At 38.9% G+C, this 72,089-nt stretch overlaps 3 protein-coding genes and 1 non-coding gene across 5 annotated transcripts; 3 read left to right on the top strand and 1 right to left on the bottom strand.

Moving 5' to 3' along the window:
• The first annotated feature begins 31,272 nt into the window (after nucleotides 1-31,272).
• On the top strand, nucleotides 31,273-34,068 carry LOC109241836 (probable phosphopantothenoylcysteine decarboxylase). Of its 2 annotated transcripts, none has more exons than XM_019408653.1 (3): nucleotides 31,273-31,367; nucleotides 32,361-32,696; nucleotides 33,308-34,068. In XM_019408653.1, exons 2-3 carry the CDS (start codon nucleotides 32,361-32,363, stop codon nucleotides 33,599-33,601), a joined length of 630 nt encoding a protein of 209 aa, XP_019264198.1. In that variant the 5' UTR covers nucleotides 31,273-31,367; the 3' UTR covers nucleotides 33,602-34,068. The 2 variants fall into 2 exon arrangements, with proteins under 2 accessions (XP_019264198.1, XP_019264197.1); XM_019408652.1 differs by having other exon boundaries at nucleotides 32,357-32,696.
• Nucleotides 34,069-34,232: 164 nt separating this feature from the next.
• Nucleotides 34,233-34,303, bottom strand: TRNAG-GCC. Its single transcript has one exon. It is a non-coding gene; the product is annotated as a tRNA-Gly (tRNA).
• Nucleotides 34,304-44,540: 10,237 nt separating this feature from the next.
• LOC109241844 (xyloglucan-specific galacturonosyltransferase 1-like) lies at nucleotides 44,541-46,777 on the top strand. Its single transcript, XM_019408664.1, has 2 exons — nucleotides 44,541-45,572; nucleotides 45,766-46,777. Exons 1-2 carry the CDS (start codon nucleotides 44,621-44,623, stop codon nucleotides 46,542-46,544), a joined length of 1,731 nt encoding a protein of 576 aa, XP_019264209.1. The 5' UTR covers nucleotides 44,541-44,620; the 3' UTR covers nucleotides 46,545-46,777.
• A 9,594-nt stretch (nucleotides 46,778-56,371) lies between these two features.
• On the top strand, nucleotides 56,372-58,799 carry LOC109241843 (glutathione S-transferase T1-like). Its single transcript, XM_019408663.1, has 7 exons — nucleotides 56,372-56,519; nucleotides 56,661-56,734; nucleotides 56,817-56,877; nucleotides 57,348-57,401; nucleotides 57,527-57,606; nucleotides 57,885-58,090; nucleotides 58,427-58,799. The coding sequence occupies exons 1-7, from the start codon at nucleotides 56,455-56,457 to the stop codon at nucleotides 58,595-58,597; spliced, it is 711 nt and encodes a 236-aa protein (XP_019264208.1). The 5' UTR covers nucleotides 56,372-56,454; the 3' UTR covers nucleotides 58,598-58,799.
• The last annotated feature ends 13,290 nt before the right edge of the window (nucleotides 58,800-72,089 follow it).

Here is a 72,089-nt window from a genome sequence, read left to right as displayed (position 1 = left end):
CCTTGCCAAAGGAGGAGGGGCTTCATGAATGGTTGACCTGACGAACGATTATTGATTTTCTACGTGTTTCATTTATCATTGGCAGTATATGGAATTGTTGGAATGAGACTCTAGTTGATAAGAGGTTTACTATCAGTATTCGGTTGTTGTGTGCAGCTGCTGTGATTAGAAGTTATCGCTACAAGTGTTTGAGTTATGGGGTATATCATGTAATTGCACCTGAGGTTGCAGGTATGGGTTATCACAACTTGTTTGGGCTTATTCAGAGTATAGATGTGAGATTCTGATCTTGTGGATTATTTCAGAAGTGGAAATGTGGTTCTAATGTCATGGGCTAGGTTGGATTGCAAAATTATAGTTATATTGTGTTATCGGACCTATATGAGATAGGGTGACGTGGGTTCACCCCCGGGCATATGCCTGGTAAGGTTATTCGACAATCGATTGGCTTTTGGAACAACTCCGGGCACGTTCGAGGACAAACGTATGTTTAAGTGGGGGAGGATGTAACGACCCGACCGGTCGTTTAGAGCTTTTGCACTTCGCTTGCCAGTTCTCGGGCATGTCTAGCCCCATATTATGCATTATGACTTATGTAAATCGTTGGTTTTGACTTGTTGGTATATGATCTCGGAACGGAATTTTTATGATTTGGTTAGCTTCGCTAGGTGATTTGGGACTTAGGAGCGTGATCGGAATGCATTTTGAAAGTCCGTGGAAGGTTTAGGCTTGAATTGGCGAAATTGAGATTTTGGCAGTTTCCGGTTGATAGGTGAGATTTTGATATAGGGGCCGGAACGGAATTTCGAAAGTTGCAATAGTCCCATTGTGTCATTTGGGATGTGTGTGTAAAATTTCAGGTCATTCAGACGTGGTTTGGTATACTTTTTGATCAAAAGTGGAATTCGGAAGATGTTTGAACCGTAGGCTTGAATTCGATGTGTTTTGGTGGTTTCAATGTTGTTTGAGATGTTTCGATGGTTGGTATAAGTTTGAATGGTAGTATAAGACTTTTTGGTGCTTTTGGTTGAGGTCCCGGTGGTTGACGGAAGGTTTGGAATTTAGTTGGAGAGCTGAAGTCTTTTGATTGCTGTCATAACCGCATCTGCGGTTGAAGGATCGCAGGTGTGACCACCGCAAAAGCGGATAAGAGTCGCAGAAGCGGAAATGGTGAGGTTGGCAAGAAACCGCAAAAGCGGTTGGTGAACCGCACCTGCGATGGCGCAGGTGCGGCTGGAGGATAAGTGAGGACCGCATATGCGGTACCGCAGAAGTGATAATAGGGCCGCAAATGCGGAATCCCTGGAACCAGAAGTATATAATATTTCCCTTCACGGATTTTGGCTAAAACTCTATTTTTTGAAGACGGGAAACGAGCTAGGGAAGAGAATTCAAGGGAAAATCGAGGTGAATCAGTTGGGTAAGTTCCCTAAGCTTCATTACTTGAGTTTTATGATCATTTTTCCATTGGTTAATCATGAAATTAGTAGAAATTTAGGGTAAAAAATTGAGGAAACTAGGGCTTGGTATTGGAGACATAAAGTTGAGGATTCTGAGGACCATTTGTGATCTGATTTTTGAACTCTTGATATGTATGAACTTGTGGGGAGATAAGGAATCTAATGATGTAAAATTTAGTAAATGCCGAGACGTGGGCTCGGGGGTCAGGTTTTGGTAATTTCGGGAATTGCGTTGTTTTTCGATTGTTCTCGAGTGGGCTTGGTCCCTTTAGCATGTTTTGATGGCTACGTTCTGATTTTGGTAGATTCGGAGCACCCGGAGGCCGATTCGAGGGGCAAAGCATTTGCGAGCTAGACTTTGGGCCGGATTGATGTGACTAATGATTTTAAATGTTGTCCTGAGGGTATGAAACCCCGGATTGCACACCGTGGTGCTATATTGAGGACACGCTAGATGACGAGCGTGGGAACGTGCACTGTTGGGGATTGAGACTTAGTCCATCCCGAATGATTGTTTTACCGTGTATTCGATTGAAAACTATTTGTTATCATTATGTTTTGGGCGAATGCCATAATTGGGCCCTGTGCCAAATATTTGGGCCTTAGGGGAATTTTACTGATATTTCCTCACTATTTGACTTTATTCTTGTACTCAGTCATGTTATATACGACTGTTTTCATAACTCGGCCATGCTTACTCTGTTTTAATCCCTTTAAATGATATTTTAAAAGATAGTTTGGGCTGAGCATCATGTTTACTGTTGCCCGAGGGACTTATGAGATTTTGACTAAGTAAGGCCGAGGGCTTGAGATATTGTACGCCACGAGGTGGCTTGTTGATTATGAGACCGAGGGCCTGAGATACTGTACGCCACGAGGTGGCTTATTGATATGAGGCCGAGAGCCTATGTGATTATGCCACGAGATGGCTTGATATTGCGTTTGGGCCGTAACGGGCCCCTCCAGGAGTCTGTACACCCCTAGTGAGCGCAGATACCAGTGTGATGATTCTGTTTATTATGTGAGGTCAAGGGCCGGATTGATTATACCACGAGATGGCTTGTTATTGCGCTTGGGCTGTAAGGGGCCCTCCCGGAGTCTGTACACCCCCAGTGAGCGCGGGTACCCATTGTGATATGAGATATAGCCCGAGGGGCTGGTATTGTTCTATGTTATTGACCGAGGGGCTGATTCTGCTGTTATTATGCCCGAGGGGCTGGTATTGTTCCATGTGTTTGCCCGAGGGGCTGGTTCTATTGGTATTGTGCTCGAGGGGCTGATTCTAGTGATATTGTTCCCGATGGGCGGTTCTTTACGTACTTATCTTTTCTAGTTGCCCGTGATTTACTTGCTTAACTGTTAAAAAGGCATTTTGGAAGAAGCTTAAATTGAACTAAAGTGACTTTACATATTTTCAATGTTTTTACTGGCTTTCACTGCTTCTTTATAGCCTGTTGATGTGCCTTTACGCGATTTCTTATTACTCAGTCTGCATTTATTATTATTACTCACTGAGTTGGAGTACTCACTTTACTCCCTGCACCTTGTGTGCAGATTCAAGTATTTTTGGACCCGGTAGCGGGTATTGGTTGCTCAGAGGCAGAGTCATCGGAGTTTAGCAAGGTAGCTGCCCGTCGTCCGCAACACTGCTTTTCTCCCTCTTTTCTTCCTCAGACTGTGTTTAGTATATTTTAGATTCTTAGTTGTGTTCAGACCTTAGTTGATGCTCGTGACTTGTGACACCCCGATGTCGGGCTGTGTTGGTTATTTTTCCGCAAATTGTGCTATTTCACTTATATTTTGGGATTATTAGCATGTTAATGACTTAAATTGTAGTATTATAATTGTTTATTATTAATTGAGAGTTGTGTCGGCTGGCCTTGTCTTCACGAGAGGCGTCATCACGACCGGGCCTGGGTTTAGGGTCGTGACAAATAGAAATGCCATTGACCTTCTCAATCAGTTAGTCTAACCACAAAGATCACATGTACATTTCTTCTGCCATATGCTCTTAATTAAGCTTATGATTCTCTTGTGCCTTCAGTTGAAGTATAAACATGACAATTAAGTGATATTAAGGTAACATTAATTAAATAATACTAATACCATTAATATTCTCCAAACTTAATTTTCTTATAAATCACAAGAATTTATGATTGATCCATCTCGCACTCAATGAGAACTTTTGCTTAACTAAGGGGATATTGGAAGGAAGATTATTCGAAGGTATCATAAAAAGAATCATATCTTAGTGGTATATTATACGTTCTTTAGCTTTTAGTTTAGATCCACAAATAATGTTCCTTATATTAATAATAGCATTGATCCCAAAATCCCCAACTGAAGAGAAAGCAAGACTGGCTTTTAATGCACCATATATGTCTTTGCGCTAAGTTGTTAGGGAACATCAATTATTTCATTTGAAGCGAAATAAAATTACAGTTAAATCTTTCTATAACAATGATTTTTTATAATAACATTTTGTTGTACTTGTCAAGTTTTCTTTGGTATCAAATTTTTATGTTATAATATATATTTTCTATAATAGCACTTCATTATAACAGTCAAAAAAAAAATACAGAACAAACAAGATTGATATAGAGAGATTTGACCGTAAAATCTTAAGAAATGCACAAGGTTAAAGAATTATCCGCAAGAAGGTTGTATTTGAGGTGACTTAGCTTGTTACGTGCATTATGGATTTCGGAAGACTTAAATGAAATGAAGGTACAAGAAGTAACCTTATGTGAGATATAACGTATTTTTTAAGAGTAAAATTTTGGGCAAAATACGAAAAATTCCGATAGCCAAAACTAATTGCATCTTTTAGCCAAAAAATATATAAAATATATGTATTATATATAGCAAATATATATTTTGTCGGTTATTATTTTAGGAATGACTAAAATATACATTTCTCTAAAATTTTCTTTTATGTGAGTTATATGCCCTTCAAGAGGTAAAAGAAATTAATGAGATGTACCCTTGTCTCAAGATAAAACAAATTCTATGGACCATAATACAGACATACACGTGACAAATGTCTATGGTTAGGATCATTGAATGTTTTAATTCAAATTAGAAATTATGTTTCCACCAACTAATAAGCAATCTTTATTTTTCAATATGAATATTATCAAGATGAAGTAGTAAATAGAATCTATTTATTTTATGAAATCGAATCAATAGCTGATTTTCTTTCAATTTCTAATCACCATACAACTCAATGGTCTACAAAAATCCCTTTGTTAGAAGAGGATTTTAGAAGATAAAGTTATTTATATTTGGATAGAATCTTGGTGATTGTATTATGAACGACGTCAACAATAATTTTTATAATTATCTCTCAACGAAGTTTATAATTAGAATAATTAAAATGTTTTTATTTTAATGCTGGATTCCAGTGCTATCAAGTATCCAGAATGAAGCGACACATTGAAGTACGATTTGATTTTTCAGATTGCCAGCTATATTTAAAATTTAAATATAGATGTAGTGTTATGAGAAAGGCAAGCTTGCTTTTGTTTTCCTAATTTGTCAATTAATTAAACTAGTCACCCTTGATTTTGAGATCAGGAGAGTGATGTTAGGCTAGAAACCCGTGTTTTAGCCGTAGTATTACATTCCAATTACTGTATTTTTACGTGTGCTTGAGCTCAAATGACAATGAATTATACTTAGTACATGTTTTGTGCCTTGCATGAAGTGATCCTGAGTTCAAAAGTTAATTTGGAGCTAAACGAAGCAATCTGGAGCTTTGAAGTCTGAGTAAAAGCCCAATCGTTAATCCGGGATCGTGTTCGGAGGTCGTGTACCAAGTCTGGATGTCAAAAGAAGATGAAATAATTTCACTCTAAGAAAATTACACTGTCGCGCCGCATGAGGCGCGACGCAGCAGTGTAAAATAAGTGGCCTGACAAGAAAATGAAAGCCTACTGACAAACTTCACAAGCGCGTCGCACAGTGCGGCGCAGCGTGCGGTGCGCCTTTGGGATTTTCCTGCAGTCTGTCAGAATCAGCTCTCTGAACTTTCCCACAAGCACGCCATGTGGTGCGTCGCAGCGTGCGGCGCGCCTGTACAAATTTTACAGAGCCAAGTCCTATTTCGCGCAGGAAGGGGTGTTTCGTCTGGGCCCGACCCTACTTGGTTTATATACATATAAAAATGCTATTTTGAGCACTTTTGACACAAGTGAGACCTAGGGAGACTATTTTTGGAAGGGAGAAGACGTTTTGGACAAATTCCGGAGGAGATTATCATCGAATTCTTCATTCCTTCATGTTTACTTTGTAAATTAATTATGCAAATTATTTGGGAAATTGTTACTATGAGTATGAGTAGCTAAACTCATAATCTAGGGTGTTGATGGAACCTGTTGAAGGATGATTTTCTCGTTATGTTAATATAGATTTGCCATAGTATTATCTCTATTAGTTCAACTACAGTCAGAGTGCTCATGATCGATAGATAAGACTTAGGAAAATTTATAGCAAATATAGCGGAAAAGATTCCGACAACAGGGGAAATCAGAACCTTAGATCATTCCCATTCTTGCTTACAAACCGTTAGTACTTAGTTATTAATTATTACATTTTTATTACTTAATATTTAGTTAGTAAACATCCAACCTATTATTTAAATATCTTCGAAGATTGAATACATGAATTTTTGTAAGTCCATTAGCTGTGGTCGATAGGTTAATTCCCTGTGAGATTCGACTCCGGACTTGTTAACCGATATATTTGCAGCGACCGCTTAGTCCTTTTTATAAGGCATAGTTGGGCGTGATCAAATTTTGGCGCCGTTGCCAGGGAATTAATGGTGTTATTAATTTCAGTTAAAAAGAAGTGCAAAAATTCTTACTGTAGTCAATTTTCTTCAATTTAAACCGATCATTGAAATTCTAACATTTGTAGTCTTGGGTGTTACAGGTGCATGCCTAGAAACTCTTCAAGAACTGGTGAGTTGTTAGAAGCATTTTCGGATCCTGAGAAAGTTTTCAAGGCATTGAATCGTGCAAACAAGAAAGACAAACCACAACAAAACTCATCAGAGTAAATCGAACCAGACATGGAAGACGATCATCTAAACAACAGAAACAACGAGAATGACCCAAACAATCAGGGTGTGGAACCTCTTGTGCCAGAAGCAGCACTGTACGATTGGGCGCAACCCACCGCTGACAACTTAGCAACTGCCATTGTAGTCCCTCAGATACAAGCAGATTCATTCCAAATCACAAATAACATGCTACATTTGTTGCACAACAAGGGACTATTCTCTGGGTCATACGTTGAAGATCCTCAACAACATCTGAAGAATTTCCTGTCAATCTATGCCACGCAGAGGTAACATAACGTGACACCAGAAGCAATACGACTATTGTTGTTTCCATTCTCAGTGACGGGAGCGGCTCAGACTTGGCTTAATTCACTCCCCATAAACTCCATCACTACTTGGGAGGAATTAGTCAAGAAATTTATGAACAAATTTCATCCACCCAACAAGATGCTCAACAAATTGATGGGATATTGAGCTTTAGACAGAAACCAACAGAGACGTTACAAGAATCATGGGAGAGATTCAAAGGTCTACTGGTTATGTGTCCACATCATGGTATTCCGGAGCAGATGTTTGGGCAGAGATTTTACATGGGTTTAGCACATAGTTTGAAAGCCAATGTTGATGCTTCAGCAGGTGGAGCATTTCTGAGAAAAACATTCAGAGAAAGCAAGATCCTACTTGACAAGATGGCACAAAACTCTGGATGGACGACAAGAAACGCTCCAATCACTCTTGTGGTTCACTTAGTGGCTTTAGACCCGACTAACTCATAGCTGAAAATATAGCCACTCTACTAACACAAATGAGCATCCTTACCAAAAAGGTTGATAAATCAGGCAAGAAGCAGCAGGTACACATAGTTGATGCAACTAGTGGGGGTCTATGTGCATCATGCATTAATCAACCATATGTCTGCTCGTGGAGTGTTGAAGGTGATAACCAACAATATCAGGAGAACATGAATTAAGTGGCCAACTATGGGGGTCAGAGGCAAAGTGGTCAGAATTGGGGTCAACAGAATCAACAATATAGACCAGCTCAGCAGCAGTACAACAACAGCAATAATCTTGGGGCTATGCGATCACAGGGTCAAGTGGTGCTTTTCCAAAGGCAACAGGGTTATAAACAACATAATCAGCAGCAGACTTATCAACAACCTCAACAACAACAGACTATGAGACACGAAGATGAGTTTGCTAAACTTGAGGGAATGATGCAACAAGTGATTGGGTCCACTGGAAAACTAACTGACAGAGTAGACTCAAATGAATCAGCGATAAAGAATATCGAGATCCAATTAGGACAGATTTCTATGGCCTTGAATAATCGTCCCCACGGGATATTACCTGCAGATACCCAAATCAATCCAAAAGAGCAAGGCCCGAAGCGGCTGATGGTAGTGAGTCTTCGAAATGGTAGAGACTTAGATCGGGAGCAAGAAATTGCTCGCGAAAGCAGACTGACTAATACACTGGTGCCAGTACCCATTGAGATAGATGATTCATCAAGGTTAACTGAGGTGACGTTACAGCATGCGGAAGAGAACACCAACAAAGAAGAAGAGGTTGCGAAAAAGACTGAGGTTGCACCGGAACCGAAAGTAGAAGCAATGCCTGAACAAGAAATAAATCAAATCACAGGGAAGAAGCGACCTCCAGCATCATTCCCACAGAGATTGGCCAAGTATTAGAAAGATGAGCAGCACAAGAAATTCTTGGAGATGTTGAAGCAAATTCAGGTAAACATTCCATTGATTGATGCTTTAAAGGAGATGCCTGGTTATGTGAAAGTGATGAAGGACTTGATGTCCCGCAAGTTCGACTTTCAAGACCTGGCCACATTTATACTGACTCAGACCTGCAGTGCTATTGTGACGAGACCCATAGCTGGGAAGCTGTCTGACCCAAGCAGTTTCACAATCCCATGCACGATAGGAAACTATGCATTTGCTAAGGCACTGTGTGATCCGGGGGCAAGCATAAACCTCATGCCCCTAGCTATCTACAAAAGGCTAGGCATTGGGAGAGCTAGACCCACGTCTATATTACTACAGCTAGCTGAACACACAGTGAAGAGGCCCTCTGGTATTCTTGATGATGTATTAGTACAGGTTGGGAAGTTTGTGTTCCCAGCAGATTTTGTTATTCTAGACTGTCGGCTTGACGAGGAAATTACCATAATCTTGGGAAGACCATTCTTGGCCACTGGGAGAGCTTTAATTGATTGTGAAACTGGAGAGCTCAAAGTGAGATTAAACGATGAAGAGATAACATTCAACGTGCAGAAATCTATGCGGAGACCAAGTGAATTTGCTAATTGCTCTCTAATAGATGTGGTGGATGTAGTTTTGGAGGAGGAAGATGAGGCATTGAACATTAAAGACCCTCTAGCAGCCTGTCTCATGAACTTAGATGAAGCTAATGGTGAAGACTTCGCAGAGTGGGTACTTTCTCTTGAAGGCCAAGGTTTTTTTGGAGAAGGGAGCTCGAATTTGAGCCCTTGCACTTAGAGGAAAGAAAAACTCCTCCAGCTAAGCCATCAATAGAAAAACTCCTCCCACTGCCATTCATTGATCAGATGCTAGATAGATTGACAGGGAGGTTCACTTTTGCTTTCTTGACGGGTACTCGGGGTATAATCAGATTTCTATTGCCCTAGAGGATAGAGAGAAAATGTCGCTCACCTGCCCTTATGGTATCTATGCCTTTCGGAGAATGTTGTTTGGCCTATGCAACGCACCCGCCACATTCCAAAGGTGCATGATGGCCATCTTCACAGATAAGGTAGAGGAGATAATGGAGGTGTTCATGGATGACTTCTCAGTGGTGGGGAATTCATTCGATGATTGCCTCGTGAACTTGAGAAGAGTTTTGAAAAGGTGTATCGAGACTAATCTGGTACTCAATTGGGAAAAGTGCCATTTCATGGTACAGGAAGGTATAGTCTTGGGGTACCTAGTGTCAAGTAAAGGTATTGAGGTAGATCGTGCAAAAGTTGATGTGATAGAGAAGCTTCCACCACCCATCTCCATCAAAGCAATCAGAAGTTTTCTTGGGCACACCGGTTTCTATAAGAGATTTATAAAAGATTTTTCCAAAATTGCTAACCCCTTGTGTAAATTTCTTGAAAAAGATTACCCTTTTGTGTTTTCTGATGACTGCAGGGTAGCTTTTGAGAAATTAAAGAAGAGACTAGTAACAACACCTATCATAGTTGCCCTTGACTGGGAGCAACCGTTTGAGCTGATGTGTGATGCGAGTGACTATTGATAACTAGGGATTCTAGTTCATTTTACACTCCTTTTTACTTGAGTTTTGATTAGAAATGTATACAAATAGTACCAAAGGCTTACACGTTGTACTTGTTTGCAATAAGTAGTCAAAACCAGCTCAAAAAGGAGTGAGACCTGCACAAGTACCAAGAACAAGTTAAGGCACTACTGCAGCATAAAATCCACTATAGCCGCAGAAGATCCATCGCGACTGCAGTCCATTTAGTACGGTCCACGGTGGAAAAGATCAGAGAGATGCAAATTTTTGAAGCTCAAGCACTGCGGCCGCAGTCCATTTTTGTGTGGACCGCAGTAGCCTTACTGCGGCCGTAATATTTTTTGCGGTCCACGGAGAGGAGATTTAGAGAGTTGGGCGTTTGGAAGATTGGAAGCCACTATGGCCGCATTGCATTTTGTGCGGACCGCAGTGAAGCCACCGCAGCAGCGGTGGCCAGATTCAGAGCCTGAGAAATGAAGCTAAAAAGCCTCACCGCGGCCGCGATGCATTTTATGCGGTCCGCGATACCTCCGTCAGAGGTATTTTTGTCCAGAAAATTCGGCCTTGTACAAATAGTTCTTTTTCAGATTTTTAGGGCATCGAACTTTTAGCTGGGCACGTGAAGGCCGTTTTGGACCTATTTTGATTAATTTTGTGGCTAGTTCAACATTGAATCTTTAATTCTTAGCTTGTAAACATATTTTATGGGTTATTCTTAATCTAATTATTTGTTTTCTTCCATTATTATGAGTAGCTAGGGTTGTGGCTCAACCCTAGTGTGGGTATTTGATGGGTCTTGTGTTTTAAGGCTTAGATGTTTATGGGTGGTTGATATTTGGACTGATTTCGGTTTTTTCATGTTGAATTAGTGGTTGCAAACACTAATTTGTGCCTATGTGAGTTGGGCTCTTCTTGAGAAAGAGAGCTTGAGTCTAGGAAATCAGTTCAACAAGAATTGGGGCGTACTCAAGAGATTGATAGCCCCAATTAAAGGGTTAAATCTAGAGATAGTAATACCCAACTTGAGCCTACATTGCTTGCATAATTTCGACACCCAATTGGTCTTGAGAAAGTCAATTAGGGCAAAGTCACTCAAGCTACCGAGAGGTATAGAGTGAGTAGTGTCGTGCATTGGCTATATCGCGATCCCAAACATAACAACTTTGCCTTATATTTTAGAACCCGTAAAGTATTCACCTAGGGGAAAGTCACTTCCCTAGTGCCTCATTACCTATTTAGAATACCTTTCAAGCAATTATCTTAGTTTAATTTAGCATCTCAGTAGTATAATATTAGAATTAAAAAACAAACAATTATGATTGGAAGCGTAATTAAGAGCAATACGCATTGCTAGTTTAGATAGGAATCCAATTCCCAAATCTAGCTCCCTGTGGATTCGATCCTGACCTTCTCGGGTAAAAGCTGCATCGACCGCTCTTGCCACTCCGTAGTGGTGCAGGGTTGGACACGATCACTTTTTGGCGCCGTTGCTGGGGAGCTAATGGTTTTGGCTATCTATCTAAATAGTTTTGTGTTTTGTTTTTCTTTCCTTCTGTGATACTAACTTGTGTGTGACGCCAATTCAGGTACAATATGGCGGCAAACAACAACAATGACCCTCTTGGAAACGTGGTTCCGGGGGAGGAGGTTGATGATAACGGAGATGATGAGGTGCCTCTAGTACCTCAAGGACAAAGGAGAGGCCGCCTGGCCAATGCTAATGATAATGTTCCAGACCCTCCCCCGCCACCTCCAAGAGTGGCTCCTCGGGTGCTTCCCAACCAAGGATATGCGAGTGCAATTGTCCCATCCTGAATTTGCGCGGGCAATTTTCAAATTACCAATGTGATAATGACCTTCTTGGAGCAGCGAGGGTATTTCACAGGTGCTCCCCATCAGAATGCTTACAAGCACCTTAAGGGTTTCATGGATACATGTTGGGGGAGCAAGCAAACAAACGTGTCAGAGGATGCACTTCGGTTGAGACTATTCCCTTTTTCACTGAGAGGGAAGGCTTTGGACTGGCTTGAACGGCTTCCCAACCATTCCATCACTACTTAGTATGAGTTGGTGGATAAATTCATTGCGAAGTTTTTCTCACTAGGGCATATGAAGGGATGAAATCTTAGCTTTCAAACAGGAGCCCAACGAACCACTGCACGAAATTTGGGAGAGATACCGGACTATGTTGAAGGAATGCCCATACAACAATATGACTGAGGCAATGATACAACAGACATTCTACTGAGGCATTAACACCACAAATCAGTGCATAGTGAACCAATTAGCTGGGGGCAACTTCATGAACACACCGTATGATCAAGCTTGAAAGATATTGGATGAGATGGCGGACACTTCTTTCGCTTGGCAAAGTCGAGCAAATGTGCCACAGGGTGACCCCACGGTCATTCACTTGCACAAGGAGCTCCATGATCATGGACAGGCAATCGCAGAACTTACAACAACAATGAACTAGCTAGCAAAGGCACAATTGCAACAGGTTGAAACTCCACGACAAGTGAACGCTATGGAGGGTGTCAATATGTTAGTGAACAAAAGAAGACAAAGAGGGCAACAGAACCAAGGAAAATCGGATCAATATGACCAAGATAGTGGTGGGTTCCAAGATGATGGGTATGATGAGCAGAATGAAGAAGTGCAATACGTGAACAACTATCAAGGCCAAAGGGGCAATTCTTCTAACCAATAGCAACAATGGACATCCTTAGGCAATTGGGGAAATCAACAACAACAAGGGAACAATAATTGGGGAAACAACAACCTAAATCCAAATTGAGGTAACCATAACAATAATAAAAACAATCAGGGTAATTGGGGTAACAACAACAACAACTTGGGTGGAAATAACAATCAGGGTGGTTGGAGCAATAGCAATTAGGGGAATCAAGGGCAAGGCTTTCAAAGGCCCCCGATGTATCAACAACCGAACAATCTACCCCCATTTCCATCCCAAGGTCCTAGTTCATCAAACAATGACATGGGGAGAATCAAGATGATGTTTGAACAGATGATGAAAAAGAATGCTGACTCCGATGCTCAGTTGGCATCCCACAATACCTCAATCAGGAACTTGGAGGTTCAACTAGGCCAAATCTCACAATCCTTGAATACTCGCCCTAAGGGGGCTCTACCTAGTGATATGGTAGTCAACTCGAAGGGTGGGAACAATACCGGGCATGCAATGGCGGTAATTACAAGAAGTGGACGAGGCGGTGATGTGAATTCCTCCAAACAAAAAGAAATTTTGAGTAATGAAGTTGAGTTGCAAGAGGATGAGATCCCTTTGTTGGTTGAGAATGTGATTGATGAGAACTTGAATGAAGAAGTGCGGATTGATATCAGAGATACCGAGGTGGAAACCCAGAATGACGTGAACCCATCTAGGGAACACGTAATAGACATGCAGAAACGGTTGTGCCTAAAGCCAAGGCTCCCTTGCCAAGGCCACCTCCACCTTATCCTCAAAGGCTAGCGAAGCAGAAAAATAAGAACCAGTTTAAGAAATTTATTGATATGATGAAGAGCTTATCCATTAATGTGCCTTTGGTGGAGGCTTTAGAGCAAATGCCGGGTTACGCTAAATTCATGAAAGACTTGGTGACAAAGAAAAGATCCATGGATTGTGAAACTATCAAGATGACCCACCAAGTTAGTGCTATAGTGCATTCAATGGCTCCGAAGCTAGAAGATCATGGTGCTTTCACCATTCCTTGCACTATTGGGAGTGCATATTTTGCAAAAGCTCTATGTGATTTGGGGGCAAGTATCAACTTGATGCCCTACTCAGTTTTCAAGACTTTGGGTATTGGACAACCGAGGCCGACTTCCATGAGATTGCAAATGGCGGATAGATCAATGAAGAGGCCCTTGGGTATAATTGATGATGTTCTTGTCCGGGTGGACAAATTTATCTTGCAGGCTGATTTTGTGATTCTCGACTGCGAGGTCGATTTTGAGGTGCCTATAATCTTGGGAAGACCTTTCCTTGCAACTGGGAAGGCCTTAGTTGATGTGGAAGCAGGGGAACTCACCTTCTGGGTGGGTGATGAAAAAGTGGTCTTTCATGTGTGTATGTCAATGAAGCAGCCCAACTGTACTGAAGTGTGCTCGTTCGTGGATCTTGTCACGGCAGTGATAATTGATGATACTAGTGCAATGATCAATGTGGAGGACCCTCTAGAGGCGGTATTGTTGAATCTTGATGTAAATGAGGATGAAGGCCGGGTGGAGTGTGTTAATGCTTTACATGGAATGGGCTCTTACTCTTATGAGCCTCGGAAGCTTTCTTTGGATCTTGAGAATAGGAAGACTCCACCACCAAAGCCCTCAATCGAGGAACCTCCCGTGTTGGAGTTGAAGCCGTTGCTTCCACACCTCAGGTATGAATTCTTAGTAACATGCAAGGTAGATGCCACATTGGCGGTGCTCCAAAACGGAAGAAGGCAATTGGATGGACTTTAGCTGATATTTGGGGGATAAGCCCCGCCTTTTGTATGCACAAGATTATTCTTGAAGATGATGCAAAGCCCTCCTTGGAACATCAAAGGAGGTTGAACGAGGCAATACAAGAAGTTGTGAAAAAGGAGGTGATCAAGTGGTTAGATGTCGGGGTTGTGTACCCCATCTCTGATAGCTCTTGGACTTCGCCGGTGCAATGTGTGCCGAAGAAGGGGGGTATGACCGTGGTTACTAATGCGCAAAATGAGTTGATTCCTACAAGGACTGTCACCGGATGGAGGGTGTTCATGGATCACCGCAAGTTGAACAAAGTGACCCGCAAAGATCACTTTTCATTGCCTTTTATTGATCAGATGCTAGATAGACTTGCTGGGCGTGCCTTCTATTGTTTCTTGGATGGATATTCTGGGTACAACCAAATTTTGATTGCTCCGGAAGATCAGGAGAAGACTACCTTCACTTGCCCATATGGTACCTTTGCCTTTTCTAGGATGCCATTCTGGTTGTGTAATGCACCGGCTACATTCCAGCGGTGTATGATGGCCATTTTTACCGACATGGTGGAAGACATTTGGAGGTATTTATGGACGACTTCAGTGTTGTGGGTGACTCGTTTGATGATTGTTTGAAGAATCTTGATAGGGTGTTGGCCCGATGTGAAGAAACCAATCTTGTGCTCAATTGGGAAAAATGCCACTTGATGGTTGAGGAGGGCATAGTCCTTGTCCATAAAATTTCAAAGCATGGTATAGAGGTGGATGAAGCTAAAATTGAGATAATTTCAAGGCTCCCTCCCCCTACTTCTGTCAAGGGGGTTAGAAGTTTTTTTGGGCATGCGGGGTTCTACCGGAGATTTATCAAAGACTTTTCGAAGGTAGTAAATCCTTTGTGCAAACTTTTGGAAAAGGATGCGAAGTTCGTGTTCAATGAGGAATGCATGACAGCCTTTGAACTCCTCAAGTACAAGTTGACCACAACTCCTATTATTACCGCACCCAATTGGAGCTTGCCTTTCGAGCTCATGTGTGACGCGAGTGATGTTGCGGTTGGGGCGGTCTTGGGTCAAAGAGTGAATAAAATGTTTCACCCGGTGTATTATGCGAGCAAGACAATGAATGATGCTCAAGTGAATTACACGGTGACTGAAAAAGAGTTGTTGGCTATTGTGTTCGCAATGGAGAAATTTCGGCTGTATCTCGTGGGAGCCAAGGTCATAGTGCATACCGATCATGTCGCTCCGATACTTAATGACGAAGAAGGATTCCAAAGCTAGGTTGATGGGATGGGTCTTGTTACTTCAAAAGTTGATTTGGAGATTGTGGACCGGAAAGGTAGTGAAAACCAAGTGGCGGACCACTTGTCCCGCTTGGAGGAGGAGGGGAGGCCTTGCAATGGCCTAGAAATCAATGATTCATTTCCCGATGAGCAACTCCTTTCTGTGTCGGTGAATGGTATGCCATGGTTTGCGAACGTTGCTAATTTCCTTGTGACTGGTATTGTCCCATGTGAGCTATCTTCTAACCAAAGGAAGAAGCTTAAATGGGATAGCTTGGACTTCTATTTGGATGATCCGTACTTGTTCAAGATCTGCACTGACGGTGTGATCCGGAGGTGTGTCCCGGAGAAGGAGCAATTGAGTATCTTAGAGGCTTGTCATTCCTCTCCCTATGGCGGTCATCATGGTGGGGCGAGGACAGCTAAAAAAGGTTCTTAATTGTGGGTTTTACTGGCCAACTTTGTACAAGGATGCAAGTGAACTTGTGAAGAGATGCGACGAATGTCAAAGAGCGGGTGGTATTTCAAAGAAGGATGAGATGCCTCTCAATACTATTCTCGAAGTTGATATTTTTTATGTGTGGGGCATTGATTTCATGGGCCCGTTTGTTAGTTCATGTGGCAACACATACATTCTAGTGGCAGTTGACTATGTTTCAAAGTGGGTTGAGGCCGTGGCTTTACCCAAAAATGAGGCCCGAAGTGTTGTTGCGTTTCTCAAGAAGAGTATTTTTACTAGGTTTGGCACTCCGCGAGCAATCATAAGTGATGGGGGGTCTGATTTTCGCAATAGAGCTTTTGACACTTTTCTTGCAAAGTATGGTGTCAATCACAAAGTGTCTACTCCTTATCATCCTCAGGCGAGTGGCCAAGTTGAAGTATCAAACAGGGAAATCAAGAGTATATTGTCAAAGACGGTTATAGAACCGGTTGGTCAAAGAAATTGGATGATGCTCTATGGTCTTATAGGACTGCTTACAAGACTCCGATTGGTATGTCTCCATAGCGGTTGGTGTTTGGGAAATCTTGCCATCTACCGGTTAAGTTAGAGCACAAGGCCATGTGGGCTTTGAGGAAGCTGAATCTTGAATGGGATATGGCAGCAAATCTTCGTGTGGAGCAGCTCAATGAACTTGATGAGTTCTGATTTCATGCCTACTCTAGTTCGTCCTTGTACAAGGACAAGATGAAGTACTTTCATTACAAATATGCTCGTGGCAAGGAGTTCAAAGTGGGTGATTTGGTTCTCTTGTTCAAATCTCGGTTACGTCTATTTCCGGGAAAGCTTAAGTCGAAATGGAGTTGACCTTTTGAAGTGGTGCTTGTGACTCTGTTTGGTGCACTTGACTTGAAAAACAAAAATGGAGAGATCTTCAGAGTTAATGGGCACAGAGTCAAGCACTACCTTGGTAAGAGTGATGACAGCCATGTGGTGGCAATGATCCATCTAAAGTGATTTGATAGTAACCAGCGTCGTACCGCGACGTTAAATCAGGCGCTTCTTGGGAGGCAACCCATGTGTCTTTCTTTTTGTTTTTCTTTGATTTTCTTTTTAGTGTAGGATTTGCTTTTGGACGAACTGGTTGTGAGATGTGTGTAGGGTTGTTTTGATGCAGTGCAGGACCAACTTGGAAAAATGTTGCACTCTCCGAAGTTGTCACAGCGGTCGCATAGCATTTTCTGCGGCCGCAATGGTCTCTTTGCGGGGGAAAAATTTCATTGCGATCCGTAGTGTTGAGAAGTTAAAAATGGGGGTTCTCTGAAGTTGTCACCGCGGTCACATTGCATTTTGTGCGGTCCGCGGTGCCTTACCACGGCCGCAGAGCATTTTCTGCGGTCCGCAGTGACTCCTTCCCCAGTGCTTCTTGTAGTTAAGCACCGCGGTCCGCAGTGAATTTTATGCGACCGCGGTGGGTAGGTGTCGTGGGTCCCAGGTCCTTTTTCTATAAATAGGACCTCAGGCCCTCATTTACCCTTTTCGCTCTCTTGCTCTCTAAATAGTAAAAAAACACTGTTCATCCCTAGCCCTAAGTGCAAATTTTCAAACACTGTACCGATCACCTCTGTGCATCTCATCTCTGGTACTTCAAATCTTTCCCTAGTCTTTAATTTGTTCTATTTTATTTTAATTTGTTAGTTTCTACTTCTTTTTCTCCCTTTTCATTCAATTTGTAGCGTATGGTCACATAGTACTGTTTAGATTAGGTTTAATTAGTTGGAAATGATGATTAACTACCTAAGGGATTGATAATATGTGAATTAACTCTAAAATGAGAAAAATATTGAAACCCTAGGTTGGTGTTGCTGGGTTAGCCGATGGTTTCTCCGCGGTCCGCGGTGGAAAACTTCAGAGGAGTCAATTTTGAGGACCGCGGCTGCGGTGGATTTCTCGCGGTCCGCGATGCCTTACCGCGGCCGCAGACCATTTCTTGCGGTCCGAGGTGCCCTGAATCAGAGAGTGGGTAGTCTGAACCCCACTTCACTGTGGACCGTGGTGCCATTTTGTGCGGTCTGCGGTGGTTCCTTTGCGGCCGCACTGCTTTTTATACGGTCCGCAGTAAGCTGTTTTCAAATATTTTCTTCACTATTTCTCCTGGTACTATGATACTAACATGCACTGAATGAATTCTTCTTGCAGACAATTGTTAAATCACGAGGCGGAGGCGATAAACAAAAAGGAAAAGGAGAGTCCTCCCGGGGTAGGTGACGAGGTACGATCAAATTGACCCCCCAAGTCCGGAAAGCAATTGGGGAAACCAGAAAGCAAATAAAGGTTGTAGATAGAGCTGCTTAATTCAGAGGGAAGTGAGTATTTGCCCTCCCGAAAGGCATCTGAATCTTATTTAGTGCCGGAGTACATCCCTGATTTCTCGGAGAGGATGAGATTGAGAGATGAACCTACCCCTCCGGGCTCTCCTACTGCTCAAGCTTCAATCCAGATTTCTTCTGAGTCGTCTGAGGGCTCAGTTGACAGCGGTGATAGTGCTTCTTCTACCTCACCCACAGCTTCAACACCCGGTGAAGATCCCATAGAAGAAGGAGGGGGTGTGCCCCAAACTGGGGGGGTGGAGAGAACTAGAAACCCGAATGCTTGGCAGGATAGATTTGTTAGTGAGATAGCATATCACAACTTCCGAGAGTGGTGGCCCGAGAGGAAATTGATACTTGAACAAAAATTCATTGAGAGAGACCTTCTGCCTCACAACCCTAATGTGAAGAGGCAATTCAGAGAGAGATCGGGCTGGAATATTTTATAGGCAATGTCGAAGACGTAAATGAGCACTTAGTCAAGGAATTCTATGCTAATGCTGCCCACATCAAAAAGGGCACGAAAGTGACTAAGGTGCGGAATTTGACAGTGAAGTTTGATGGGAAGACAATCAATGACTACCTGGGCTTTCTAGCGGAAGATGAATCATTATATTTAGAAAAGGTGGTATTGGATGAGGTAGCCCGTCCGTGGTTGGCAGAATACCTGGCACTCCCGGGTACCACCCCAGCATGATTGACAGCAGGAGTCCCAATTTTGAGGAGAACTTTAAACTTCGAAGCAAAGGGGTGGGAGACTTTCTTATGCAGCAGGCTGGACCCCACTACTCATGAGAACTTTCTTCCTATCTCTCGGGAAATCTTGGTGGCTTCAATTATGGCAGGGTACCCGATCAATATCGGGAATGTCATGTCTCGTGTGATCACACGGGTGGTCAATGAAGGTGATAGATCATATCCCTTCCCAAATATCCTAACAATGTACTTTGACGACCTGGAGGTGGAGAAAAGGAAGTTTGATGTGAAGGTGAAACCAAAGCTGCCTTTTTCCTGGTACAGCCTAAAGAGTGATGACAACCCCAAAAATAGAGATCCAAAAGGAAAAGCCACTACTTCTACTGGGTCTGAAGAGCCAGTAGTAGTAGTCCCTGCTACTCAGCCTCCCTCAGCTACACCAGATATTGCCCTAGGACCCTCTACTTCCACTGCTCCAGATATTCCCTCATCCACAGCCTACCCATTGATTGCCCACCGTTTGAGCCAAACCCTCGCCAGTATCAACAACTGGATGCAAGCAGCTACTTCTAAGTTGTCTGTGCTTTCTACCTCGGTGGCAGCCCAGTCCGTACCCCCACAGCCACAGGTTCTAGAGTCAATGGAGGAGACTCTTAAGGAGCTTCTGGCCAACCAAAAGAAGATCTTGGAGAACCAGCAGCCGATATTGGAGGCCGTAGATGCTCATGGGAAAGCATTGAAGGAGCTGACAAAGGAGACAAAGAAGCTGAGAAAGACTCGAGCCTCTAGGGAGTCTGTGAAGGAATTGAGGGAAGAAGTGGAGAAGATGAAGGTTGCTGATCATTGGAGCTTTTATTGCATGACCCAGTTCCAGCAGCTCAGACTGATCCGGTACAGGAGTTGGAGAGGGCACCAAAGAGGAGGAGAATGATCCCCCGAGCAGATGATGCAGTCATTGAATTGGAGGACCCGTAGGGAGGTTCTTCCAGCCAGCCTAGGTCTCAGAGCAGCCTCAGGTCCCAGTGCAGGCACAGGTTACAGGGACCCAGTCACAGGTTCCCGCGCAGTCAGAGAACCCAGGGACCCAGGCTCATGATCCCATGCAGACCTAGGACCAATAGGGAGTTTTCTTTACTCTCTATCTTTTTTGTTTGAGCTATTTTTGGTTAGTTAGCATTAAGGACAATACTAGCTTTCATTTGAGGGGGGTAGCTCTATTTTTATGATACTGGGTTGTAAATATGATACTATTTTCGTTTTATTGTGCTTTGATTTTCACTTTTGGTATGTACATAATTTTACCAGTTTATTTCACTTTTCGTACTTTGCAACTTTGGTCTGTATATAAAGTTACTTTCTGATATATATATTCATTCCCTCTATTTTATATTCATCTAAACCCCCTATTGTACATATTCATTTTACTTTCCGCTTTTTCTTTCATAGCTTCTTACTTCATTTTCGTAGCTTCTTATTTTGAGTTTTGAGTGCAATAAACCTTTGGTTTTTTTAATGCCACGGTTCTTTCCAAAGGTGGAATTTGTGTGAACCGGGTGGCTCTTCCCGATAATAGATGGCATGACAACCTTCTTAAGGGTTTCAGTTCATTTTTTTTTCTTTTTGTTTTTGTGTAAATAGAAGCTAGTGAGTAATAGTGCCTCAGGCAAAGCTTCACTTGGGCCTAACACATTTGCCTTTGATCTTATGGTCAAAAACAAATTGGTGTGTATAGGATGGTGATAGTTGTAACCTTGAGACTCTTGTGTTGGCCGACAATCATCAAGTGGTTTCTCGGGACCATATGTGTTGCTCAAATCTTAGCTAAGGTCGTTGTGGGCCATCGACTCTGTCTATTTAGCAATCCTATAGCTTGTGTGGTGAGAATTTGAATTTCAAGTCCAAGTCCCGTGCCATTGAGTCTAGAACTTGCCCTGAATGTTTGTCTAGGCGAAATCCTAAGTGTAGTTTGACTTGAGAAGTGATTATAGGCTCTTCTTGATCCGAAGGTTATCTTGAAAACATCCATAGCCGACCAATGATAATATCCCTAGTCAACCCCTTTGAGCCATAGCCCTTTTTCCTTCAAAAACCATGATACAAGCCTTTACCCGTTTGAAAAAGACCCTCTCTTGGCACCCTATCTTTCCTTAGCACAAGGCAAAAGCATAAGTTTGGGGGGAGAGACGAGGAATGCAACAAAGTGGNATAGAAGAAATGAAGGGATTCAATAAAAGTAAAGTGATGAAAGGCGTGGAAAGTATAGAAAGGAGAAAAAGGTTTGAAATGAACAAGAAAGAGTGACAATGTGTCTCTCTTACTCCTAAGAAAGAAATAAATTACTCAAAATGTCAAGAGAATGTGTGCCAAAATGAAGCAAATGAAGTGCTTAAGGGAAGATGGAACCTACTTAGATCAAATATTTCCTACCCTGAACCAAAAGCCTTCACTATATCTCCACAAAAGCCCTATATGATCTTGAGTTGAATGAAGCTTACACTAGTGGTGACTCACATAAGGGGCAAGTTTATGGTACTTAGAGCCGGACTTGTGACCTTTCCTTGAGAGAGATGAGTGTATTTTCCACAATCCTCGTTCTGAGTGCTACAACCTAAAAGTTAGGTTTGCTTATGGAGAGTTGAGGAGTATGAGTTTGGGTTCCACAATGACCAAAGTAGTAGAAAGAGTTTCCTTGATGAGTCGAGTCAATTCTTGATGCTTTTGTGTCGCACTAAAACCATGGTGTTTAAAAGGTTGAATGTTGTTAATGATTCATTTGAATTAAGGGCAATTGTTAGTCCCAATTGATGCTAGATGAGGTTACTTTAGGTCAGCTGAATTTTCTTGGTTGTATTCTTAAGGAGGAGGAACTTATTTTGTTTGCTTGAGGACAAGCAAAAGCTTAAGTTTGGGGGAGTTGATAACTAGGGATTCTAGTTCATTTAACACTTTTACTTGAGTTTGGACTAAAAATGTATACAAATAGTCCCAAAGGCTTACATGGTACTTGTTTGCAGTGTTTGGTCAAGAAAGTAACAAGTAGTCAAAATCAGCTCAAAAGGAGTGAAACCTGCACAAGTACCAAGAACAAGTCAAGGCACTGCTGCAGCATAAAATCCACTGCAGCCGCAATAGGCCCACCGCGGCCGCAGTTCATTTAGTGCGGTCCGCGGTGGTAAAGATCAGAGAGATGCAATTTTGGAAGCTCAAGCACTGCGACCGCAGTCCATTTTGTGCGGACCGCAGTAGCCTCATTGCGGCCGCAATCCATTTTGTGCGATCCGCGGATAGGAGATTCAGAGAGCTGGAAGATTGGAAGATTGGAAGCCACTGCAGCCGTAGTCCATTTTGTGCGGACCGCAGTGAAGCCACCGCGACCGTGGTGGCCAGATTCAGAGCCTAAGAAATGAAGCTAAAAAGCCTTATCGCTGCTGCGGTGCATTTTCCGCGGTCCACGGTACCTCCGTCAGGGGTATTTTTGTCCAAAACATTTGGCCTTGTATAAATACTTCTTTTTCATATTTTTAGGGTATCTAACTTTTAGTTGAGCACGTGAAGGCCGTTGTGGACCTATTTTGAGTAATTTTGTGGCTAGTTCAACATTGAATCTTTAATTCTTAGCTTGTAAACATATCATATGGGTTATTCTTCATCTAATTATCTATTTTCTTCCATTATTATGAGTAGCTAGATCCATTAGCTAGGGTTGTGGCTCAACCCTAGTGTGGGTATTTGATGGGTCTTGTGTTTTAAGGCTTAGATGTTTTGGGTGGTTGATATTTGGACAGATTTGTGTTTTCTATGTTGGATTAGTGGTTGCAAACACTACTTTGTGCCTATTTGACTTGGGCTCTTCTTGAGAAAGAGAGCTTGAGTCTAGGAAATCAGTCTAACAAGGAACTCGGGCGTATTCAAGAGATTGATAGCCCGAATTAAAGGGTTAACCTAGAGATAGTAATACCCGACTTGAGCCTACATTGCTTGCATAATTTCGACACCCAATTGGTCTTGAGAAAGTCAATTCGGGCAAAGTCACTCAAGCTACCGAGAGGTATAGAGTGAGTAGTGTCGTGCATTGGCTATATCGCGATCCCAAACATAACAATTTTGCCTTAGACTTTAGAACCCGTCAAGTATTCACGTAGGGGAAAGTCACTTCCCTAGTGCCTCGTTATCCAATTAGAAAACCCTATAAGCAGTTATTCTTAGTTTAATTTAGCATCTCTTTAGTATAATATTAGAAGTAAAAAAACGAACAATTATGATTGGAAGTGTAACTAAGAGCACTACGCATTGCTAGTTTAGATAGGAATCCAAATCCAAATCAATCTAGCTCCCTGTGGATTCGATCCCGAACTTCTCGGGTAAAAGCTGCATCGACCGCTCTTGCCACTCTGTACTGGTGTAGGGTTGGCTCCGATCAACTCCCATGGACTTTGAGGAAGTTCAATGCTATTTGGGTGATTGTGGATCGGCTGACCAAGTCCGCGCACTTCATTCCTGTGTGTACTGCCTATTCTTCAGAGCGGTTAGCTGAGATTTATATCCGAGAGATTGTTCGCCTGCATGGTGTCCCGGTTTCCATCATTTCAGATAGAGGTACTCAGTTTACATTGCAGTTTTGGAGGGCCGTGTAGTGAGAGTTGGGTACTCAGGTTGAGTTGAGCACAACTTTTCACCCTCAGACGGACGGGCAGTCCGAGCGCACTATTCAGATATTGGAGGACATGTTGTGCGCTTGTGTCATTGATTTTGGGGGTTCATGGGACCAGTTTCTACTTCTCGCGGAGTTTGCATATAACAACAGTTATCAGTCGAGTATTCAGATGGCTCCATATGAGGCTTTATTTGGGAGGCGGTGTAGATCTCCAATGGGTTGGTTTGAGCCGGGTGAGGCTAGTCTTTTGGGTACAGACTTGGTACAGGATGCTTTGGACAAGGTGAAAGTGATTCAGGAGCGGCTTCGTACAGCTCAGTCAAGACAAAAGAGTTATGCTGACAGGAAGGTTCACAATGTGTCTTATATGGTTGGGGAGAAGGTTCTACTGAAGGTTTCACCCATGAAGGGTGTTATGAGATTTGGGAAGAAGGGCAAGTTGAGCCCTCGGTTCATTGGGCCTTTTGAGGTGCTTCGGAGGATTGGGGAGGTGACTTATGAGCTTGCCTTGCCACCTAGCTTGTCGAGCGTGCATCCGGTATTTCATGTTTCAATGCTCTGAAATTATATTGGCGATTCGTCTCATGTATCGGATTTTAGCACGGTTCAGTTAGATGGTGATTTGACTTATGATGTGGAGCCAGTGGCTATTTTAGAGCGCAAGTCTGAAAGTTGAGATCAAAGGATATAGCTTCAGTGAAAGTTCACTGGAGAGGTCGGCCCGTGGAGGAGGCTACTAGGGAGATCGAGCGGGAGATGCGAAGCAGATACCCACACCTGTTTGAGGCTTCAGGTATGTTTCTAGACTCGTTCGAGGACGAACGTTTGTTTAAGAGGGGGAGGATGTAACGACTCGGTCAGTCGTTTCATGATTTATAGCATCATTTCCCCCATTTCTGCTTCTTTATATGTTCTTAAGTTGTATTTCATCGTATCATGTTAGTTGGTTCGGGTTCGGAATGGTTTTGGAGTGAACTGAGACACTTAGTCTCTTTTGAGAAGGCTTAAGTTGGAAAAGTCAACCGGATGTTGACTTATGTGTGAACGATCTCGGATGTGAATTCTGATGGTTCAGTTAGGTAATTTTGGAATTGGGAGTGCGTTCGGAATTTGGCGATTCTTGGGAATTTGGCTTGAATTGGGCTTGAATTGGCGATCCGTTGGGTGGTAGAATTAGGCTTGAATTGGAAAAATTGGGAATTTGGCGATTCTTGGTCGGCAGTGGAAATTTTGATATCGGGGTTGGAATGGAATTTCGGAAATTGGAGTAGGTCTGTAGTGTCATTTTTGACGTGTGTGCCAAATTTCAGGTCATTCGGACGAGGTTTGATAGGTTTCGATATCGTTTACGGAATTCGGAAGTTTAGAAGTTCTTAGGCTTGAATCCGAGGGTGATTTGGTGTTTCGATGTTGTTTTGGGTGTTCCGAAGGTTCGACTAAGTTTGAATGCTGATATATGACGTATCATTATGTTTGGTAGAGGTCTCGAGGGCCTCGAGTTGATTTTGGGTAGTTGACGGATCAAGGATGGGATTTTAGGAAATGCTGAATATTTCCTTCAGCTGTCATAACCGCTCCAGCGGAGTGGGGACCGCAGATGCGATGGCCGCAGATGCGGAGAGGGACCGCAGATGCATGATTTGGGAAGCTGAGGCAAGACCGCAGGTGCGGAAGGAGGAGCGCACCTGCGAGACCGCATGTGCGGGTAACAGATCGCAGAAGTGATTTTGGGCAATTAAGTGACTTCCGCAGATGCGAGCTTTATGGCGCAGAAGCGGTGTCGCAGGTGCGAGAATAGGGCCGCAGGTGCGGAAATGCCTGGGCAGAAAGTATATAAGGAACCCTTCGCGAATTTTGGCCATTCTTCACCATTTTTCATTCGGATTTTGAGGTTTCTGGAGGGCTTTGAAGAGGGAATCAAGGGGATACTCATTGAGGTAAGTTATTTGAGCTTAATACTTGTGATTATGGTAATTTTCAGTTGTTTAAGCATGAAATGGGTAGAAATTAGGGATGAAATTGAGGGGTTAGGGCTTGAAAATTGAAGAGTTTAATTTGAGGATTTGAGGGACCATTTGATATCGGATTTTGATGATTTTGGTATGGATAGACTCGTGAGTAAAAGAAGTTTCTAGTTTTGTGATTTTTGTCGAGTTCCGAGACGTGGGCCGGGGTTGGGTGAATTTCGGGATTTTGGTTTAAATTGATAGTTTTTCATATGGAATTGGTTCCTTGGCCTATATTGATTACATTGTGTTGCTTTTGGCTAGATTCGGGATGTTTGGAGGCCGATTCCAGAAGCAAGGACGTCGCGGAGTAGGGATTTGACCGGTTTGAGGTAAGTAATAATTGTAAATCTTGTCCTGAGGGTATGAAACCCTGGATTTCACATCGTTTCCCTATTTTGAGGTGACACACATGCTAGGTGACGAGCGTGTGGGCGTGCACCGTTGGGGATTGTGACTTGGTCCGTCTCGTAGCAACTATGAAGTTGCGTATTTGGCTGGAAACTATATGATACTTATGTGTTTAGAAAGAATTTCTATAAATTGGGTTGAATGCCATATTGGGGGCCTTGTGCCAAAGTTGTTTGGACCCTTAGGGGCCTTTTCTTATTATTCTCTCACTGTTTTAATTTAAGATCTATACTCAGTCATGCTGTGTTTACTGATTTCATAACTCAGTCTTTATTACCCCGTTGATGCATAAAATAATATTTTTGGCTGAGCACCCTGTTTTTACTGGTAGCCCGAGAGGCTTGAGAGGTTTATGACTGAGTGAGGCCGAGGGCCTGTAATTGTGAGGATATTGAGAGTATAGCACGTGAGTTGTCCGTGCGGATTCTGATATTGATATTATAGCACGTGAGTTGTCCGTGCAGCACGTGAGTTGTCCGTGCGAATTATAGCGCTTGGACTGTAGGATCCTCTCCGGAGTCTGCACACCCCTAGTGAGCGCGGGTACCCTGAGTGAGTGATATGAGATATGCCCGAGGGGCTGATTTTGAGTGATGTTGTGCCCGAGGGGCTATTTATGATGTTTATCACTTTTACTCTCATTTGTATTGAGTCTCTGTTGAAACCGTAGAAATATATCTCCAAATAATTTTTACCGAAAACTGGATCTTAACGAGATGATTTGACTCATATACTGATTTGAAAGCATGTTTTACTTACTGAGAGTTCATGATGTGGATTTTATGTGTTTCCTACTGCTCAGTCTTTATTTACCTTTATTACTTACTGAGTTGGCGTACTCACATTACTTTCTGCACCTTGTGTGCAGATCCAGGGGTTGTTGGACGTGCTAGCGAGCGTTGATTTTCACCCGTCGCGGATTTGTGGAGTTAGCAAGGTAGTTGCATGGCGGTCGCAGCCTTGCTTTTCTCCCTCCTATCTTCCTTTAGATATTATTAGTTATTTTCCAAACTGTATTAGTCTTAGTTTTTATCAGACAGTTCTTGGTAGATGCTCATGACTTGTGACATCCCGATGTCGGGCTTTTCATTACGCACCTTGTTATTTAGAATTATCTTATGAAGTTTTATTAATTAAATAGCTTAAAGAAATCTTTATTTTTAAATATCGGGTTGTTTTGATAAATGAGTCGGTTTGCCTAGTTCCACGTTAGGCGCCATCACGACATGGTTGATTTGGGTCGTAACACTGGCTATCCTATGCTATTTCACTAATAATAATGTAGACCTTGATCAAGCCTTTTTGATGGGCTATTTTAGGTTATACCAATGTTTGAACTCGTAAATAAATAAACACACACTTGTTCAAGTTTGGCGAGGAATCATTTATAAATCAAAATTGTACTATGAAATATGAATGAGAGGGGCGAAATTATGTTGGATGGATATATTTACCACTGTTTATATTTTGATCATATTAAGAAAAAAATAGGGAAAAAAACCCGCACCAAATTTTTGAAGCACCATGAATTTTAAGGCTTACCAGAATTTTAGTCAGAATGCTGAAATTTTTTGGTGATCGATTAAAATTTGTTGCAAATTCTAGAGAAGATGGTGATTACCAGGATTTGGACAAAAATACTGATGATCGCTATAAGCATATTATGGTGATCACCAGGATTTTTGCCAAAAATCTTGATGATCACTATAAGCATATTATGGTGATCACCAAGATTTTTGGCCAGAAATTCTGACGTGAAGGCTATTTTTTAAATACCTTTTTAACATGATCAAAATCTAAATGGTGGCACCGAAAGATCCAATTTGTGCAAAGGAGTTTTGGCATGGGGTGAAAACATACCTTCATAATTAGCAGAAAAAACTCTAATTATAGATATTGGCATCAGATAGCTAATAAAGATATATCATAACATAATGTGTATAACAACATGTATATCACAACTTTCTTTCCTTTGTTTGTGTATGTTAACATGTATATCACAATTTTATTTTCTTTCTTCGTGTTTATTAAAATGTATATCACAATTTTGTTTTCGTTCTTCTCGTGTATTAAAATCTATATCATAACTTTTTTTGCTTCTTGGTATATCTAAAATATAAAATTATAAATATAGTTGTCTATAATTTATTTTTGTCTATATATCCATGTGTATAACACAAAAACAATTGTATTTTTTATATATCATAGCGTATAACACATTAAAAATGTGTATACCAGAATGTATATCACAATTTTATTTTCATTCTTCGTGTATATTTAAATGTATATTAAAAATTTATTTTCTTTCCTTGTATATCTCACTATATAATACATAATTGCTTATGGATATACATAAAAATACATACTAAAAATACACTGATATACAAGATGAGAATTCCCTAGAATAAAATCAATTCTCAAAAGAATTGGGGTGGGATGGGGGACAGCGAACGCTAATGCGGGTCTAACTAAGAATCCCTTCAAATTCTATTTAATTGAAATACTTTTGAAGCATAAAATATAAAATTTATTTGGAAGAAAAATTCCTAAATTGAAATGGATTTGTTGTTAATGGCGTGGAAATGGGCTATTCACTGGAGGAACCTTCCACCACTGTCTCCTTCAATTTCTCTATGTGATAATCCAATTTTTGCCTTACCCATCATGGTCATCACTGGGCAGACTCAGAGCCCGTTTGGCTTAGCTGATTTAGATTAGCTGATAAGCATTAGGTGCTGAAAAATACTTTTAAGTGCTGAAGCTGATTTATAAAATAAGGAGTTACGTGTTTGAATAAAAATGCTGAAATTAATAATAAGCAGCTGAAGAACTGTGTATACGAAAAGTTTTATTCTAAAAAGAAGTATTTTAGGGATAGAATAGTAAATATTTTGGTCAAACCTAAAGTTCTTATAAGTTGAAATTTGATAAGTTGGGGGAGACCAACTTATGGCTTTTGGCTTATTTTTGGCTTATAAGCACTTAACTTATAAGCACTTTTAATTTTACCAAACGCGTAGATAAGCCAAAAAGTACTTATAAGCAAATTAGATCAACTTATAAACTTAGCCAAACACCCTCTCAAAATTGTCGAAAAAAGTCATCACCGCAAAATTTTATCTAATGCTGGTTGATGGGTTGCTGAGTGATTTGTTTATAGTTGGTTGATGGAGTTTTTCGTGCGTCTACTAATGTTATTTTTTTTACTTGATCCAGACTATAATGGTGCTATACAACTTTAAGAAGATTACGGGGCAAAGAAAAGAGATACGGGAGAGAGAAGAAGAGATACATGGAGAGAGAATAAATAAAGAAGTAAAATATTTTAGGATTTACCTATATAATGCTAATTTTGTGGGGGTGTCTGTGCCAACCCTAAAAGAAGGCTAAAAATTGCCAATTCTCTTTATGAGTTGGCATGCCATGCCATTTTCTCTCGTGCAAATCACCTGAGAGGTTGTTCAAATTGGAATAGTTACCTCCTATACCAAAGGTTCATACCTTATTTATTTTAAATAAATATTCTTTTAAAAAATTATATTCCATAGATAGCTTTTGATTTTTATAGCCAAATATCTATTTATGGTCACCTCCTACTCTTAAGCCATAAAATACGCCTTGTATTATTTTTCTCTCTCATTCCTTGAGATTTTTCTCCATCCTCTCTCTTTCAACTCTAGTCATTCTCCATGAAAACAACCACAATTCTCCCAAATACAGATCGAAACGGGCAGCTTTGACTCTCAATCTGCAATTTTTCAGCAAGAATGGAATGGAGAAAGAAGTGAAGAACAACTATGGACAAAAATCAAAAAGCTTAAATATCTGATACGGCCAAGAACCAAAAAAGGCCACCAAAATACCCTTACAACCCTAAACAGACTCATGTGGACGTTGAAAATGGCATAGCTGTGATGATTTAATTTGTAATTTATGATTTATTACAGCCTATTAAGTTGAATTAACTCAATGTGCTATGTTGTGTCCTCTTCTCTTCGTCGTTCTAGAGTTCTGCCCAATCTGGGGTTTCCCGTCCCAATCCACAAGCGCCAGTCAAATTCAAATGTAAAGAATAGGTTTTTTGAAGCGCACGTGAGGGTATTATGGTAACAAGAACAGTGGCGTCGATGGAGACAGTCTATTAGAGCGGCTTCTAAGTTTCTTCTTCTCCCCTTCATCACATGATTTGTCTTTAATCCGGTAATTACGTGCTAATCGTCTGCAACCGGAGGCAATGGTGACGGCGAGCGAGGACTGGATACTGATGCTACTTCAGCGAGACGACATTAGGGTTGTTTCTTGAACAAAGCCGACGGAGTTGGGGGCTGAGCAACTTGAATTTTCTGTTAATATATTTCAATGTATCTCGATGTATTTTATTGTATTCATTGTCTTTTTTTCCATTGTATTTCAATGTATCTCGCTATATTCTATGTATTTCATTGTATTCATTGTCTTTTTTTTTTCATTGTATTTTAATGTATCCCGCTGTATTCTATGTATTTCATTGTATTCACTGTCTCTCTATATTCCATGAATGTATTCATATGTTTTTTTGTAATTAATATAATTTTTGTATTCAGATGTATTATATAATTACTCTGAAGATTGCTATATTTTTGGGGTGTTTTTCAGTTGAGAATCTTTTTTATAACTGAAAATACAAAATTTGTGTGTTATAATTGAGTTTGCTGAGTTATATTAGGAGTCTATTATGTTAATTGATTCACTTTCCGTTTAAAAATAGTGTAATCCCTGTTTCACGCCGTGAATACAGTCGAATACAATAACCTGTCCAGCTGTAATCCCATGTTTCACGCCATGAATATAGTCGAATACACTCGAATACAAAAATCTGTCTAGCTGTAATCCCCTGTTTCACGCCTAGAAATGCTACTGTATTCATGGATACAGTAGCTTAAATACATCAAATACACTCTAAAAAATCTGAAAACATAGCTATAGGAAATAATATAGTAAATGGTAGCTACAACTAGCTAATAATCACTAAAATATAGTGATTTTTGAAAGTTTCTCTTAATGATTCACTGTTGGGTCAACAGATGGAGGCCCAAAATAGAGTCCAACAATTGGCTTTTGCTGCCGAAGCATATATAGCCTTTCTCCTTCCAAATCTCCCAGGGAAAAAGCTAGGATAAGCACAAATTGCCTAACTGGTTTGTCCCGCCCTTCTCACACTACAAAATTGATCCGAGCACTTCCTACCGGCTACCTGAACCTGTGGTAAGTTTACTATGCATTTTTCCCCAGTATTTTCTGTTTCCGTTTTCCATAGTATCAAGCTGATTCCCTTAAACTTTTTGAGTCTATTTTTTTCTGTTTTAAGGGCTGAGTGGTGCTTAATTTTTTAATTTTATATATATTGTTATAATTCTAGATGGATTGTGAAGTCTCGGTGCATGCATCAAATGAATAAGTTCATCCCCTATGTCTTATACATAAGGTCTATCATTTGATCTAGTTACTTAATGAGTAGTATAATTTTACTTCAGTATATCAATTGATCATACTCTGGTAAATTAATATAGTTAGATGCATGCACTAGGTCTAAGTAAAAAAAAATTTGATCGAAGTCAAGCTTTGTGTTAAGAGACGCTTTTGTCACTTAATGTGACTGGAGAAATAGTTTTGTGCGCTAATGGGATAGTGGGTAAAATTCAGTAATTATATGCGAAATTTAGACTCTACTTTACCTTGTAATTTTGTTGGATTTTGGAATAGGGTACTAAACCACGAATGGGATTTCATTTGTGTATACATTGACGTTTGAACTTTGATGTGAACCTCGGAGGCATTGCAGAAGAATTGAAAATTTTGCTTTGTGATACTAGAAGGCGAGTTTGACTATGTCCTATATGTCCTTCATTTTTATAAAGAATGGGTGCTTTAGTATGCAAAGTTGGCTCTTTGAGATATTATTTCTCTAATGAATATACTTGATTTGGATCTCTGCATAAAGGGAGAGAGCTGTCCTTTTTCTTGTTGTTGTGGATGGAGTTTTTGTTTGCAAATATGGTTACTTATAGGGAGTCTTAGCATCGTAATCAACCCTATTGAAAATGGAAAAGCTATCTCGAATGAATGGAAATATAGATTTATAAGGTTTTTAAATTTTGCTTGTGATCTCCGTCTTCTCTGCTACTGCTATCTCTCTTAGGTGTCTTTCTCTTGATACAAATTTAAAAGTCATTCGAAGTTTCGCATTTTGTAAGACAGATGGAGCCTATAACTTCAGAGGTCGAACCAATTCAAGTTAACAATGCTTCACGGAAACCTCGGATTCTGCTAGCTGCAAGTGGAAGCGTGGCAACAATCAAGTTTGCAAATCTATGTCATTGCTTTTCTAAATGGGCAGAAGTCAAAGCAGTTGCAACAAAAGCTTCTCTTCATTTCATTGACAAAGTGTCATTTCCAAAAGATGTCGTCCTTTATACTGATGACGATGAATGGTCCACTTGGAAGAAAGTAGGTGATAGCGTGTTACACATTGAGCTCCGTAGATGGGCTGATATCATGGTTATTGCCCCTCTCTCAGCAAATACGCTTGGAAAGGTGATATCTCTTTATATTTTCTTATTCATAAAATTTATTCATGATATTGGATACGTTCCACTGCAGGAAACGAATTTCATTTCCTTATACTATTAGTAGTAGTTGTATTACAAGTTCAGATAAATGTTCAGAATGAACTTAAATGTTCAAAAATGACAATAATTGACTGAGGAATGGTCACTTATTGAAGTTAGCATGGAATTTGGTTCTCTGAATACTCGTGTGCCCATGAGCAATCCTGAAACTGGAAAATTCTGGTGACAAGACTGGAAATTCATTTAAAACAGACACACCTAAGGGTGTGGCCTAGTGGTCAATGAAATGGGTTGAGAACCACGAGGTCTCAGGATTAAATTCCAGCGGAGGCAAAAACCCTTGGTGATTTCTTCCCATCTGTTCAAGCCTGTGAAATTAGTCGAGGTGTGCGCAATCTTGCCCAAACATCATGAATATAAAAGAAAATCATTTAAAATAGACATCCCGAACTGTATGACATTAGAATAAAATATTTGAAGAATTCAGTATCTCCTGGTTATACAGTTGTTTGGGGTTATTAGCTTACTCCTTTTGTTTCTTTGGCACACATATTCACATTTGTTTTTGTGTTGTAGATTGCTGGTGGATTGTGTGATAACTTGCTGACCTGCATTGTGCGAGCATGGGACTATGATAAACCCCTCTTTGTGGCACCAGCCATGAATACATTTATGTGGAATAACCCATACACCGAGCGGCACCTTATGATAATTGATGAGCTTGGCATCTCTCTTATACCACCGGTACCAAAGAGGCTAGCCTGTGGAGATTATGGAAATGGAGCAATGGCGGAGCCTTCTCTCATCTTCTCAACTGTAAGACACTGTTTACATTCACGATCACAATCGGGAAGCAGCACCGTATCATGATCCATGTATCATGAAAATTCATTCATCGTTTCATTCAAGGCATAGATATTGCAGCTGAAGTTTGCCACAAGAATGTTTGTCCTAAGGATCCTATCCTGTTGGGACAATTCTCTTCATGGCTTGGCATGTTAGTCGTCTTCCTGTTCTTTCGCCTTCCTACTATCTTGTTTGTACTAGTAGGAGCTACTCGCGTCTTAGGTTTACTTTCATTTTGTATAATTGCTGCTAAAAATGGATGCAATCATGGACAGACGTGTGGAAAACAGATGCAGCTCTTCGATTAGTGTAGCAAATGAGGCTGGAAACTCAATATATTTAGAGAGTAGGTTTACTTGTACAAATTTGTTGCTCTTAGATTCTCAGGTTTCTCATACTATACAAACCTTTGCTGCTCCTTCGGACATTTTAGAACTTTATTGGAGGCGTACACAAAGGTAAACCATGTGAACAACTGAAGATTTATGGGGAAAAAGGGAGCAAAAAGGAAGAAATCGTACTAAACATTCTTTATGTGATACCTCCTAATCTTTTCAGACACTTACAGGTCATTGAGTGATTTAGAAGTTTTAACTTCTTATCTTGGTGAGTGAATTGGCCTCCAAAAGAAAATATAAAAAAAATATACCCCTGATGCACCAGCCGGGAATCGAACCCGGGTCTGTACCGTGGCAGGGTACTATTCTACCACTAGACCACTGGTGCATTGTTGTTTTAGCAAACTAAAGAAAATGTATATCAACATTAAAGTCTGAACCACAAGATTATATATTTCTCTCAACTTTTAGTAAACAGCTTTGTTTCATGTGACGTACTTAAAGTTTCAAAAATTTCTAGACATAAAATTCCATGGTATCTCTATAAAATATTACTGAGATAGAAAATGTATATCTATATTGAACCATCTTATTCTCATAATTTCACATTTTTTTCTCTGCTCGGATAATTATCCTTATCTAAATTTGTGTTTTCTGAACTCAATTTGCTTACTCTTCTTTATAGAATTAGGTACGTTAGATAAGAGGTCAAAATAAGAAGGAAAACTTACGTTAGATAATGGTAAATGTGTATTTAGCATTCGTATCTATACTTTCAGAAAATTACCATTTGTAGCCATATTTGAATTTTATAGCATATTTACTTTTAGTGTTGGAATAAGAGATCAATTGTTTTGAACTGAAATAAGGGAGCAAAGATCTCGTAGTTCAAAATGTTAGTGCGCCTCGCCCACTTAGTAAGAAGAGGTCTTGAGTTTGACTCTAAACGAGCGCATTTTATTTTCTGTATTTTTTGTATTTCGCTTTGGTGGTATTCATTGGTATCAATTGAACAGTAGTTACGGATGGTAATTAGACAAACTATAGTTACATATGATAATTAGACGCTAAATTGCAGTGTTTTATGAAAATTCCTCAAATAAAAACAATCTGATGAATCTATTTGGGATTTGACAATATCACCTCCCATCACAGATTATTGGGGTATTATTTATCTATTTCATCTTATTAATTCACCTACTGACATCTGTACGAGGATAACACATTTCTTAAAACAAAAAATTAGTACAGCTAGATTGTAAAGTTGATGTTAATAATATTCTTTTAATTTTCGTGGTATATCATTATATCCTATATCTTTTAAGTTTTTTTGGAGAAGTCAACTAAGCGAGTATCTTAAACTTTAATTTAACTGTTTAAGAAGCAATTAATGAAACGAAACTGCATTAAACAGCATAGATTAGGGAGACAAGTGTACATGTGGGATCATGTGATGGCCATTTAATATAGCTAAAGTACTATTAATATAAAACTAGTATTAGAGCGCGCGCGGTCAATATTAGAAATACTAATTATCTTAATTATAAAAGGTATAGAATATGATGTTGCCTTAATAAAATTTCAATTGGCATCTTATTTCTCAATGCAATATTTCATTAACTAAACTATATGAAATTAAAGAAAAATGAATTATATAGTCATCGTATAATATTTTTATTTCTTATTTTTCTTTATTATAATTTTTATTATTTAATATTATTAAATTATTAATATTACTATTTATTAGCGTGTCACTTGGCTTAATATCATTTTCAACATCACTTCTCAAAAAAATATTTTAAATTTTATTAGGGGTCATTTTCTACTGATTTTAGAGAGAGTTGAGAGCAGATAGAGAGTGAAAGAGAGAGAAGGAGCCTATCTTCATAATCACCCAAATCTTGCTCAAGTTTTCAAGAATCAAGGAAGATAACCACTTGGTTTTCCTCCATCCGGGTAAGTCCTTCTTCCATGATTTCATGTAAGATGTTAAGGGTTTGAATATGTTGTGGGGATTAAAAATAGGCCACGCATGTGGGACTAAGTTGTAGTATGTTATATTAAAGAACTAATTTGGGCAGTTCCTGTAAAAATTGGTTNTTGTATTATTTTTCATAAGTAAATGAACTTTTGTTTTATCTCAACTCAAATATTTCTATCTATAAATTCGAAATCAAATTATTTTCTTTATCAAAAAAATATTTGGCAGTTTCTTATAAATATAAACTACCATATTAGGAGAAACTGCTTCTAAATTTGAATTGATAGTTTTAATTTATTTTCTTCTTTTCGTTTTTTATTTTAAAATAATTTCAAAACTTTAAATTTGTAAACTCAAAGAAAGTAACTAATTATAAACTATACATAATGCATAATTTAAATTTTTAATGATTTAAATTTTAAAAAAGTAATTATTACCTAATCTAACTAACTTTGTCCTAAATTACCATATGTGGCCTATTGTGAAGTTGTTTACATATAATCACGATACTATCATATATAAATAAAATTATAATTTTGAATTTTTTTAAAATATAAACAGAAAAGTAATTTTACTATTTTGTCATATATTTATTGATATTTTTAATAATTACTATTTTGTATTATTTTCTATAAGTAATGAACTTTTGTTTTATCTCAACTCAGATATTTCTATCTATAAATTCAAAATCAAATTATTTTCTTTATCATAAATATTTGGTGGCTTTTTATAGATATTATCTACCATATTAGGAAGCAACTGCTCCTAAATTTGAATTGACAGTTTTTTTTTTATTTTCTTCTATTTATTCTTTATTTTAAAATAATTTCAAAGCTCTAAATTTGTAAAACTCAAAGAAAGTAACTAATTATTAACAATCATAATGCATAATTTAAATTTTAAACAATTTAAATTAAAAAAAACTAATTATTACCTAACCTAACTAACTTTGTTCTAAATTGCTATGTGGTCTATTGTGAAGTTGATTAGATAAATTCGAAATATACAAATTTAATTTTTAATTTTTAATTTTTGTTAGCAAAATTACCTACATTAAAAAATTTATTTAGCTTTTTTATTTTTATTTTAATCATAGAAAATATTTTATTAATTTTTTTGAGCACATTATACCTAAATATTAATATTTTCAATTTAATTTTGTTTATTTACATAATATTTTCAAAAATAATGAAAAAATATGAAATAAAAAAATCTCATCTCAAATTCAAATTATTATTATCATTCTATTTTCTAAAGTGCACCGTAGTTTCAACAAATTATGTCATGCTTTCAAACTTAAACTAACTGCACTAAATTCAGATATTAATCATAAAAATATTTTTTTAATTGTTTGAACATATTATATTTAAATATTGTAGTAGTATTTTCATTGTCATTTTATTTCTTCACGTAAAATTTCTTTCGTTTTTAGTTTTAAGATAAAAATTTAATTTTTAATTTTTATTAACGAAATTAGCAATATTAGAAATTTATTTTGTATTTTTGAATTTTTTTTTATTAATTTTTTATTTTTCATGAATAAGCCTTCAATTTCATGGTATTATCCATAGTTTGAGTATTCTCATCATAACTTTAAGAAATTTCTAGTATCAAATCAAAATAGTCTTTCCCTTCCATTTTTAATAGTAAATTATTAATAATTTACTTTAATTTTGCTATTTTGTTAATCTAATATGTAGTTTTATTACATTTTATGTGGCTTTTCATTAGCTTGTAACTTTATTTTATATCATTATTAACTACTATTCTCTAGTATAATATAGATAAATATATAATTTTTAATCATAAAATAAATATTTGTTTTGTTTTAAAATATTGCTCGAAAGTTTTAAATTATTTTAAATTTGTTGATTTTTAAAGACAATAAATCTTTAATATCTTAAGTAAATGTTAGTTTTGTTTTATAGTTTAACTTACTCCAAAGTATAAATAGTCATAGGTTATCTCAATTTACATCTTTCTATATTTTTTATTTTTTTTATATTATAGTTTTTAATTAATTTTTTTACCTCCATATTTCTAGATAATATAGAAGAAAGTCTAGGAGTGGGTCAATATATATATATATATATATATATTAGATTTGTCTAAGATCTATTTATATTATGTATAAGATTCATTCAACTACTTTCATTAATTATATTTCCATTTATAATTTTTAATTATTAATGTTGTCTTAAAATTGCCAAGTGGATTCATTTTAGCTTGACACTTGGCTTAACCACAATGCATACTACTCTCCTTTAATAGATAGATAGATTACAATAGTTGACCAATTGACAATTCCCAAGTGTAAACCCCATTTTCTTAATCATTTCTTAACCTAATACGCATGCATTAGAACTTGAAAAACAAGATGTAATGTGAATATCAGAATTTCCCTAAACACGAAATTAACCTTTGCTTTTTATTTTTGTCTTGTCATTTTTTCATGTATTTTTCTTTCTAGCATCTATTATTTTATCTCTCAACTTAGGTAGTATTTGGAAAGTTTTTTTAATTTTTTTGTAGAGAATCGTGTTTAAGGTATTTTGAAAATAGTGGTTTTCTAATATAATAAAAAGTACTCCTTGTTTACTCAAAATCTGGTGCATTTTAATCCAGCCTTGGACGTCACTTAGGTACTACCGACATATTCAGGACAAAAAATAATTCTCATCGCCTGTCTACGAATTAATGTATACGAAAATCTCTATTCCCCGCAAATTTTCTTTCGCCCGCCAAAAGTTTTGGGGATTTGTGTGTTTATTGTGAATTGTGCATTTTTATATTTCGGAGATTGGCAAATGCAATGACTGGAGTTTACAACTAACACACTACATTCATGTGGTGAATAGTTATCAATGACAAAAATATACTTGTTTACCCTGAAATTAGATAACAATTAAACTTATAATATGGTTTTAAGAATACGTGATTTTATTTAATACCAATTGAGAGACGTAAAGATAAGTAACGAAAATTGACAATAATATAAAGCAAACCAGTGTTTGAACAGAGCCCTAGAGTTGGAATACCCTCGAGCTAGTAGAGCAAGAACAGTTAAAAAGCAGTGAACTGATAAACAAGGGAATGTAAATTAAAGAGAGAATATTGGATTGCTCAGTAAGATGCCTACAAATGATGGGGACTCCTCTTTATATAGTAGAGGAATCCTAATTATGGTATAACTCTAATTACAGAAGTAAATTTCATGATTAACCTAAACAACCGCCCTTGATTTGATCTGTTCCGGAATTTTCGCCGTGATCTTCGACCGGTTACTGATATCTCGCCTTTCCGTTATTGCACTTCGTTCGAAATCTGTCATATATGGTCTCGACCGCTGTTGGCCTCGATCTCGACGAGCACCTCGATTCTCGAGCTCGATACCTTATCTTCGTGCTCTGACCTGATCCATTACGAGACTGACCCTCGACGTGATTCACTGGTATCGATTAAATGGCAAAATCGGGCAAGACCTATTTTAACCGTATACAGATAGTCCCCTCGTTTCTTGGAGTGTAATGAGGAGAAACGGACTGAGCCTTCGATTTTATACCTTGACCAGTTATGACGTCACCCTTGTGACGTAAGCGATGGAAGAGACCGAAGTGTCGCATCGGTACAGTTCCCAAAATCATTAATGAGCATCAGTTGATGGTCGGCCACCAGTGTCTTTGAACCGTCATAGAAAACATTATAAATAGGTCTTCATCATAATTTTCTCAAACTTTACTTTCAAAACTTCCCTTAATCTTCAAAGCACTCTACTTCATTTAAGTTTTCCAATTCTGCATGTTCTTCAAGTCCTGTTGTCAACCTTTTCTCAAAACAACAAATCTCATCTTCTTCTTTCTCTGAATCCATATAAAAATGGCAAAAACATCTAAAACCGTTCCTCAAAAGGAAAAAGCTTCTTCATCGCGGCCTGCCGACGATAAAACGCCGGTGGAGCCATGCCTCGAGGAGTGTGTTCCTAGGGGGGGTGTGATCTTACTTTCGACTTCAAAGTCGAGAAAAATTCGTTGGTCCCTGGCCGATGTGAGCCAATGTCGAGATATATATGCTCGATAACTGAGGATGACCTCGAGCATGTGAAGAAGGATTTCAATTGGGGAGACAAAGAGTTGGTGATTCTGACCCCTGAAGAGGACATCACTACTTAAGTGAAAGGGTTTCTAAGTGTTTACACTTACCCTTTCACACTGGGCCATGTCGATCCCTTCATCATCGACTTTTGCCGCCAATACCGAGTAACCCTAGGTCAAATCCATCCCTCCTTTTGGCGGATTGTTATTCTGCTCCGTGAGCAAGGTCAAAGGGATGCCTTTCACCCTCGACCATCTCATCAGAATGTACAGCCCCCGTCTCTATCGAGGCGGGTTAATAAGGCTTCAGCGTCGGGCTACCAAGGTGTTGTTCTCGAGCATAGACGAGGACAAGGATCAAGGATGGATGGGCCGGTTCGTCCGAGTGAGGACTTCCGACATAATCCCGGCCGAGAAGATGCTATTCCTCGAGGAATGGAACATGAAGCGTAAGTACAAACCACACCCATGGCTTCCATTTATTGTATTGTTTCCTTTGCTTTTTCCCATCGATATTCCTTCATTTGATGCAGCGATTTCTTGGATGCCTGGTGCAATTCCGAACCTTGAGGGCTGGGTTCGGAAAGTGGCATCGACCTCTTCATATGTCGGGCGCTCGTGGCACGATTTGGCAAGGGGCCGATGGGAGGCCAAAAATCATGGTAAGCTTCTTTTCATGTATTTGATGGTCTTTTTCTAAAATGTTTCGTTTCTCATTCACTTGATTTCTTTTATACAGGCCTCAGAGACATTGCCATCACCCCATTTGGGGAGGAGGAGGCCCCGAAGCCGGCGAAGGATAAGAAGAGGAAAAGGGTCTCGCCCTCCGATACTCCAAAGCCCAAGAAGAGCAAGGCTCGCAGGTCGAAAAAGGACACCGCCGTCCTGCCTGCTGATATTGCTCAGCGTCTAAGGGAGGAAGAAGAGGAAGATGAAGATGCTGAATTCGAGCTAGTAGCTCGAACGAAGAGGAGCGTCGAGGCTCCAAAGGCCGCTGAGCTGGTGATGGTCGAAGAGGTTCAGCCTCGAACCGAGGAAATCTTGGAGGGTGGCCGAAGCAAAGTCCCCGAGTCTTCGGAGGCTGAAGATGTCTCCCCCCGTGATGAGTAATCAGCGGATGTGCCTGAAGGGGCCGCTTCTAAGGCTTTTCGGAACGAAGAGAACACCCTAAGTGACTTGCTTGGGGCAAAAAATATTGACGATTCGCCGCCCCTCCCCACATTTTATGAGGGGCTAATTCAGGAAGCCCAGGCCATGGAGACCCCCGATCGAATAATGTTTGCCGAGCTACCTGGATCAACCAACACACATTTAATTTGAATTTTATTCATAAGGATAGATATTACCAGTGCGTCGTTGTGAGGCTGTTTGATCCCTTCTGCGTCCTCATCGTTGAAAGATAAGGTATTTTCTGGTAAGTAGTCCCAGGTACGCTTCTCCCTTGTGATTGTCACTTTGGTGCATTTAAATATCGGGCCTTGAGGAATATCGACTCCACCAACGATCATATGAATCACGTGCTGCGGTTCCTCCTGTTCGTTTTTCCTGTTTGCATCCCTGTCTCTGAAGTGATTTTTAGCTCGGTCACTCAAGAACTCTCGAAGGTGACCCTCGTTGAATAAACGAGCTACCTCCTCCCTTAACTGCCTATAGTCTTCGGTTTTGTGACCATGGGTTCCATGGTATTTGAATATTTGATTAGGGTTCCTTTGAGTTGGACGGTCTGTAGAGGTCTGGGCCACCTAGTATCCTCGATTCGTCTAATGGCTGATACAATACTCGAGGCATCGATGCTGAAGTTGTATTCTGATAATCCTAGCGCTTCTTTGGGCTCGACATGTTTGTCAAAGCCACCCTTACTAATGATCCCTCGGGAAGTTTGTCCTCGATCATTCCTTCGATCATTCCGAATGGGATTACGTCCTGGTCTGATATTCCTACGACCTACGCCGCATGGTTGGTATCGATCTCTGTTCGATCAAGGCTCTCTGTCGATGTCTCTTTGAATCCTGCCTTCGGACCTATTTGGGTAAACGGAACCGGAAGGGGCTCCTAACTGATCATCCTCGACTCTGATCTTTGACTGGTATCTATTATATACATCGGCCCAGGTCACAGCTGGATATTCAATCAAATTCTGCTTTAGTTATCGTGATGCTACCGAACTTCGCTCGTTCAATCCTTGGGTGAAGGCTTGGACAGCCCAATCATTGGTGACCGGTGGTAGGTCCATGCGTTCCATATGGAACCGAGGTACGAATTCCCTTAGCATTTCATTGTCCTTTTGTCTCACTTGGAAGAGGTCCGACTTCCTAGTCGCAACCTTTATCGCTCCGGTGTGTGCCTTTACGAATGAATCAGCAAGCATGGCGAATGAATCAATGGAATTGGGCGGCAAATTGTGGTACCATATCATCACCCCCTTCGGTAAAGTTTCTCCGAATTTTTTCAACAGAACATATTGCAATTTCATCATCTTCTAAGTCATTTCCCTTTATTGCGCATGTATAAGAAGTGACGTGCTCATTAGGATCAGTTGTTCCATTGTACTTGGGAATTTCTGGCATGCGGAACTTCTTTGGAATGGGATTCGAAGCCGCACTTGGTGGGAAAGGCTTCTGTACAAACTTCTTCGAATCTAAACCCTTTAGAATCGGGGGTGCCCCCGGTATTTGATCAACCCGTGAGTTGTATGTTTCTACCTTTTTATCATTAGCCTCGATTTTCCTTTCTCCTGATTCGACCCGTTTAGTGAGCTCCTCGAGCATCTTCATGATGGCTAGGTTAGTTCCCGATCTATTATCGTTCGATTTCTCCCGTATACGTTCGACCCTGTGAATAACTTCTTGCGATGTATCGAGCTCAACTCTGCTTGGTGCTCGATTCGGATTTTGGAGCTGCGGTATCGCATCTTGCTAGGTCTGTAACATTTCAAATATCATTCGAAGGATAATTTCACCTTCTTCACCACTTTATGTGTTCTGATCGGCTGCTCTGCTAACGCTATTTTCGGGGTCGACGCCCAAATTTCTGTTAATGGCAACATGGGATTCGACGTCAATTGGGTTAACGGCTCGTGGTCCATTGGGGTTGACTGGAGGTACTCCATTTCCCGGGGCGGCTGCATTCTTGTTCTCGCCCTGAAGACCAAGGCCGTTGTCTATATGTGTGGGTGCTACTTGAGAATTTGACATGTTGATTCCTGAAATCAAAAACACTTACGAGAACAAGCGTAAAAGCAGTGTGTGTTATGAGATTAATACTAAGCAATCACTATTATTCTTAGCTCCACGGTGGGCGCCAAACTGTTTACCCTAAAAAATGGATCACAATTAAACATATAATGTGATTTTAAGGATAAGTGATTTCACTTAATATCAATTGAGAGACGTAAAGATAAGTAACAAAAATTGATAATAATGTAAAGCAAACCAGTGTTTGAACAGAGCCCTCGAGTTGGAATATCCTCGAGCTAGTAGAGCAAGAACTGTTAAAAAGCAGCAAACTGATAAACAAGGGAATGTAAATTAAAGAGAGAATATTGTATTGCTCTGATGTGTGTGAATGTAAGATGCCTACAAATGATGGGGACTCTTCTTTATATAGTAGAGGAATCCTAATTATGGTATAACTCTAATTACAGAAGTAAATTCCATGATTAGCCTAAACAACCGCCCTTGATTTGATCTGTTTCGGGATTTCCGCCGTGATCTTCGACCGGTTACGGATATCTCGCCTTTCCGTTATTGCGCTTCGTTCGATGTCTGTCATATATGGTCTCGACCGTTGTTGGCCTCGATCTCGAGCTCGATACCTTATCTTCGCGCTCTGACCTGATCCATTACGATACTGACCCTCGACGTGATTCCTGGTCTCGATTAAATGGCAAAATCGGGCAAGCCCTATTTTAACCGTATACAATACTCCATTAAAATGTCACACTTGGATTTAAAGTTGTAAGTTGTAACCTAAAGTAATTTTTGAATCTTTTTACCACTACAATATTAATACTTCCTTATGTCAAATGGGATTCAACCGTTCATGTATACCAAAAGGAACCATTTTTGCCCTCTTGGCCCAGTATAATTTTTCTATGTAGAGGATTCAATCGAACCCCCTTGGCTCTACATAACTCGGCACACTTGATAGTTACTACTAAGGGTGTATCGAGATAGTTGAGATTCCTCCACCGTTTTAATTAGATGTTTTTTTGTTTGAGCCGTAAGAATAAAGAATCTTTTGGCAAGAAGCGCTTTGCCTCGTTAGAGGGCCTGCTCAACATGAATACGAGTTAGTCGAATACAGAAGGGTTAAACAAAAAAGAAAATACTAATGAACAAGTCAACTTTCACTATAGAACTTTCTCTTTTAAATCTTCTAATCTTCTTTGCCCTTATTTGCCGGCCTACCCATCTCAGAAAAAAATATAAAAAGGTGCAATTTGTAACTATGTGACTTTGACCCCTTATTAGACTGGGTAGCGACTAATAAGATATTTGAAAAGGGAAAATTTACTTTAAGTATCTAAGTGCATGGATCCTATAAACGTGCCCTCAATGATGGTATTTGTCATGCTATTACGTGCTTTCATGTTCAGCCATTTTCTAAATTGAGACCAAATTAACAAAATATCATGTCCAGTTTGGAAGAAATTAAAAGCATAGTAGAAGAGAAAGGATCAAGAAAATCCTTGTTAGCTACAAAGAAAATGACCACTTCTATTTCCAAAAAGAAAGCTAGGCTTTCCAAAAAAGAAGCTAATGAACTTGGCACCTTCTTTTATTCTATCCTTGCTAAACTTCTATGTCTCATCCCTATTGCAATCCTCTTCTTTCTTTTAATCTTCTTTTGGTCTTCTTCTACCACCAATATTATTTCTGGTAAAATTATCCATCTTTGCTTCCAATCCCGAAAACTCAATGATCTCTATTGTATTTCGGCTGGAACACAACCAAATCTTGAAACACCAATTAGCTCCTTTTCTAATGGTAGTTTTCCATCCGTTAATGGTACTGCAACGAAATTGGTTAATGATTTGCAACAAAAATCTACTCGTCTTGGCATACCGATACCACCAGGCTACCATGCTTTCAGAAATGGCATGGTTAAAAGCGACGAGGAATTGTTAGTGGCTTATAATGATGTGGAGGATCAATTAATGGTACATCGATCGTGGACATCGAGCCAAAACAATGCAAAATGTGATGGTAGGGGAATATATGTGTATGAATTGCCAACAAAGTTCAACAAAGATTTGGTATCTCAGTGTGCTGACATGGTTCCTTGGGTTGACCTCTGCAATTTCTTTAGCAATGATGCAATGGGTGAGCCAGTAGAAAAGCTAGGAAAAGGATGGTACCAAACTCATCAGTATTCATTGGAGTTGATATTTCACTCCAGGATTCTGAATCATCCTTGTAGAGTAATGAACAAAAGTGAAGCAGAGTTATTTTATGTGCCTTTCTATGCTGGACTTGATGTCTTGAGATGGCATTTCAAGAATGTTTCGAATGATGTCAAGGACTCTCTCGGACTAGACCTTGCAAAATGGCTCGAGTCGCAACCAACTTGGTTTAAGAGATCAGGTAACATTTAAATTTGATGGTTTCAATCTTTAAAATACTTGCACCTGAACTCAATGTATCATTGAAATTATAAGTTCAGAACTTAATATTTGTTGAAATATAGTGAATCTTTTTACATGCATATCTATGTTTTGTTATGAAAATACTGGGTTCAATTAAACCTATAACACGTGAGCTACATTTGCCTCTGCAGGTAAAGACCATGTCTTTGTTCTTGGAAAAATTTCTTGGGACTTCAGAAGATATAACAATTCCGATTGGGGAAGTAGGTTTTTGGAGCTAGACGAAATGCAGAATCCAGTAAAGCTGTTGATAGAACGACAACCATGGCATCTTAACGACATAGGAATACCTCATCCGACTTATTTCCATCCACAATCAGATGATGATATAATAACATGGCAGCTGAAAATCATTAAGGCAAACCGAAAAAGCCTGGTGAGCTTTGCTGGTGCACCAAGACCTGATGCACCAGAAAGCATTAGGTCGATCTTGATCAACCAGTGCATTTCAATAGAAACTGGTGAATGCAGATTCTTGAATTGTAGTTCGGGTGCATGTGATCAACCCGAGTCTATCATCGAGCTGTTCATGGAATCTGAATTCTGTCTACAGCCTCCGGGGGATAGCCCGACGAGAAAATCAGTGTTTGATTCTTTGATATCAGGTTGCATTCCGGTAATATTTGATCCATTCACAGCATACTATCAATATCCTTGGCATTTACCAGAAGATTATAAAAAGTATTCAGTTTTCATAGATCAAGAAGATGTGAGAAACATGAAAGTCAATGTTGTGGAGATGCTTATGAAAATTCCTGCAGGGGAAAGAGAGAATATGAGAAGATACATAATTTATGAATTATTACCTGGATTGGTGTACGGAGATCCAAAATCTAAGCTGGAGAAATTCCAAGATGCGTTTTCTATAACAATGAATAATCTGCTTCAAAGGTTGACCAGATTGGAATAATGACAAAACTATTTGTGTTGGTTTTGTTGTTTCAGTTTAGTCACATGTGTATCTTACTTCTGTACCAGGAAACCCAGGAGATTTTTAGTCTCCACGGGGAATACAACTTCTAATCATTTTACATGCTCACCACTTCTTACTCAAACTACTTCCTTTTTCTTTTCTTATTATACTCCAAATAGTAGATACACTTAATGTACAAAAATTTATTAATTACTAATTTAATTTCTCCAGCTCTTCTTCTTTTTCTTCCTTTTGCTTTTCATTTTTATTATATTGATGATTTTTTTTGTGGGGGGGGGGGGGGGGTAGGGGTAAGGAATGGGGAGGAAGGATCTTCTAACTTGTAGGTAGATACAAATAAGAGGAAATAACTAAAGATCATTCCATGAGTTAAAACAACGGCATCAAATGCATAAACCCTGTTATTATAGGATGGATCTCCTAGTGGTTTAGCTTCATTCACGAGCGCAAAACACAACACAAAATTATAGCTCGCTAGCCAAGGATAGTATAGTTTAATTATCGTCTCCACATGATTGGATTTAAACAGTATTCGAAATAATCTTCACTTGATTACTATCCAGGAAAATTAACACTTGATATGATGACTATTACTACGATTAACTACTAAAAATTAAGCAATTAACAAATGATCACAAAAGACAGCAGATGAGCAACGAAGAAATAACAATGAGAGAAATAAGGGTATTTGACTTGATAGGTGCAAGATAATTGACTTGGAAAACAATTCTTGAGTTAATTCACTCTATAATACTGTTGATTCTCACGAATTCAACAGATAACTAGATTACACTTGAAGTTAAGGTTCCTCTTTCGATTAAACGTTTATTTTAGTAATTAATATTGAAGCACGGTAAACAATTGCAAGAATAAAATGATGGTTATGATCTAAAGGGTAACTTCTCACAAATATTTCCCTATTTTCTAGTTCGATTAACAATTCAAGAGGCTCTTTCGATTACCTATTTGAATCACAAATTTAAACTAGCGCATAAGACGTGAAGAAATTCAATATCAAACTCTTCTTTCGATTAAGCAAAACAATAAATAACTCCACAATACAAATTAAAGCTCAATCAATTAATTCTAACAATTATCAACAATCGAATCCCTAATCAAGTTATTAAAACACCATATCTGTCAACACCCTATTGGAATTACTCCATAGCAATGGAGTAAGACATCTCAATAAGGTTCAGAAACAAAGAAAACATCAATTCTAATAATTCAATACAAACTCCCGTATTGCATCAATTGCAGGACGAAATATTGATGAATTCTTAAGGCTTCTTGCCTTGGTTTTTTCTCCAATCTTCTGTAGGTCAAAAGTCCCTTCAAAATTGTATTTTGATGTATTTATACCGTGTAGAAACAAGCCCGGACGAAACTACCATTTCCTAGCCGAACTTGGAAATCACTCTGACGATTTTGCATAGCCGCGCCGCCCCATGCGGCGCGCTAGTGAGGAAATCTAGAGAGCTTGCTTTTTGCTGGTCAGACCATTTTTTGCACTGCCGCTCCGCGCCTCGTGGCATCCCATGCGGCGCGGTAGTAGCTTTTTCTCAAAGTAAATTCGTTTGTTCACTTTTTGACATCCGGACTTATTTTTACATTTCTCAATTGGTATTAAGTGAAATCACATATCATTAAAACCACAATATAAGTTTAATTGTTACTCAGATTTTAGGGTAAACAGTTTGGCGCCCACTGTGGGGCTAAGGATAATAGTGATTGTTTCAGTGCTGATTCTGATAACACACGTTATTTTCCCACTTGTTCTTGTCAAGAATTTTTGTTCTCAAGTTAAAACGTGTCAAATTCACAAAACGCAACCGCACATGGTGATGATGGTCTTGGATTTCACGGGGAAAACGATAACGTAATTGCTCCAGGAGCCGGGGTGCCACCGGCTAATCTCGGGGGAGTGCTGGTCAATCCAGTCGATATCAGTTCGCACATTGCTTTGAATGCGGATTTAGGTACAGATCCCGAAGGGAGTGTACGCAGGGAAGGCCGATCTGGTAGCCAAGGAACACAGGGCGTAGGAGACGGGGGAGTTAGCCTCCAGGTAATATTCAAGATGCTACAGGCTCAGCAGGTTGCTATCGCTCAGCTTCAAAGTCAACATAGAACCCCGAGTGTGGTCGAACCATAGATCACTCGATGTACCGAGCCAGTGCCAGAAAGGTCGAATGGTAATGGATCAGGGACTGATCCTGCAATAATGAAGATGCTCGAGGAGCACACCAAAAGAATCGAGTCAGGAGAGAAGAAAATCGAAGATAATGATAAAAAGGTAGAAACATACAACTCCCGGGTTGATCAGATACCGGGGGCACCCCCGATCTTAAAAGGTTTGGATGCAAAAAAGTTCGTGCGAAAGCCTTTTCCTCAGAGTGCAGCTCCCAAAGCCCATTCCTAAGAAATTTCGTATGCCGGATATACCTAAATACAACGGGACAACCGATCCTAATGAACACATCACTTCGTACACATGCGGGATTAAAGGAAATGACTTAAATGATGACGAGATAGAGTCAGTTTTGTTGAAAAAATTTGGGGAAACTTTGTCAAAGGGAGCAATGATTTGGTATCACAACTTGCCGCCAAATTTCATCGACTCATGTGCCATGTTAGCAGACGCTTTCGTGAAGGCGCACGTCGGGGCCATAAAGGTCGCAACAAGGAAATCAGACGTTTTTAAGATAAGACAGAAGGGTGATGAAATGCTGAGGGAGTTCGTATCCCGATTTCAAATTAAACGCATGGATTTGCCACCAGTCACAGATGATTAGGCCGTTCAAGCTTTCACCCAAGGGTTGAACGAATGAAGTTCGATAGCATCACGATAGTTGAAACAAAATTTGGTCGAGTGTCCAGCTGTAACCTGGGCAGATGTGCACAACCGATATCAACCGAAGATCAGGGTCGAGGACGACCAATTAGGAGCTCCTTCCGATTCAGTACATCCAAATAGGTTAGCAGTTAAAACCCAGAGGGACGTCGACGGGGAGCCAAGGCCGCACAGGGAGCAATATCAACCATATACCAACATCTTTTCCTATGGTGTGCACGTTTAGAAAGAAAACTCAATGTAGATTTTGGGTGTGTTTGCTATGAAGGAAAGTGTTTTTTAAACTTTTTTTTTTTATTTAATGTTTTGTTGCCTTAAATGTTTTGGAAATATCTTTCCTTCAATTGGAGGAAAATATTTTCCTTACCAAGAGGAGGAAAAATAATTTTTTTTAAAATATTTTCTAAACTCTTTTTCAACCTTCTCCACCTTATTCCACACCCAACTAATCCCACCCCCATCCTCCACCCACCACCCATCCCCTATTCCCAACCCCCTCCATCCCCCTACTCCCCAACCCCCAACCCCCTCCATTCCCCTATCCCCAACCCTAACCCCCTCCATCCCTACCCCATAGTGTTTACCTAAATTATATATTTTTTTGCTCACTAATCAAACACTAAAAAATATTTTCAAAAAAGGTTTTCCATTCACCAATCAAACATGAAAAAATAAGCGATAAAATCACTTATTTTCCAGGAAAACATTTTTAAAGAACCAAACACATCCTTAGCTTTAAAGTCCTCCACCTCAACATCATCGAACTGTTGAATTTTGTCCATATTATTGCCCAATATACTGGTGGAAACACACTTTAATTCTTTCTAAACGTTCCTTCACTAGAATCTTCATAAACTTGCAGAAATTAGTTAGAAACAATGCATTTATTTGACTACAAAAATGTGAATCCGATCAGCTACTTTGTAGTAGCCTCTGATACAGAGGTAGGCCCAAATGCCCCCTCTTCCATTGGTCCAGATATGAATACATTCTCGTCATTCATTACATAACAAACCAAAACAAAACAAAAAAAAATCTTCTAGACCTCCAAAATGCAAATATTCGTTCACACAGTAATACTCACCATAACCTTGCTATGGAGATTAAAAATAGTATATATATATTTTTGACTTTTTGGGAAAAACTTTAGAAAATTTATTTTCATGCATTAGAATGGATTCATTTAGCATTTATTGTTATAGTTAAGTAACTTGTGGCTAGATACAAGTGAATTGGTGGTGGAATCAAGAGGTAAAGCAGTAGTTGGGGCTTGAATTGTGTTCGTGGCATCGAGGTAAGTGTTTGGTCTAACCTTAGCTTGAGGGATTAGGAGTTGTGTCATATTTGCTATGTGTTAATTGTTGGGTACGACGTATAGGCATGGTGACGAGTATCTATGCGTTGGTGTCAAGCATGCCCGTGAGTCTTAGACTATGATTAATGTGACTCTGTTTTGTATTAATCATGCCTTATGTGATGATTTCTATTGTTGAACGAGACTTGTGGAAGAAATATTGATAATTGAACATTGAAGAGCATTGGCTCAAGTTATTAAATGATTTGTGGAAGTATCATTGGCAATTGAACATTATAGAGCATTGGCTCAAGTTGTGAATTGAGTTGTGAAGTAAATGTGAGGAAGAGAAGAGAATTATGATATTGTCTCCCTTGCCGGGATGTTGTTGCTTTTGATATTGTTTCCCTTGCCGGGATATGATTGTTGTACTATTGTTCCCTTGCGGGGATTTTTATTGTGATTTTCATTTTTTTCATTGCCCCTCATTGTTTGTGATTGTTGTTTGGGTGAGGAAGAGTGTTAAAGCACGAAGGATGATGCCGTGCATTACTTTGGTGAGAGAGTGTTAAAGCACGAAGGGTGATGTCGTGTATAATATTTTGTGAGAGAGTGTTAATGCACGAAGGGTGATGCCGTGCCGCACGATGTACCATTCCGTGCCTTTATAAGAGTGATAATGCATGAAGGATCATTCCGTGCCATGATTATGTGAGGTAAAAACACGAAGGGTGATGTCGTGCCGATTATATTGATATTTGGTGAGGACGAGAGTAAAAGCACGAAGGGTGATGCCGTGCACTTGTCTTGATTTCCTGATTATTGTTGATATTTGAATTATGGTGTTCTTTACGGTTGTTTATTTGTTTTCTGTTGTTACTTGACATACCCGCAGCATGTCTCCCCCCTCCCCCCTCTTACTTTTAAATTGTAAATTTCTGCCTTTATTTTTCCGCTGGATATGATTTAATTGCACAGGTTTATTTGGTAGTCTGGTCCTAGCCTCGTCACTACTTCGCCGAGGTTAGGCTAGGCACTTACCAACACATGGGGTCAGTTGTGCTGATACTACACTCTGCACTCTTTTGTGTAGATCCTGATACTGTAGCGTTCGGATCGCAGTGAGGTTGCTGCTTCCAGTTCATTAGGCGACCCGAGGTAGTCCTGCAGGCGTCCGCAGGCCTTGGCGTCTCCTTCTATCCATTCATTCTGTTTCTTTTATGTATTTCAGAGACAACGTTCTATTTATATTTTGGACCCTTATTTGTAGTATTCTTAGACAGTCTGTGAAATTGTGACACCAGTTCTGGGTAGTTTATGTTATGAATCGGTATTGGCATCATTGTTTAAATATTGCATTTCAGTCCTCCGCTCATTAAATTCCGCTGATTATTTAATGTTGGTTCTTAATTGATAAAAGATTAAAATGGAAAAAAGGTAAATAGTACAAATGGTCGGCTTGCCTAGCTTTCACTAGTAGGCGCCATCACGACTCCCGAGGGTGGATATATATATATATATATATATATTGCTTTTTTTTCATCAACTATCCCAACAAAAGAAGTTACTCCATTACGAAGTAAGAAAAACTAATTTATAAAGAAATATTATTCTTCTAAAAGAAAAACAACTAGTAGAAAATACAAAAGAAAAGAGAGAGAGACCAAAGAGTAGTTTCTCCCAGCCAGACTCGATGTCTTCTATCCTTAATTCACACTCTATTTATAGATTTTTGTGCCTAAGGTTCTCCATAGTTGCAACTATAGAAATTGTAGGTGCAACTATAACCTTGCCAATTGAGTTTCCTTCTGCAGAGAAAGAACCATAGTTTCAACTATAGTTATCTAGTTGCAACTATATAATTTGCTTCATGATTTCCAACTGCCATCATCGCAACTACGGTGATATAGTCCATTTGCTTCTTTATGCCCAATTGGCTACTCAATTTCTATTTTTTTGCTTCTTTTCTTCAATTATCATATGCTCTTCTTCACGCAAAGTATGTTAGAAAATATGGGAGAACATGATATAGTTATTCATATTTTATTTGAAATCTTTAATATTTAACATATAAAAATATATGAATAAATTATATACATCAAATTCCCCCCACACTTGAGTCCTTGCCCGTCCTCGAGGAGAAAAACATTTCTAAAAAATATTTTTGGTAACATTTTCTTCAAAACTTTTGGTCTTTGTTGGATAGAAAATTTATTCAAAATAAATTCCTCCATCATGCCAAATGACTAATCTTATAAGTTTCACCAAATCTTTTACCTTGCTTCTGATTTCATTTTTAATAAAGCAAAATTTGCATTATTTTCCTCTTGAATTTTTCGGAATTGATAACTTTATGATCACAAATCTCGAATATCACAATTCTCCATCCATAGGCTTGCTCTTCATGTTAATCTCCACTAATATAGACTCAACACTGATTTTTGAAATCTATTTAGGACTTTTTCTTGACTTATCATGTCAGGCTTCAGGCTGGTCGGATAAAGATATTTTTGTAGTGACTTTTCTTCTTCTAGCTTGGAGCGAATGTTCCTTGATACTAATTATTGCATCTCTTTTTTTTTCTTCAGTTTTTTTTGCATTTTCTTCTCTTTTTGTATATACGCTTTCATCAACATAAAGAGATATAAGTTCAGTATTTTTGTATTTTCCTCTTTTTGTATGTACACTTTCATCAACATAAAGAGATACAAGAATATATACATACATACATACATATATATATATATATATATATATATATATATATATATGTATATGTTATATCTTTCTTTTTTTTTTTTTTTTTTCTGTTACATGTCTTGCACAATCTTCCAATGGCAAACTTATATTAAACGCAATAATAATTCATCCTCCAAGAGGTTACGTTAAACCCTAGAATAAAGAGTTTAGCTATTTATAATTGTTTGCACAACTACAATATAAGAATTCATCACCAATAATAGAAAAAGGAAGAAGAAAGATAAAAACTTGTTTTCGAATCTTCTGCCTTGCTCCTTGCTTGTTCTTGCCTTATTGTATAACCCTTAAAAAGTCGTTCTTTGATGTATTTATATCACTTAGGGTTGATAATTAAGGGACGGAAATTTTCAATCCAAATTCGGATGGGACAAGATGGAATCCGCGTATGCCTTCACGCGTCGCGCGCCCATGGACTTGGATTCAGCTTTTGAAATTTTTTCATCTCGCGAAGCGATCCGTGCCTTTGCTTCACTTCGCTGTTCTATGCCCTCACTTTTCTCCTTTTTTGCGTCCGTTTTCATGGTTATTACTCGAGCGGGAACTTAGGTTGGTCTCAGAAAATAAACGGTCCTTCTTAGTGGAAATAGGGTTCACAAACTAATCAAATCTGAGTCAAATAAGAGGGTGCCTTAATAATACCAGAAGAAGAGTTACCACATTTAACTAGATCAAACAAAGATTCTACAGCTTAAAGGGACTCGAACGACAATTGCTTCACATAAATAAAAAGCGGATTAACATTAGTTAAACGAGCCAGTAGCTACTCTTACAGAATTTATTAGCCTGTTTGGTCAAGCTGGAGAAATCAGTTAATTTTGAGAAGTGTTTTTGAAAAAAGTACTTTTGGAGAGAAGCAGTTTGTGTTTGGCTAATCACTTTAAAAAGTACTTTTGAATAATAATTTATGTTTGACCAAACTTTTAAAAAAGTGCTTTTAAGTATACTTAATAGTTAATATTATAAGTATTTAAATAAACTCAAAATTTTGTTATTACAGGCAATAATTAAATCTTTTCATTTTATTTATATAAAATATGAAAATAAAATTAAAAAGTACTTAATTCTTTTAATATAAGTTAAATATATTAAAAATCATTCAACAAATATAAAAGCATTCACCCCTAGAGTCACGATATATTAGAAAGCTATCCTAAAAATAAGAAGAAATACTTATATATTAATAGCCTAAGTATTAGGTTTAACGGTATATTGGTATATACTATATTTTGTTAAAGGTATTTTGGTAAGAAAAAAAGTCAAAAGCTTCTGCTTCTGCTTTTGGGAAGAAACTACTTTTTTCTACTTCTTAGCAACTGCTTTTGCTTCTTTCCAAAAGTACTTTTTTTCCCCAAAAAAGCTTGGCCAAATACCTCAAGTTAGAAAAAAAAAAGTGCTTTTAAAAAAAAAAAAAAATTTTTGACCTCCTGAAAAGCTTGGCCAAACAGGCTATAAGACTGACAATTTTCCAGGAAGGATTTAAGGACACGATAAGCAAATAAGTAGTTAAGGTTCAAAATGATTAGCCATGTAGCTATAAATATCGAAAACTGTACATAGAAGTGGCAAATAATCCTCAACCACAAAAACAACTTTGATTTATCTCTTTTTATTTTCTTTCATTATTAACTAGTCCGTGTTAATTTTCCTTTTACGTTCATTTAAAACTTATATAATCTTCGTAACAAGTCCATCTTTTCCTATAGTGTGCACGTTTAGAAAGAAAACTCAATGTAGATTTTGGGTGTGTTTGCTATGAAGGAAAGTGTTTTTTAATTTTGTTTTTTTTTTTTTTGGTTGCCTTACATGTTTTAGAAATATTTTTCGTTCAATTGGAGGAAAATATTTTCCTTACCAAGAGGAGAAAAAATATTTTTTTAGAAAAACATTTTCTAAAACTCTTTTTTAACCTTCCTCACCCAACTAATCCCAGCCCCATCCTCCACCCACCACCTACCACCTACCACCCACCCCCTAACCCCAACTCCCTCCACCCTCCTACCCCCAACCCCAACCCCCTCCATTCCCACCCCATAGTGTTTACCTAAATTATATTTTTTGCTCACTAACCAAATACTAAAAAATATTTTCAAAAAAGATTTTTCGTTCACCAATCAAACATGAAAATATAAGCGATAAAATTACTTATTTTCCAGGAAAACATTTTTAATGAACCAAACACACCCTTAGCTCTAAAGTCCTCTACCTCAACATCATCGAACAATTGAATTTTGTCCATATTATTGCCCAATGTACTGGTGGAAACACACTTTAATTCTTTCTAAACGTTCTTCACTAGAATCTTCACTAGAAATTAGTTACAAAAAATGCATTTATTTGACTACAAAAATGTGAATCCGATCAGCTGCTTTGTAGTAGCCTCTGATACAGAGGTAGGCCCAAATGCCCACTCTTCCATTGGTCCAGATATGAATACATTCTCGTCATTCATTACGTAACAAACCAAAACAAAACAAAAAAAAAATCTTCTAGACCTCCAAAATGCAAATATTCGTTCACACAGTAATACTCACCATAACCTTGCTATGGAAATTAAAAATAGTATATATATATATATATATATATATATATATATATATATATATATATATATATATATATATATATATATACGATTAGGCAATAAGTAATACAATGTATTTTTTTTAAAATTTGTTATTCTACAGTTAGTACTATTTCAATTCTAGTTTTTAGTCTGTTTTTTCTATTTTATTCTCAATAACAAGCTTTTATAACCACATAAGTATATAAAATAGTAAAAAAGTTAAAACTTATTATTTTATAAATGCAAATTTAATTCCATAAAATAAAAAATTTCTTAAATCATAGAAATTGACGGTGCCAAGTGTTATTGACGATTCCTCATCTCCCCAACAGTGGGAATACGTAAAGGCTTTAAATACGTGGCCTCTCTCCATTCCTCACCACATTTAATTTCACAGTAAAGAATCAATTTACAGATGTCGCTCAAAGTTTATGTAGATCGCTTGTCTCAGCCTTCTCGTGCTCTTCTTATTTTCTGCAAGTAACTTTCTAATTCTACTCTCAGATCATCCTTGACTTCTTTTATTTAATTAGAATCTAAAACTTTGATTACTTTTCTCTGAATCATCATAATCTAATTATATATATATATATATATATATTATTGGTTTTTGTTTTTAAGATCAAATGGAATTGAATTTGAGGAGGTCCCTATTGAACTTTCCAAAGGCCAACATCGCTCTCCTGAATTTGCAGGTTCTTTTTCACTCACTTATACATAATGTTTTATCTTCTCTTTGGATTTTATTTTTTATTATTACTGCAATTTCATATGCAGAAATTAATCCCATGAAGCAAGTTCCAGCCATAGTTCATGGATCGTTTAAGCTTTTCGAGAGGTAATTTTCTTATGTAAATTAATAAACAAATAATGTAAAATAGTTTTTTAAAGGATCGTGAATTTTAACTTATGATACTAAGTTATCATTTGTATTATATTAGTAATTAATAGTAGTATTTATTAGGAGATTTACCTGCAATTATTTAATGAGTGACTTTTGTGTAAACATTTTTTTATTTTATTGTCGGATCAGTGTATAGTTGTTGATCTTGCTTTCACATAAAGGTAGAAAATATTACTAAACTCAACAGAGTGAAAAACTTAAAGAATTGTCGGATCAGTGTATAGTTGTTGATCTTGCTTGCACAAGCAGAATTATGTGTCAGTGAGTGTGTACCCCCTTTTTAGTAGATGGTTGATATTAAACAGATGGATTTAAATTATATTTCCTTTCTGAAAGAAAATAATTTAACAATTTCAGTTATGTCTTTTTTAACAGCTGAGTCACAAATTTTCTGTTCTTTGCAGTCATGCAATTCTAAGATATCTAGCTTCTGCATTTCCAGAAGTTGCTGATCATTGGTACGTTTAGTTCTGTCCACTTCCTTTTCGTTTACCAGTAAATTTCTTTTAATGCAAACACTTGACAATAGCCTATAGGTTTGTAATCTGCAATTCTCAGTAATATTTCATGCTTTATATTGAAGGTATCCAAGTGACCTGCAGAAAAGAGCAAAAATCGAATCCGTCCTGGATTGGCACCACTCTAACTTACGCCGTGGTTCAGGTGCTTTGGGTTTATGTTGAAGACTCTTTTTCTTCCTATTTGTTCCTTTCCTTAGTCAATTTACTAAAGGGGAATTATGATCTTCAAAATTGTTGAGAAATTTGTTTTCATTCACAAAGTGCTATTTATAATTTGTTTAACATTCTTCTGCTAACTCGATCGGTCTTAACAGTCTTTTCCATATTGTGGTTGAGACAAATGACATGTGGAATAATTTGCCTGTCTACTGCAATGAATTTCTTTTGCTGTTTCCCATGAAATCTTTTTTTCCTTTTCAGTTGGCTATGTCCTTAATTCTACACTGGCACCTGCACTTGGGTTGCCTTTGAATCCACAAGCAGCAGCAGAAGGTGAGAAGGTCCTTTCAGCATCTCTTGCAAAGATTGATACCTATTGGCTGCAGAAAGATGGAAGCTTTTTGCTTGGAAATTCCCAACCTTCCATTGCTGATCTTAACTTAGTGTGTGAGATTATGCAACTTGAGGTATACAGATGCTTCTTGTTTGTGATGTTGCATTTTTTTCGACTTAGAATTCTAAACGTGTACAATTATTACGCATTCACTTGCATAACCTTACTTTATCCCATCATACAATCATCTTGGAGCATGCATTTTTCAATAGACTTCTCCATAACAACCTCATTTGTTCCAGATCTTTTTGGCTGTTATAGCGAAGTGTTGTTTTAGAGAATAACATTATAAAGAGTTCTGACTGTACGCTACCTGTTGCTAGGCTTAGCGGGATCCATTCCTGAATATCATAACTTGAGCTGTGTATGTGGCGATGAGGTCTTATGGAATCTCTCTTTTCATATACAGGTTGTTGATGAGAAGGATCGTGACAGGATATTAAGTCCGCACAAGAATGTTTTGAAGTGGATTGATGATGTAAAGAGTGCAACAGCACCTCATTTTGATGAAATACATGCAACCCTCTTCAAAGTTAAAGAGATTTTCCAGAAGCAGCGATCTGCTGGAGCAAGCACTTAGACCTGATCAAGCAAACGACCTTTATCTGCATTTGATCAATTTTAAGCCATGTTGAACCAATTACTACTAGGTTAAGGCTTGCATATGCCCGCAGTATGAACATTTCCTTAGTATAAAAGAATACAGTATGTTGTTTGCTATTATTCTCGAAACTCAGTGACATTAATAATCTTCTTAATTGAAGCTGTTTCTATTCTACGCATCGGCTGTTTTTAGCTGGGTCATCACCCGTGACCATATAAAAATTATCCCTATAATGGATCAAGAACAAATGCTTGCTTTAGCAATAATTCAAGCCATAATATATTGGAATACTCTATTCTCCTTTATTCTATGGCATTTATGATTGGACAGAAGCAATAGTATCTTCAGAACAATAACATAAACTTTTATCTCCCCAAGTGGCCACAACAAGTGCTATCCAATTTAGTGCTTTGATTATTGGTCTAATAAAACATTTACCAAATTTATTCGTTGGACATCAAAAACTTAATACAGATGAATCATCATTGAGGAGCGGGCATAGGAGGATTTATTAGAGACAATGAGAGTAATTAGATTTGGGGCATTACCATATGTCTTCCATATATAACTAGGGGTCGTTTAGTTCGAAATCAAGTTATATATGGATTAGTAATATAGAAATTAGTAATACATGAATTAGTAGGTAGGAATTATTTCTTGTTTTGTGCTTGCTTTATTGTACTAAAATTAGATATACAAGATATCATTTAAAATATATTTTTTTAAAAGTAAAAGGCTATGAGTTTACAATTGTATCCTTGGCTATTTTACTTTCATAAGCTTCTATGAAAAAGGTAAGGGTACTTTTGTCCTTTTGTTGTTTTATCCGCGTATAAGTTATACATGAATTAGTTATTCCATGTTGAAAGTGGTAATCCAATTTGGCATATAACTTTATACAAGGATTAATACATGAATAAAAAACATATACCAAACATTGAATAACTATAACAACTCCCTTATACCATGATTATTTCTTCCTTTACACCATATCAAACGACCCCCCTAGTGTGCTATTTTGCAGCATTATTGACTGTAACAACTAAATTTTGCTCCTGAAAAATAATAATCAAGACAAGAAATATAGCGACAAATAATATATTCAATTCAAGTGATGGGGTTACAATCTCTAAAATATCCCTAAATCTAAAGAGATATAGTCCTCTGATTCTTCTCCTCACGGATGATGGTTCAACAGCTTGAGTGCTTGATCTTGAACTTGACGGATTTAAGATTTGTAGTACGTCACGAACAATTTGAAGGTCGTCACGAATCGGGATTTGGTGTTGGGTTATCACGAACGGAAGATTTGAAGCCACATGTCTATGATTTGAGTTCGCCTTTAGAATTTGACCACGGACGCCGATTGCAGATATGGATAGAGAGACCTTGATGTTATTCTTCAGAGCTTCTTTAACCTTTCCTTCTGCTTACTTGCTTGTGTCTTAGCCTTCTCCTTTGACCCCTTTATATAGGTGTGGGGTAGAGTAGTCTCCAAGAAAATCCTAGTGGGTCATTGGGCTTGAGGCTTATGGGCAGATCCATTTGATAGAAGACCAATTGACGGGCTAGCCCAATAATACATTGGACTTTTATTTAAATCAATTTATTTTAAATTTAAATAATCGACCCGATTATACTAGCCCATAGTATCATTGGACTAATATGTATTTAATATATGATAAAATCCAAATTACTTGTGGATTTAAACTTAATAAAATTTTAATTGTCTAAAAAATGCCCGTGCTTCAAAGCTTGTCGAGGTGTAGGCTTATCGTAACTTGAAGACGTGATTTGAAGTAACCGTTGTTGAGCCAACGGACATTGTTAAGTGTGACTTGGCATAATGAAGAAAGTCCTAATCCAAATAGAATGGACGATGTAGCTTTGCCTTGTTTTTTTTTTTTTTTAATTTCGAAGATAAGTTAATGACTTTCTCACGGCATGCAAGAACCCAGTAGAAGAATTACTCCTCGAATGGTGTATCTTAGTTACCCATCAATGTACCAAATGTTCCTTATTTAGAACCTCTTTTTTTTTTGGCAAACTGATTGTCTTCGGGCAACAAACCAATTTGATGATTAAGTATAAGCTCATTATATGTAGATAATAGCTTTAATTACAAATGAGCTCAGAGAAAACATAAATTGCTTCTTTTGGATTAATGCTAAAAACTTTCCATAATTTTCCCAAATGTTCTTACAATGAAGCTTATTCCTATTTTGAAGAGGAGTTGGAGATTTCTAAGTATCCTTGCCTGTTGGAAAACAGGAATTGGAGCTTTCCCTAAGCCTTTTGGTCGTTACAAATTTTACATGAGACCCTCTTTTGCTTCTTTTATGGAATTAATTTATTCCATGTAGAATAACTTGCCAAGTCAAAGAGATTCGTACAAGCTTCCAAAGGGGAGGCCTTTCAAATTTCTTTTTTCTTTCCTTTTACCATAAAAGACTTCCAAGTCAATTAGAAATTGGCTTTTCTTTTAAAGGAAAATTTTGTTCACCAAGCCAGAGAGCCGACTCAATATTCTATATAAGGAGCATACCATGCAGTCATGCTCACCACCTATTCTTGAAATTCCTTACTCTTCACTAGCTTCCTTTGAAGGTCTCACTGGTAAGTTCTTTTTCCATCGTTCTTTATTTGTCGCTAATTTTGGGCAATGCTTCGAACTCATACTTGAATATCTTGCATGTTGTTGGACTCAGAACTCAAGTACTTTCTGTGATGAACATACGATAATTGCACCTTTTTGGACTTGACTACGATTGACCCCTTTTTTTTCTCTTTGTCGCAGAAGTTGCCAGGAATCCTGAGCTTTGCGCATTCTACAAAAAAGCATTCATATCTCATCGCAAGGGTATCGAGAATACGAGACCTTTGACTCTTTTGAAACTAGACTCAAAGTGTTGCAACATATCAAAAATATGGATTTAAATTAGTATTGCATCGTTCCAGGTGATCTTCCTAAACTTGGTTCAAGTTCTGTCGCGCTCGACACTTCGACTTTGTGCGTCTTAACCCAAAAAATCATATCTTTGTGTAGGAATGCTGAAATTATGAGCGGTTTGCGGCTACAGAAACTAGGCTCGGAGTACTGCAATATATCAAAAATTTTGATTTAAATTCGCATTGTATCATCCTAGGCGAGCTTCCTAAACTTGGTTCAAGTTCTGTCACGCTCAATATTTCAGCTTTGTGCGTCTTAACCAAAAAAATCATATCTTGGTGTAGGAGCATCGAAATCACGAGCGGCTTTGCTACAGAAACTAAACTTCCGGAGCTACGACATAGGTAAAAATCATAATCAGAATATGCTGATATTTTCCCAGATATTTTCTCGAATTTAGGCAACATGCTGCCCCTTTCAGTCTTGCTGGTTTTCATAGATTCTTCCTTTTTCTTTTTGCAGACTCTCAGAGCAGCACATCGGACTGTGAATTCCATCAGCAAGGATGCATTTTATCGACCACGATACACCATATCCACACCTTGAGATTATAAGCAACAAGCAGAATCCGCACGCCCAAGTTGTCGCTTTAAAAGTTCATCCTCCGGTGATAGGTGTTTTCGCGCTCGCTAGGAAACCGCTTGACGCCTCCCTTGATCTTGCAGAATGGTCGACTTGAGAGATGAAGGATGCATCAGATGGATTTTTGGGCAAAGCAACCAACATGAAGGTCCTACATTTGAAGTCCTCCGCCTCTCAGAAGGTCGCGTCTGCTCGTCTTCTTCATCATGATCACGATGGGCGTCTTGCCACTTGGAGTGTTCCTTCCTCCGGCTTTGGTAAAGTTCGCTATACATCCAAATATTGGGAGCGGGTAGAAGATGTTCTTGCCCGCAACAAGTTGACTCTGAATGGCATCAATGTTTTATGACGCCATCTTTGCTTCGTTGTTCACTTATGACTACAATGAGAATGTCCTTCGTGCCTTTTGTGAGCTTTGGTGTCCATCTACAAATAAAATTTCTACCTCTATTGGTGAACTCTCTATCTCTTTGTGGGACTTGCGAGCAATCGGAGTCCTTCCGGTGCATGGATCCTTCTACGACGAAGTTACCCCCCTTAGTAAGGAGTTCACACAAGCGGACGATCAAGGAAAACCTTTCCTCCCAAGAAGTTGCCTACACCTGTTCTCAGCGTTCTACAAACTCATGAAGGATGATGTCCACGAGGTCTCCATTCGTGATTGGGTGGAGTTTTGGTTTCGAGGTCCGAGTAGGTATGTTAAACCTCCGCAAAAGTCATCAAGGAACCGGACTACTAGGCCAAAGTTGAACCATAATCCTTATGGAAATATTGATGCGAGCTTCGTACCACGAACCGACGAGGAGAATGCCCCCTTTATGGAGCTTGGAGTGGAGGAGTCACTTAGAGCTGTGACTTATTTGGCGGCTTTCCTTGCATGTTGGCTTTGCAAATTTGTATTCCCCAACAGGAAGATCGACTACAGTTGTGCTAGTGTCTTCAAAATCGCGAGTTTGATGGCTCATGGAGAGAAGTTTTAATTGGCGGTTCCAATCCTTGCAAGTATCTACCATGGCTTGAAGGAGGTCTCCACTTCTCAAGATTTGGGTACCTATAAAGCACTCTTTCCTATTCATAATGTATATGGATGGATTGGAGCATATTTCGATACCTACTATCGTATTAAGCGTCCACAACGAGGTCCGCAAATATGCAAGGTTTGTGGTGAGAAGATGGCCAAGCATTTTGACCATAGTAATGCCCGTGAGTTGTTTCAACAAGTTAGTGCACGACAACTTCACTATTTGGCTATGCTATAAGGGAGGAAATCGCATCTTACCGATCGTGACGAGAAATCGAATTCTTGGAGTGACTTTTTTATAATTCTTCACTCAAGCTTCATCACCCTTAGGCATGATGACATTCATATTATGGAATCTTATAGCCCCCATAGGTTTAGTCGTCAATTCGGCTTTTGTCAAGATGTTCCTGGCAACCTCATAGAGCGACCTTATGACGGCTCACTGAAAATGCTAGTACAATTTTGGGACTCCTGTGTTCGTCTTGGAGGTTCGTCAAAGGCTATTGTCCCTACCCGTCCATCAGAAGAGGGGCCTCTAATGACTCGTGAGTATACAGATTGGTGGTCAGCTCGTCGAGTGCACTCTTCCCGACAAAGTACTCACATCATTTTGAAAGTTCCAAGGGAAGATGATATTCCTTTATCCTCCAAAGATGATCAACATCATAAGAACACTCACGAAGGGTCTTCCAAGTCCAAGTTAAGATCGAAAGATCCTTCGCCAAGCACCAAGGTCTTATCCAAGTCTACCCCTTTGACAGACGGGGATGCCCAAGTGGACAAAGGAGCTAAACATGTTTTGTTGACTTCCAATACAACTACTGCCACTGTGGAGGTGACGAACAATCCTTGCAAAAGGAAAGCACCTCCTACTTTACCAAACAAAGATGTTGCGAAGACAACCAACATCGTGCCAACAAATGAGGTAGGGACTCAAGCTTCTGCTTTGAACAATGAGGTTGTCAATGTTAGTGCGACTTCCAGTTCGAACGAGAGTGATGTTAGTCACGACATACATTGGAATCATGCAAAGAAGAAGGCTAAGGACACGAGCGATAGTGAGTTTGCTGACTTGGATGCTCTTAGTATCGATACTGGATTTTTCGTAGAGGGTGACCCTAGCTCAACGATGCCGTTGTCTAAACTGGAGAAACGAGTAGATATTATTTTCTTCAAATTTACTCATTTTTTTCTTCTTTTTTTTAACACCAAAGTTATAATTTTTTTAATTGCAATTGGGTGTCGATGAGTTGTATCATGATGTACTTGGTGACAACATGGTGGAAGACTGTGTTACAAGCCCAAATTCTCTCGATGTGGCCGCAAAAAATCCTCACACTTCATTTGATGGTGTTGAACATCATGCTGCAAACAACGCTCCGTTGACATATTTGAGTCTACTCAAAGAGCCGCACCTCGTTCTTCTAGAAGATGTTATGCTTTCCAAGCCATCCATGACGAGTAAGATGAAGGCTGCCGCAAGTCAAGCAAAACATCAAAAAGCCTTCGAGCCTACTCCATGGCCGTTGCATCTTGATACTCCAAACTTCAAACCACAAGAGACTATTTCCCATATTAAACTTTCTTTTGTTAATACGATGTGGCATAACTTGTGTGAATGGATCGAAGAGTTCTCTCTTGATTCTATGGATAGCTTCACAAAATTGGAGGAAAGTATCGCTTTGACTCTTGAGGAAATTAAGAAAGAAAATATTATTGATACTTCTACTTTAGAGGCTCTTGTTGAGGTTTTCTTCAAGATGTACACAGATTATGATGCTTTAAGATCGTCCAAGATGACTAAAGAATTTCACCAAGAGTAACTTTCTGATGCACGACGACACCTCGATGATGCAAAATAGGAATATAAAAAAGTGAACGAGTCTGTAGAGAAACTTCAAGCCAATCTTGCGAGTATTGAACAACAGCTAGCTTCCTTGGCCTCCAGAAAGAAGAAGATCGTCACGCTCTTGGATAAACAACAAATGAAGTTGGCTAAAAGTCAAGAGAACATTGACATTACCGAAGGGGAGATTTATACCATAGAAGCCAATCATCCATTATCTGATGATGAAGCAGAGAAGTTATCCCTCCTGAAAGGGGCAGTTGAGACAAGCCGCCAACAACCTTAGCTTCAAACCTTTTCCATGATTTTAGAGTTTTTTTTTGCTTAGGATTCTCGACTTACGATATTTTTAATAGCTAATATCATGTAATGGAGTACTTATTTCTTGGAGCAATAAAAGTATCTTTATTTTTAGTGTGTGATATCTCTCTTTGAGACCTGGATTCCCTCTGTTACTCCCAATTATTTCTTTCTTAAATATCAGCACATGTCTTGTGTGTTGGCTTTATTGCTTCGCACGCTCTTGTTAAAGAAAGTAGTATCTTGAGCTAGGAGTGTCGTACCATTAGAAAGAAAATTCAGAGACCTGAAGTACCTGTGAATTTCATGGCAGAACTTCTTTCGGGCTATCAACCAAAAATTCGCGATGTCGACTTAACTGCTGAACTTTCAGATTTGCGTACCTTCGGCGAAAATAATTGTATCTTGACCTATGAGTATCGGAATTACAATCCGTTTGCAATGTCAGAAAGTAGAATTGGAGATCTAAAACTCATATAAATTTCATAATGGAACTCCTTTCGGACTGTCAACAAAAAATTACGAAGTCGACTACTTTCAGATTTGCGTACTTTTGGCAAAAATAATTGTATCTTAAGCTATGAGTATCGGAATTATAACTCGTTTGCACCATTAGAAAGAAAATTCAGAGACAGGAAGTATCTATTAATTTCATGGAAGAACTCCTTTCGGGCTATCAACAGAAAATTTGCGACATCGACTTAACTGCAACAAACTTTTTGATTTGTGTACCTTCGGTGAAAATAATTGTATCTTGAGCTAGGAGTAATGGAATTACAATCCGTTTGCAATGTCAGAAAGTAGACTTGGAGATCTAAAACGCATATAAATTTCATAACAGAACTCCTTTCGGACTGTCACCAAAAAATTTGCGAAGTCGACTCGACTGCAGTGAACTTTCAGATTTGCGTACTTTTGGCGAAAATAATTGTATTTTGAGCTAGGAGTATCGGAATTACAATACGTTTACGGTGTCAGAAAGTGGGATCGGAAAATTTCATGGCAGAAATCCTTTCCGACTGTCAAAAGAAAATTTCCAAACTCGACCTAACTGCAGTAAACTTTCATATTCGCGTACTTTCAGCAAAAAAATCGTATCTTGAGCTTGGAGTGTCGGAATTGCAATCCATTCGTGCCGTTAGAAAGTAAACTCAGAGACCTGAAGTACCTATGAATTTCATGGTAGAACCTTTTTTTGGTCAACCAACAGAAAATTCACAAAATCAACACAACTGTAGTGAACTTTCATATTCGCATGCATATAGAAGTCTTTGCGGCATAAGACCTTCTGGATTAGTCAAAGTTCCAGATCATGTATTGCTTGACCCTTCGGAATCCAAATTAGAAATTTCACTGTGAGGCCACATGATGGGGGAACAATTCACATTGGATTCAACTATGCAAAGCTTTATGGTAGCATCAAGTTTTGGAGAAATGAAGCGAACTTGGAAAGGCATTCAAGACAAGATAGCGACAATCTTTTGCGTCAATTGCTTTTATGACTTAGATTGTTCGTATAGGACGAAGTATAAATATTTTCATCCTTTTAGTTTCTTGACAATGATGTATCAGATCCTTGTAGCATTGAAGTAATGAAATGTCCATTTTGGCTCGACACAATTACCTTCTTTCTTTCTGCAATATGGGCCTATTTGAGTAATCAACGTGATGCCTCAGCTCGAATTTTGATGATCATGTCACGTCGAAATACTTTTTTTTAAAGCTTATGAGACTGAACTTAGAATGAAACTCTATGTTGTCTACGTACCTCGGTGAAGAGGATCAAGTCATAACGTAGTTCAAAATAAATGAGTCTTTTTTTTACTCATGTGACTGAACTTAGAATGAAACTCTAAGCTACCTACGTACCTCGGTGAAGAGGATCAAGTCATAACGTAGTTCAAAATAAGTGAGTTTTTTTTTTATATGTCCTAACTTTTGCCTAGGCTGGTTTTCAACCTAGCGAGCTTTTTTTTTTTGCCTAGGCCGCCTCTTTCAAGGTTTTCAACCTAGCGAGTTTCTTTATGTCCTAACTTTCGCCTATGCCGCACCTTTCGAGGTTTTCAACCTAGCGGACTCCTTTTTTTGGGTGTCATTCGCTGTTTAGGCTCATGCGGCCAGGAGCATAGCAACATGCAGTTTAGGCTCGTGCATTAGGGAGCGTTTATTCTTCAAGGATAATATCTCTTCAAAAATTTCCCATTGATAGGGCTAATTCTCATGCCATCTACGTCAACTAAATTGTAAGCTCCACTTGAATAGGCTTCTTGCACAACATATGGACCATCCCATTTTGAAGTGAATTTGCCCCCAGATTTGCGAGAGGTGATAATAGGTCTTCTTACTGTAAGAACTTGATCGCCAACTTGGAAGGACCTCAAGCGAACCTTTTTGTTGAAAGCACGAGAAAGACGAGTTTGATAACATTCAAGACTTTGTTGAGCTTCTAGCCTTTTTTCATCAAGGGACTCTAGTTCTTCAAGGCGCAGACGAGTGTTGTCTTCTTCAATAAGACCTTCTTGGACAGCGAGTCACAAGGATGGTATTTGACGCTTAAGAGGAAGAACTGCTTTGACTCCATAAACAAGAATAAGGAGTTGCTTGTATCGGCGTGCGATGAGTCGCCTGATATGCCCACAAAGCTTCTTCCATTCTGTCTTGCCAATATCTTTTAGACTTGGAGATGATCTTCTTTAACAAGTTGCAAAGTGTCTTGTTAAATGCTTTAGCTATTCCATTTGCAGCAGCATAATACATTGATGAATTACGTTGCTTGAAGCCAAAAAGTTCACAGATCTTGGTCATCAATTTGTTATCGAACGATTTGCCAGTATTTGTTATTATATAACTAGGAATGCCGAAACGATATATGATGTTGACTCGAATGAAATTTGTAACATTCTCTTTCTTCACTTCCTTGAGAGCGACGACCTCGGCCCATTTTGAGAAGTAATCAATTGCAGCCAAGATGAATAGATGTCCTCCAAAAGATTTTGGAAGTGGTCCAACAACATCTAATCCCCAAGCGTCAAATACGCAAGATGCAACAGTAGGGTGTAACATTTCAGGTGGTTGGTGAATAAAATTTGCATGAAACTAGCAAGCCTTGCATCTTTGAGCATAATCTAAGCATTCTTTCACCATTGTCGGCCAGTAGTAACCCATCCTCTTAATGTGGAAGTGGAGCATCGGCCCAGATTGATGTGATCCACAAACTCTAGAGTGTGCCTCTTACATAGCTTGAGTTGCTTCATCTTCCCCTAAACGACGCAAAAGAACTCCCTCAAATGATCTTCGATACAAAGTGTCTTTGTAGTAAAGGAAGCGAGGGGCACGCCGACGAATTTTGGTCTTTCTCCTTGGATCTTCTGGATGTACCCCATAACATAAGTATGATCATGGTTTGTCGCCAATCAACCTTCTCAGCTTCAGCGACGGCTACCAAATGCTCGAGCATGCTTTCTTCATCCTCGTTCTCATCTGGTGGTACTATCCATTTTTGGAAGATAGTGATATGCGTATGGCCGGGCAGAGTCAATGTTGATGCTAAAGCAGCTAATGCATCAGCTTTCTTGTTTTCCTTCCTTGGCACATGCTGAAGAGTTACATTGCCAAGCCATCCAATTAATTTCTACGCATAATCATGATAAGGACGCAATTCTAGCTTTTTGACTCGTAGCTACCTAGCAATTGATTGATCACTAACTCATAGTCTCCAAAAATATGTAATTGGAGTCGTCTCATATCAACGGCCATCTAAGGCCCAAGTATGAGTGCTTGATATTCTGTAATGTTGTTGGTGCAATGTTGTGCTAAGGTGAAGGAATATGGCAAGAATACTCATTGAGAAGTGACAAACACAACACCTGCACCAGCTCCTTCACTATGTGCGACACCATCAAAATAAATTTTTCATAGTGGTTGCACTTCGATGACCATTGCATCCTCATCAGGTAGTTCAACAGTCAACTCTCAATCATCAGGTATTGGATGATCTGCTCAGAAATCTGCCAAAGCTTGTCCTTTCAGTGCTTTTTGTGGGATGTACACAATCTCGAATTGTTGAAATTGGAGGTACCACCTTGCTAATCGATCATTGAGGATGGGTTTTGACATAACAAACTTGATCGGGTTCGCCCTTGAGACGAGATGAATGACATGAGCTTGAAAGTAGTGCTTCAGATTTTGAATTGCGAAACAAATGCAAGACATAACTTTTCGATCGGAGAATACTTCGGCTCATTTGGGGTCATCATCCTACTCAAGTAGTATAGGGAATTTTCTTTACTTTCACCATTTTCTTGGGCCAAAAGGGCTCCAACTGACCTTCTTGGGCTGCAATATATAGAATCAATGGCTTTCCTGGTATAGGGGCTGCCAGAACCAGAGGTTTCATCAAGTAGGATTTGATGCTTTGGAATGCGTTGCTACAAGCTTGGTCCCATTCAAAAGGTACACCCTTCTTCATGAGATGGCTAAAAGGTTGGCACTTCCCTGTTAGATTTGAGATGAATCTTCTAAGGTATGCCAATTTTCCTTGTAGACTTTTCAGTTCATGTATATTTCTGGGCTCGGGCATCTTCAAGATTGCGTCAACTTTGTCTTGATCTATCTCAATCCCTCGTGTCGAACAATGAAGCCAAGGAATTTTCCGGAAGTAACTCCAAAGGCACATTTCAACGGGTTCATTCTAAGTTGATATCTCCGGAGTCGTTCGAACACCATTCTTAAGTCTTGCAAGTGGTCTCCTCCCTTTCTTGATTTCACCACTAAATCATCCACATAACATTCCATATTCTTGTGTAGGATGTCGTCAAAGATATTCTGCATTGCCCTTTGATATGTGGCGTCAGCATTCTTCAAGCCAAAAGTCATTACTTTGTAGCAATAAATGCCTTTAGGAGTGAGAAATGCAATAAGCTCTTCATCTTTTGGTGCCATACGTATTTGATTGTAGCCAGATGATCCATCCATGAAAGAAATTGCCTCTTATCCGGTGGTGGCATCAATCATAAGCTCTGGGATGGGGAGCGGAAATTCGTCCTTCGGGCATGCATTATTAAGGTCTCTAAAATCGACAAAAACTCGAATTTGGCCATTCTTCTTCTTCACAGGAATAATGCTTGAAATCCATGTAGGATATTTAACCCCCCGAATGAAACCAGCTTCGATGAGTATATTGACCTCGGCTTCGATTGATGGGATCAATTCTGGCCTGAAGCGTCTTTGGGCTTGCTTAACAGGATGAGCTCCTTTCTTGACCGCGAGATGATAAACTGCTAATTCAGGATCTAAAACAAATATCTCTTTGTAGCTCCAATCAAAGACATCTCTATATTATTTGAGTAGCTCCACATAAGTGCTTTCTTCATCTGTGATTAGTAGGGCATTTACACAGGTGGTCCTGGAGTCTTCTGCAGTGCCAAGGTTGACTTATTTCAATCTATCAACTGTCATTTTAATTCCTTCTAGTTCCGGAGGAGCACCCTCGACATCTTCGTCTTCTTGGGGATCACCATCATTAAAAGATATATGGCCACACCAAGAGGCATCTCCAAAATTTTTGTCGACCTTCCTTAGAAACGAAGTGTATTGCTCTTCATTCGCGGTAATGTGATATGAAGATCCTACACTTTCTTCATCTTCGTCATGCTCTCTAGTGTGGACCACTGTGCGAGTCTCCACTTTGAGTACCTCTCCGCGTGAAATCAAAAGTTCTGATTGTCGCCTCATTCTGGAAGGCATAAGGCTTTGACACTCTTTGAAGATACTTTGGACTCTAAATGGAAAAGTTCTTCTTATTTTTCCATAATTTCTTTGGGACTTGTTCTTCTTCCTTTTCAATGGCCCCAACCTGTCAAATACAAAAGTTCTTGTAGTTGGTTCTCCAAGTCGATCAAAGACAGAAGGCCTTTTATTAGGATCAGTGGGTTCATCTTCCATCGTGATATAGTTACTACTTGCTCTTCTAATGGAGATGCGAACTGGTGGGGGTTGTTTGTAACCTAGACCCTCACGTGATTGATTCACCACATGATCCTTATCCTTCATCGTGTTTGCTTTCCTAGTAGCTTCAGGTGGGAGCTTCCCTAGCTTAGATGGTTCGTTGGGATCATACCGGCCTTTGCAAACAACCTGTAAGCATTCGGATTAAAACCTTCATTTGTGCGTTCCATTGGGAGTGCCTTATTTTGTGGCATGTTAGGGGCCACAAACTTTTCCAGTAATGTTGAAGATAACTTTATGGTATCGATCTGCTTGATACGAAGGGTTAATTCTCTTAGTGAATCTTTTTGGAGGCTTGACGATTCTCCTTCATCTTTCTTTACTTTGGGACGTAACGAAATAAAGGAGCTATTTTCTTGCCTGTAGTTGCAACATTCTTTTTGTGAGCTTTCAAAACTTGGTATGCTTCTATTGCAACTTTATCTTCACCAAAAGCTACTTCAGCCCTTTTGGACACGATATTATCACCTTTGGCATTCGTGATGTCATCAACTTTTACTCCCTTCACGATGTGGTTCTTCAAGTAGAACTTTGCATCAGCGAAGTATGCCTCGGCTTCAGTGAACGGCTTGTCGTCAGCAACTATCGTCTTTTCGACTCCATCTTTATTATATTTCAAACATTGGTAGTAAGTTGATGGGAGAACTTTGTTCTCGTGTATCCACGTCCTGTCAAGCAACAAATTGTATGAAGTCTTTGCTTCAATCACATGCATCCATGCAGTTGATTGCATATCTCCCATAATGATTTCCAGTTTGATAAT

Source organism: Nicotiana attenuata, unplaced genomic scaffold (assembly GCF_001879085.1).
Source record: "Nicotiana attenuata strain UT unplaced genomic scaffold, NIATTr2, whole genome shotgun sequence".
NCBI classification, from domain to species: domain Eukaryota; kingdom Viridiplantae; phylum Streptophyta; class Magnoliopsida; order Solanales; family Solanaceae; genus Nicotiana; species Nicotiana attenuata.
The sequence above is the reverse complement of the archived record's forward strand: the minus strand, read 5'-3'. Positions and strand labels throughout refer to the sequence as shown.

Excerpts from the sequence above, each read along its gene's own strand:
- LOC109241843 (XM_019408663.1), top strand. The coding sequence starts at position 56,455 with ATGTCGCTCAAAGTTTATGTAGATCGCTTGTCTCAGCCTTCTCGTGCT. Across the intron at positions 57,402-57,526 it reads CCAGAAGTTGCTGATCATTG|GTATCCAAGTGACCTGCAGA; the intron begins GTACGTTTAGTT and ends TTTATATTGAAG. Across the intron at positions 58,091-58,426 it reads GTGAGATTATGCAACTTGAG|GTTGTTGATGAGAAGGATCG; the intron begins GTATACAGATGC and ends TTTCATATACAG.
- LOC109241844 (XM_019408664.1), top strand. The coding sequence starts at position 44,621 with ATGTCCAGTTTGGAAGAAATTAAAAGCATAGTAGAAGAGAAAGGATCA. Across the intron at positions 45,573-45,765 it reads AACTTGGTTTAAGAGATCAG|GTAAAGACCATGTCTTTGTT; the intron begins GTAACATTTAAA and ends TTGCCTCTGCAG.
- LOC109241836 (XM_019408653.1), top strand. The coding sequence starts at position 32,361 with ATGGAGCCTATAACTTCAGAGGTCGAACCAATTCAAGTTAACAATGCT. Across the intron at positions 32,697-33,307 it reads CAGCAAATACGCTTGGAAAG|ATTGCTGGTGGATTGTGTGA; the intron begins GTGATATCTCTT and ends TTTGTGTTGTAG.